Source organism: Urocitellus parryii, chromosome X (genome assembly GCF_045843805.1).
Source record: "Urocitellus parryii isolate mUroPar1 chromosome X, mUroPar1.hap1, whole genome shotgun sequence".
Classification (NCBI taxonomy): domain Eukaryota; kingdom Metazoa; phylum Chordata; class Mammalia; order Rodentia; family Sciuridae; genus Urocitellus; species Urocitellus parryii.
Genome location: NC_135547.1, coordinates 22,023,153 through 22,095,241, shown reverse-complemented (window position 1 = coordinate 22,095,241; position 72,089 = coordinate 22,023,153). Strand labels below are relative to the sequence as shown.

At 44.2% G+C, this 72,089-nt stretch overlaps 2 protein-coding genes across 2 annotated transcripts in view; both read left to right on the top strand.

Moving 5' to 3' along the window:
- Window positions 1–29,702: 29,702 nt before the first annotated feature.
- Xpnpep2 (X-prolyl aminopeptidase 2) lies at window positions 29,703–58,457 on the top strand. Its single transcript, XM_026413812.2, has 21 exons — window positions 29,703–29,786; window positions 32,326–32,399; window positions 33,932–34,042; window positions 35,532–35,595; window positions 37,210–37,314; window positions 37,562–37,648; window positions 38,654–38,800; window positions 41,509–41,610; window positions 42,284–42,365; window positions 42,656–42,851; window positions 43,612–43,701; window positions 44,639–44,748; window positions 45,306–45,383; window positions 46,750–46,821; window positions 49,715–49,775; window positions 51,115–51,184; window positions 52,144–52,248; window positions 52,685–52,744; window positions 53,258–53,334; window positions 56,317–56,406; window positions 56,993–58,457. Exons 1-21 carry the CDS (start codon window positions 29,738–29,740, stop codon window positions 57,185–57,187), a joined length of 2,025 nt encoding a protein of 674 aa, XP_026269597.1. The 5' UTR covers window positions 29,703–29,737; the 3' UTR covers window positions 57,188–58,457.
- Window positions 58,458–67,437: 8,980 nt separating this feature from the next.
- Window positions 67,438–72,089, top strand: part of Sash3 (SAM and SH3 domain containing 3) — a 14,064-nt gene continuing 9,412 nt past the window's right edge. The window contains exon 1 of the mRNA XM_026413815.2: window positions 67,438–67,658. Within this exon, the coding sequence (XP_026269600.1) occupies window positions 67,602–67,658 (57 nt within the window). The 5' untranslated portion in view covers window positions 67,438–67,601. The remainder of the gene's footprint in view (window positions 67,659–72,089) is intronic.

Sequence of the window (72,089 nt, the reverse complement as noted above, 5' to 3'; positions counted from 1 at the left end):
GCAGTGAAAAAACAAAGTTTCAGCTTTTATGAACCTCATTTTAGTGGAGGGTAAAAGGGAGCCTAGGAGAGGAAACCAAGACAAAGCACTTGTTCATCCATCAAATATCAGGCACCCACTGTGTTCCAGACTTCAGACTAAGTCCTGGAGGCACAAGACCAAAGCAGAGCTTGTACTTGGCCTGGAAGAGCCACCAACCAGGTCAGTATTGTGGTCATCTTTCCAAAAGAAATATTTCCCCCAGAATCCTGGATGGAGGCAGCTACATTGGCCCTGGTCAGCTGCCTACTACCCACCCCCCAGACTTTTACCCTTTCCCCCAACAAGCAGCACAGGTTGTCTGAGAGCTTATAGGGGCCATTCATCCATACATCCATAAGGAACCACACTGGTATTTTCTTGAAGGCCCAGAGGGAAGAGGAGATGGTTTCCAGGTCAGCTTCAGAGCAGAAGCAGACCACGAAGAGAAGCAGCAGTAGACTTCCTTTGGGGGCTATTGTTAATGTGTCCACCACCTGTGCTGCCCAATGGACCAGTGGAGAATCAAAGTCCAGGGCCCCTCCCTGGCTGTTCTCACAACCTGCATACTCTAAGGGATAACCCAGAGAGGCAGATCTCTTGGATCCAGGGCTGTGCCGTGGATTCTGAGGAGGCCCAGGAAGATTGGCTGGCCTGGGGTTCATCTATAGGGGGAGAAACAGTTGCCTTGGGGAAAAAAAAACAGACAAGTCAAGGTAAGACAATAGGTATTTCAGGAGGCTATAGGGATGATGAGATGGGCATGGAGATCACTGCTCAGACCCCCCTTTGAGAGAAACTTATATGGTAAGCAGAGTTAACTGACAGCCCCAACTGCTATACTTTTGGATCAGTGGTGGTGTTCACACCAAGGCCATGTTTCTCCTGGGCTGCTCCCAGCCAGCAACTAAGTCTGGCAGGGGTACTAGTCCCACCCCATTCCTGCCCAACATGGGACTCCTCCAATAGGCAAGTGTTGTTTGCAGATCCCCCATCAATCTGGCCAAGACTTTCTCAATGTTATGACTTGAGACTCTTCCTAACCACACCTGGTCCTTTACCTCTCTCCTTTCTCAGGTGTCAGTCCTGCATAGTGGTTTGAAGTCTCTTTCTGCCTACTGCTGTTTACATCCCTGTATCCTTCACAGGTCTTTTCCTCCCTCCATAGACCTTCTATATATTTAATCCCATTTGGATGTTTGCTTTTCAGAGGACTTGAGCTGAGCTAGAAGGCAAAGATCCCATGGGTCAGGATAAGCAATTTAATGGATACATACACCCTCTTGCAGCTTTGAAGAGCCATATGCTCTGACCACCAGAATTGTTTTCCAGATCTGCAGGAGGGGCTGAGCATGGGCCTAGATGGAGCCTTTGCCTTATATAGTTCCCTTCCTACTGAGTACAACCTTTGCCAACTGCCCTCTCAACTGAGTAGTATCCATTTACCTTAAGCAGAAGTCTAGGAAAATTCTCCCCCAATATATTCACCAATTAATTCATTTCAGTTAACAGATCCAGACAAGGTACCTCACTTTAGAAGTTGAATGTGAATTGAATTTGGGGAAATCCATCCCATTGTACATGCCCCAGGGGTTTCACAATTAAAGGGAACTGCAGTACATTCAAAGTCAGTCAGCATGCCACTTATGAGTTGACAGCAAAGTTGACAGTAAAATTGATTGATGACTGTGGGTATACTGTAGAGAAGTCAAGCAACAGCAATTTCAGTTGAGTCCCTGGCCTTGGGGACTCCCAACCCTCTGGAGAGATAGGCAGGATCCACTTGAACAAAAGGCGATGGAGAATGAATTTGGGTAACACTGGGTGATGACACCATTGCGAATTTACTAGTTCTGAGAGGCAGGAGAGTTTAGGCAAGTATTGTCAGGGAGGCCACTGAGAGTGGGTACCTGGGACTGGGCTCCCGGTTCTCCTACCACAACTGCACAGAGCTATCCCCTTCCTGCCTTTCCTTGATTGTCCCAGTTGTTCTGGGATCCTCCTTACTCTGCTGCCTGAGCTAGCCACATAGTTGTCTGCCTGGGAAGGTCCTGGCATGGATCCCAAAGCCAGAGGTGGAGTGAAGATGTGTGGGCTGGTTGGAATGTGGCCAGCCCTCAGGGCCAGCTGCAGGGCTCGGTGCCAAATTGACAATGCCAGGCACTGGAGACAGGCTGGCAACTGCTGCCATCTCCTCCAAAATACCAGTTGAGGTTTTCTCCTACTTTGGGGTTTGGAAACTATTTCTATTTCTATTATGCTTTTGTTTTGCCCTATTTTTCCTTTTCTTTTTTTAAATTTTTTTATTTCACTTATTTATTTTTATGTGGTGCTGAGGATCAAACCCATGGTCTCGCACGTGCGAAGTGAGCACTCTACTGCTGAGCCACAACCCCAGCCCCTCCTGTTCTTTTTAATAATATTTGTGTTTGCACCTGGAGATGAGATGGGGTGGGGGTGGAGAAGGCAAGGGCCAAGGGAACAGTGAAGGCAGCAGATCATGCCCTAGTTTTGCCCTTCGGCTTTACTTCTAGCACTGTTCACTCCCATCCTTGGGAACTGTGTCTTTTAGGGCCTGTTCTTCAAGGACAAAGACAAGCAGGGCTCCACTCATCACAACTTCCTTATATTATGGCCCATTCTCCAAACATCTAGCTCTTTGCTGATAAGTGAAGACATCCACTCTGTTCTGGGCTGCCTTCTCTACTCATTGAACATCCTCTCCCTGGACAATCTCAACCACACATATGACCTCAGTTGCCATTTTTATGCCATAAACTCCATATTTAATTCTCCAACCCCTACCTCTCATATGAACCCCCACCTACATGTCCAATTCCCTTTTCTACCTAGAAGCCTCACAGGCACTTCCAACTGCACATGTCCACAAGTGACCGCATCATCTCTGTTCCACTCATGTACCAAATAAACAACACACCCCTTGAAAAAAATTAACGAAGATCTTCATCTGCCTCAATTTTCTTTATCTTAGTGAATGATACTACCATCCTCCTAGTTGTTCAAGCCATAAAACTGGGTGTTATCCTGAACTCTGCCCTTCATTTCACCTACCACCTGCATCAAATCTATGAGCAAGTCTTGTCAGTCTCACCTCCTAGATAGCTCCCAAATATTTTCACATCTTTCTAACGACACTACTACTCCTTTAGTTCATTCATAGTTGACATAACTAGCCTCCCAGTTTGTCTTTGTCTCTTTTATTGCCTGTTGTCCATCCAGGAGACCACTGGTCAATCTGATCCTTATTCAGATACCTGGACCACCTTTTCTGCATTGTTCCTCCTTTCAGAACTCTGCCCTACAAATTCCAGCCACCTAATTTTCCCAAACTCCAATATCTTTTTCATTAACCCAGAGAGACCTCTATGCTTTTCTGGAGTTTTTCCTTCCCACACCATGGTCCAGAAAGAGACTCCAAACAAAAATCGAGGACCATCATAGGCCTCCCCTCATTCACAACTCTTCTCTCCAGGATCACAGCTCTGTTCTTCTTATTGTACAATATCTAAAAATAGCTGTTTTGATAAATATACCATGTTTATGTAAGATGCTGATATTAGAGAAGGTAGGATGAAAGATCTTTGGAACTCTCTGCACTATATTTGCAGCACTTCTGTTAATCTAAAATTATTTCAAAATAAAAATCTGTTTTAAGAAAACACTCATTTTTCTCTATTTTTCATTACTTTAACCAAATACCTGAAGTTAGGTACTGTTAAGGAAAATAGGTTTATTTAGCTGACAGGTTTGAGGGCTTGTCACTGGACCTCAAGGTGAATGGCATTTCCATGGTGGGAGTGCAGGTAGACAGATTACAATACCAGACAGGAAACCAAAAAAAAAAAAAAAAAAAAAAAAAAAAGAGGTTAGGGAGAGGACAGACCTGTTCTTTCCTAACTTTCTCAAAACAACCAACTCTCTTTTCAGAGCAGCACTCCCAGCAAGACTTAATGACCTCCTCCCACTATGCCCTGCCTTTTAAAGATCCCACCATCTCCATACTGAGGACCAAGTTTCTACACAAGAACCCTTGGCAGGGGGACACACTTAAGCCATATCAACACTCAATCTGAAAGAGGGGGACTGGGGCTGTAGCTTAGTGGCAGAGCACTAATCTAGCATATGTGAGACATTGGGTTTGATCCTTAGCACCACATAAAAATAAAGAAATAAAATAAAGGCATGCTATCCATCTACAACTACAAATTTTTTTTAAATCCAAAAGAGGGCAGAAAAAAGAGGGAAATGTTGACAAATAACAGATGAGAAGAACAGAAGACAAATAGAGCAAATGTATGGCCTAAATCCAACTATATCAATAACTATGTTAAATATAAATGGATTCTAAGTAGTATAATTAAAATATATTATCCTGTTTTATCAAAAAACAAAATTAGACTCAAGTTTTTTGCTGTCTATAAAAATATCTTTTAAGTATTTTTAAGCAAGATATCTTAATATATATTTTAAGATACAGATAGGTTAAAATCAAAATGCTGGGTAAAGATACACCACAGACAGCTATATGAATTTCAAGGTAAGCTTTGAGACATGGAATATTAGACATAGTGAACACATTTATAATGATAAAAAGACATCAGGACAATATTACAATCTTTTTTTCCATCCTTATTTATTTATTTTACATTTGAATCAAATGGGGTATAATTTCTCATTTTTCTGAGTGTACAATCTTAAATGTGTAGGTACCTAGCAAGTTTCAAAATACTTGAAGCCAAAAATGAAAGAAATTAAACCAGAAATAGACAAATCCACAATTATGGTTGAAGAGTCTGGCATTTATCTCTCAATAACTGATAAAAACAAGTAAACAGAAAGCTGGTAAAAATATAGAGAACCTTAACAACACCATCAGTAAACTTGACCTAATTGACATGAGTATGCACATTCTTCTCAAGCACACTTGGAACATTCTCTAAGATAGACTATCATGGACTAGGGGCCATAAAACAAGTCTTTTTAGCAGGGGGTACCAGGGATTGAACTCAGGGGCACTCAACCACTGAGCCACATCCCCAACCCAATTTTGTATTTTATTAGAGACAGGATCTCACTGAGTTGCTTAGGGCTTCCCTATTGCTGAGGCTGGCTTTGAACTCACAATCCTCCTGTCTCAGCCTCCCAAGCTGCTGGGATTACAGGTGTGTGCCACCATGCCCAGCTATAAAACAAGTCTTAATAAATCTAAATTGTGTATAGTATGTATTCCTCACCTCAACATAATGCAATTAGAAATCAATAACAAACAGATGTTTGGAAAATCTTAACATATTTGGAAAAGAAAGCGACATACTTGTAAATAATCCATGGGCAAAAGAATAAATCAAAAGGGAAATTGTATTTTTAAATGAAGAAAATATGTAAAAATTTGAAGACTGTCACTAAATCAGTACTTAGAATTTTAGAGCACTCAATATATATGTTAGAAAAGAAGAAACGTCTTAGATCAATGGCTTTAGCTTCAAATTTAAAAAGCTAGAAAAAGAAGAGCAAATTAAGCCTGAAGCAAATGGAAGAGAGGAAATAATAAAGGTAAGAGCAGAAATCAATGAACTAGCAAACAAATAGAGAAAAAAATCAATGAAACCAAAAGCTGGCGCTATGAAAACATCAATAACATTGATAAACTCGCAATGAGTACTGTTTACATGGTTGCATTCATTGGTCAAAATTCTTTGAATTATATACTTACAGTGAGTGTATTTTATTGTCTGTAAATTATACCCCTGAATGCACAAAACATTTGAACTGACACTTCATAAAGGAAGACATACAAATAACGCATGAAAAAAATCTTAAAATCATTAGTCATCAGTGAAGTCAAATTAAAACCATCATGAGATACTAGGACATACCCACTAGAATGGCTGAAAGATAACAATACCCAGTGGATATAAACAATGGTTGAAGTATAAAATGGTATAACCCTTGTAGAGATCAATTTGTTAAATTTCTCATAAAATTAAGTATAAACCAATGCTTTGGCCCAGTAACTCCTCTCCTAGATAATTATCCCAGAAAGATGAAAACAAATGCTTACAACAAGAGCTATACAAGAATGTTCATAGTTGCCTTATCAATATATACTATAATTTGTATTGATATACAGCATATACAATGGTATATATGCAATGGATATTCAGCAATAAAAACAAACTACTGATACATGCTGCAATGTGGAGAATCTCAAAAGTATTATGCTAGTGGAAAGAAGGCATATATAAAGATTAGATAGATACTATATGGTTTCATTTACTTGAAATTCTAGAACAGGTAAAAATAACCTATAATGACAGAAAGCAAGATGATGGTAGTGAAAGCTGGCAGTGGGAATGAGATCAATTGCAAAGTTCTTCAAGGAAAAAAAAAGTTTTGATACCAAGGATTGAACCAGGGGTGCTTAACCACTGAGCCACATCTCCAGCCCTTTTTATTTTATTATTATTTTTTTGAGACAGGGTCTCATTAAGCTGCTTAGCACCTTATTTCCTGAGGCTGGCCTTGAATTTGTGATCCTATTTCCTAAGCCTCCAGAGTCACTGGAATTACAGGTGTGTGCCACCACACCTGGCTTCCAGAAAACTTTTTTTCCTTGATGATAATGGTGTAAATCTTGATCACAGTAGTGGTCATACACACAGGCCAATCCTAGGGTGCTGAGAGCCCTGGAAAATATATTTTGTATAGCCTGAGTATGCACACTATCTGAATCATCCAAAACCAGTTTATTAATACCATTCTGGTGGCCCAACTGCATGCATTGCTGTCAAAGAAATATTGCTCTGACTAGTGGAGCAATGAACTAGCCATGCTGACCTCCTGAAACTGAATCCCAACCACAAACCACATAGATGATTTCGTAAGTGAGAATCCAGGAGTTCCTTAGGACATCTGGTAGGTCCCAAGCATGGGGTGGGGATATAAAACTAAAAGAGTGCCTCGAAGGGGAAAATCATCGACTGGATGCTCTGTCTAGGTGGGACCCATTCTAGGCTAAGAGCAACCCATCACCTAGCCTAGTGCCTGAACATGAATAAATGAATGAATGAATAAATGAATCAATGAAATCAATTAATCAATGAAAACTATTCTCCCTTGGAGAATTTTTATTTTTATTTGTTTTATCTTTTACAAGTTTCAATTAACAAATAGTTTTATGTGATAGATATTATTACTATGCCCATTTTACCCAATTACATTTACAGAGTGGTGTTGCACCTGGCCTAAGATTTTTTTATTGTTTCTTTTTAGTTATACATACAGTAGAACTAATTTTGATATACTTATATAAGCATGGGATATATCTTATTCTAATTGGGACCCTGTTCTTGTGAATGTACACAATGGTGGGATTCACTATGGTGTATTCGTATATGTAATAGAAAAATTATTTCAGATTCAGTTCACTGTCTTTCTTTTTCCTGTCCCTCCTCCTTCCCTCCATTTCCCATTGTCTAATCAACTGAGTTTCTATTCTGCCCCTCTCCTCCATCCTTATTGTGGGTTAACTTTTACAGATCAGTGAAAACATTTGACCTTTGACTTTTGGGGACTGGCTTATTTCACTTAGCATGATAGACTCCAGATCCATCCATTTACTGGAAAATAACATAGTCATTCTTCTTTGTGGATGAGTAATACTCCATTGTGTATAAATACCACATTCTTTTTATCCATTCATCTGCTATAAATATTGATGTGACTGTGTAACTATATAGGCTAATTTTAAATCATTTGGATATATACTGAGCAGTGGCATAACTGGGTCAAATGGTGGTTCCATTCCTAGTTTTTTGAGGAATCTTCATACTGCTTTCCAGAGTGCTTGCACCAATTTGCATTCCCACCAAGAATGTATGAGTATACCTTTTCCCCCACATCTTCACCAACATTTATTGTTACTAATATTCTTGTATAATTATAATAATATTATAATTATTCTAGTATTTTGATAATTGCTATTCTGACTGGAGTGAGATGAAATCTTGGAGTAGTTTTTTTTTAATTATCTACACATGACATTACAATGATCTTGGCAATTCATACATTTGTATTATTGTGGTATAATTTCTCATTTTTCTAATTGTACAGATTGCAGAATCACACTGGTCATAGAGTCACCTATATACATACATCAATCATTATGTCTACTCTATTCTGCCACCCTTCCTATCCCCACTTAGAGTAGTTTTGATTTGCATTTCTATAATTGAATATTTTTTCATATATTTGTTGATTGATCATATATCCTCTTCTGAGAAATATCTGTTCAGTTCCTTGGCCCATTTATTGATTAGGCTGTGTGTGTGTGTGTGTGTGTGTGTGTGTGTGTGTGTTGTTTGTTTGGTGTTAGGTTTTTTTCAGTTCTTTGTATGTCCTAGAGATTAATGCTCTATCTGAGGTGCAGATAGCAAAGATTTTCTCCCATTCTGTAGGATTTCTCTTTAGGTTCTTAATTGTTTCCTTTGCTGTGAAGAAGTTTCTTCATTTGATATTGTCCCATTTATTGATTCTTGATTTATTGATTCTTGTGCTTTAGGAGACTTGTTAAGGAAGTTAGTTCCTGAGCTGATATGTTGCAGTGTTAGGCCTACATTTTTTTCTAGAAGGTGCAGGGTTTCTGGTCTAATTCCTAGGTCTTTGATCCACTTTGAGTTTTGTGCAGGGCGAGAGATAGGGGTTCAATTTCATTCTGCTACATATGGATTTCCAGTTTTCCAGCACCATTTATTGACGAGGCTATTTTTCCTCCAATGTATGTTTATGGTACCTTTGTCTAGTGTGACATAACTATATTTATGTGGGTTTGTCTCTGTGCCATTTTGACAATATTAATTCTGCCTATCCAAGAGCATAGGAGATCTTTCCATCTTCTAAGGTCTTTCTTAATTTCTTTCTTCAGTGTTCTGTAATTTTCATTGTAGAGGTCCTTCACCTCTTTTGTTAGATTGATTCCCAAGCATTTTTTGAGGCTATTATGAATGGGATAGTTTTCTTAATTTCTCTTTCAGCTGATTCATTATTGGTATATAGAAACACAATTGATTTATGGGTGTTAATTTTGTATTCTTCTACTTTGCTGAATTCATTTATAAGTTCTAGAAGTTTTCTGGTGGAGTCTTTTGGGCCTTAAAAATATTGGATCATACCATCATCAGAGATAATTTGAGTTCTTTTCCTATTTGTATCCCTTTTATTTCATTCTTTTGCCTAAATTCTTTGGTTAGAGTTTCAAGGACTATGTTGAATAGAAGTAATGAAAGTGGGCATCCTTGTCTTGTTCCAGTTTTTAGTGGGAATGCTAATTCTCCATTTAGAATGATATTGGCTTGGGGCTTAGCATAGATAGCTTTTACAATGTTGAGGTACGTTCCTACTATCCCCCGTTTTTCTAGTGTTTTGAACATGAATGGATGCTGAATTTTGTAACATGCTTTTTCTGCCTATTGAGATAATCATGGGAGCCTTCACTGTAGAATGATTTCAACCCAAAGAGTGACTGATAAGCACACACATGCAAAAAAAAAAAATCTTAAGAGTAGAATAGCCCCAAGAGGAGGAGTATTGGTCAGGGGTTCATTTTAACACCACAGATTGTTAAATGTGTATTTCATTGTATTCAGAACTTGGATTTGTGAGATGGCCTGAGTCAGGGCTTATTCTGTGGCCAGTATTAGGTGTTGTATACCCATTGTTATCACCATGATGATTACTTTTTTTTTTGGTACCAGGGATTTAACCCAGAGGCACTAAACCACTGAGCCACATCACTGACCCTTTTTAAAATATTTTATTTAGAGACATGGTCTCACTGAGTTGCTTAGGGTCTTGCTAAATTTCTGAGGCTGGGTATGAGCTTGCTATGATCCTTCTGCCTCAGCCTCCCAAGCCATTGCAATTAAAGGCATGTACCACCATGCCCGGCTGTCATCACTAGTCTTTATTGTCAGTAGCTGGTATAAACATTTTTATGTATTAATTCACTTGATCTGCACAGTGACCCTGAGAGGAAAATACTATTGGGTGGAATTGTATGAAACCAGCAGTATTCAATTTTTTGACCTACAAAATAGCATTTTCATGTGGCTCAACCTAATAATACCATCTCCTTTTTAGAGCTGAGAATACTGTAAGCCCTTTGTTTACATCTGAATGTTCATCCATCTGATTCCTGAGCCCTTTTCCTATCTCCTCCACACTGCCAGCTTCACATCAACTGTGAAATTCCTGTTATAAGCCTGTCCACAGAGGCTAAGAGGTGGGACAAGGTTGGGCCAGGCTAGATTTCAAATGCTCTTTTGACAGGGAGATTGGAGGATGAGCTGACATGGCCTGCAAAAGTTAGTCTTTTAGTGGTCATGTTTCCAATCTCTTTTTAGTCTCTTATTCCTCCAGAATCTACTTCCCCCATCATGCGCGCACACACACACACAGAAGGGAAGAGCCAAGCAGCTGACTCACACACCACAATGCAGTAGCCTTGACTGTGTTCACGTAGGCTCCTGCCCAGCCTTAGTGGTGTCCTTAGTTGGCACCTAGAGGAGTCACTGTATTCTCCCCTCACCATAGGCATGGCTGGAGTAAGTGTTCTTGCCCTGGGGAAGATAGCCATCAGAGATTGGCAGAGGCTCAAGTATACAGTCAGAGGTGATGTCTGACATCTGAAAGGGCACAGACAGCAGTGGTAAAGCCCTTCCATCTAGGTCTTTGAGCCTTGACTGCAGCTGGGGCAGACCCCAGCCCCACCTGCTGGGCAATAAGTCCAGTAGTGTTAAAGGCTGGGGATGGAGAGACATGTTACAAGATACAGTGACCCCTCAGTAGAGGATTTCACTGACTTTAGATCATAGTGTAAGGGTAATAACAGAGCATTGCTTGATTGGTGTGAACAAAATCTCAGACATCAGATAGGCCTGAGAACTCTGACTGAGGAATGGAGAGAGAGGCTGGAAGCTCAGGTAGATACTCCCTGAGGTTCCACCTTGAGATGAGGGCTTCAGGGTAGAGTGGCTGGTTGGGTGTTGGCTTGGAGCTACAAGCCCTGGGATACAGGAGGAAAGAGGAAGCGGAAGGGCTTCCGCCAAGAACATGAGAAGACTCTGGCCTTTCCGGCCATGACAAGAAACAGAAGCAGACAGCCCCAGGATCTTTGAAGATAGCTCACAGGTTTGCTTCCTGTTTCCTCTCTCATGAAATGCCTCAAAGCACTGGGCTAGAAATAAGGAGGCCTGGGTGATTGACCCATCCCTTCCTCCCAGAGACTTCCCTCTCAGGGCCTTGGTGTTCCCCATGTGTACAGAAGCTGAGGCACAGTGAGAAGAGTAGAGAAGGTGGTTGGTTAGACTAGAGTCATGGTTTTCAAACATTTTTTATTGTTTTTTTTTAAACAAAATGTGAAGTGGCAGCTCAACATCCAAGGCAGATGAAAACAAAGCTGCTCTCCCCCAGAGCCTCCATGGCACCCCAGGTTCTAAAGATCACTAGGTTAGAATAGTGGTGCTTCAAATTTGCACATACGTCAATATCACCTGGTGTGCTATTAAAACAGATGGTTGGACACAACCCTTATGTTTCTGATTCAGTGTCTATGGGATGGGACTGATAATTTTCATTTCTAACACATTCCAAGGTGAAACTGATAGTGCTGGTCCAGGGACCCCATTTTGAGAACCTCTGAGTTATATTATAACCATAGGCCTTTCTATATTCATGCCTAACATTCATCATTTACATGAAATCCACCTCAGCTAGATTTTCTAAGATATTAAAGCATGGGCGAGTATCTGGCATTGTGTATGGCACATAGTAGGCATGCAATCAAATCTGGCAGGATCTAATACTAAATGTCCTGCCTATAAGTCTCTTTACGTGTAAAGCTACTGGTCAAGGAATTGACAGAGGCAGAAGTCTTTCCTATAATGAGTTTACAGTCTGCCATGGCCCCCCTACACCCCCCAGGAAATAACACCCCCGCTAATGTTAAGCATTATCCTTTCCAGACATTCTCTTTTTTTCCAGATAAACTCCCTTGGAAGCGGGTAACTGTTTGTCCCTGACCCCTCAGTGTTTCTCAGATGTTTTTCCCATGTGTAGGCAGTAAGCCTCATCCCTCTATGAGATCCTCCAGGACAAGAACCTTACCTGTATCATCCTTCCCAGAATCCCCCTTGGGACCTGGCCCAGTGCCTGGCACAGAATGGGCACTCAATACAAGTTCATGAAATAGAATAAAGGAAGCATATGAGCCTCAAATTGACCAAGCCCATGTGAACTACCAGCCCCCCCCCCATGGAGGTTAAGGCTGCTTACTTTGGAACTCTGGAAGGGCATGTGGAGAGGGTAGGTCTCCAGCACGTTCACCTGGGATTGCTGCCCAGGAGATTTTGCAAACTGTCTCCAGGAATGTTCAGGGCCCCTCGTTCCCCACATCCTCCTTTTCAGCCTCACCACTTTCTTAAACAAATTGGCACTGACCCTGGTGACAGACTTGACCATTTCCCTTGGCTTCGTGATTGTGTTAAGTGACTGCCAAAGTCCTGTTCCTGAAGAGTCAGCACATTCCTCAGGACTGCAAGTGGGAGCCCATCTGCTCCCGGAGTGCTTCCTTTCCTTTATTGTGCTATTTTGGCTTCAATTTCCCATTTGGACAGGAGCATCTTCCAGCCGGTGAGGAAGGGGAGAGGGTGGAGAGGACTGCTAGCCACAGCCTTCCTTCATTTCTCACTCATTTCCCTGGTTTCTCCAGAAAGAAATCAACAAATATCAGACTACATGCCAGTCACTGCTCTTAGTTCTCTACATATGTCTCTGTAGTTAATCCCTATAACAGCTCCATGAGGAAGGTACAAATATTCTCCCCATTTTCCAGGAGGAGAACCTGAGGCAGAAAGGTAAAGTGACTTGTCTAAGATCATATAATATGTGATAGAGCTGAGATTTGAACCCAGAAAGATCTGGTTCTGGAGGATCAGTTCTTACCATTGGCTCTACCTACACCTTGCAAGACTGAGATTGAAGCTCTAGATCTGAGCCCAGTAGCTTCTGAGGCCATAGCCCTTCCCCTTTTCAGTCTATCAGTAAGATGGAAGGTCATTAGATTTAAAGCAGAATTCCTTACAGAGCAACAGGTTTTCTCCATCCTTTGCCACAAATTCATTTGATGAAATGTTTGAACTCACAGATCCTAGGCCAACAGGAGAATATGGACGCTCTCCTTGGGTTAGTCATCCTCAGGCTGATGTAATAACGCAAAACAGCTGCTGGGAATCTAGTACTCACTGAGTGCTCTTCTCTTCATACATTGCTTTACTTGGGTCTCACATTGACCCTAAAGTAGGTTGTAGGAAGGAACTGAGGCTCACAGAGCTCCCAGCCAACCACAGACCCAATGCTCATGGATTTCATTGCTGTGCAAAGTGTTAGATAGCTAAGGAGTCCTCACTGCATGTCAGGCATGGGCGAAGCACTTTCCTGTATCAATTCATCCAATCTTCACAGTACCCCTGTAATGTAGGTGCTATTAATATCCCTATATCTCCTTGGACAAATGAAGAAACTGAAGCATGGAGACACCAAGTAACTTGCCCAAAGTCACATGGCCAGCAAGTGGAAGATCTGGGATTTGAACACAGACTGATGGCTTAGACCATTGGTTTAGATGATTGGATTCCCAGTGTGTACTCTTAACTATTACACTGGGCTACTTCTTGGCTTTGAGGCCACCTCAGGGTACTTGAGGTGTGTCATGGTACCATAACACCCTCTACCTCCCTCTTCTCCTTATGTGTCTGCTGTTCCAGATGGATTTGATCTTCTCAATAACCATAACTCACAGAGGCTCTGGAGTTCAAGTGACAGATCAACAACTCACCAGCCACGCAACCTCTACATCTTTCTGTTACTTGGTTTCCTGAGCTGTACAGTGAAGATGATAGATAATGAGCTCACATAACATAGTTGTGAGCATTTAGGTCAGGTAGGATGGATTCCCCCATCACCACCACCACCTCTTGCTGCATCTTCTACAGACCAGCTCCAGCATCCTGCAGGGGGAAACGGTGCTTCACGCCCTTTCACTTATCAGTCTCACCTTCCGTGTCTGTCTCTTCCTGTACCAAATGAAAAGCAGCCCTCAGTTACACATTCCCTAGGCTTTTCAAAACTTGGTAATTACAATTCCTCCCAGGAGATTAGAGAAACCCATTTCCCTAGCATTTGAAGCAGGAATTCTATTGTCATTTCATAATTCAAGCATGCCCAAGGTGGCCCAGCCCATCTCTTTTCTTCTCCACCCTTAGTAGAAGCAGAAAATAGACGACTTGCCTGAAATACATCCCAAGAACATTCCATAGCTAGGATCCCTGAGAAATTCACAGCAAAGAAAGGCATTCATTTCAAATATTTATATTGATAATTCCTTGCTACACTAGTGGCTGTGAAAATGAGCCTCTCCCTCTTGCTGTATTTTTTCCCCCAGTACTGGGAATGGAACCCAGGATCTTGTGCATGCTAAGTAGGTACTCCACTACTGAATTACATCCCCAGCCCTTTTTATTTTATTTTGACAGAGTCTCACTAAATTGCTAAGGCTGGTCCGAAACTTGTAATCCTCCTGCCCCAGTCTCCTGAGTAGCTAGGATTACAGGTGTGTGCCCTTGCACCAGCTTCCTTTTGCTTTCTATATAAAAAAAGCTGAGGGGCTGGGGATGTGGCTCAAGCAGTAGCACACTCGCCTGGCATGCATGTGGCCTGGGTTCGATCCTCAGCACCACATACAAACAAAGATGTTGTGTCTGCCAAAAACTAAAAAATAAATATCAAAAAATTCTCTCTCTCTCTCTCTCTCTCTCTCTCTCTCTCTCCCTCTCACTCTCTCTTTAAAAAAAAAAAGCTGTCATACTGGGCAAGAAATATACATGTATTTTCCCTCATCTTCCTAATTGTCTTTGTCCTATAATACCAGTTTCTTCTAGTTGCCACTGAGGTCTTGTGTTTTAAGCTCAGTATGGTAGAATATAGGACTACCTATAAGCATGCAGTCAGGATTAGAAAGGAAGACCCCTTTTGCTTACTTCTTCATCCACAGTCTCTAGTGCTGTTAACTGACCAATTCTACCTCTAGCCTAGAATGTTTCTGAGCCCTATTCATAGAATGAACCTGGTACCTAGCTGCCCTTCATCTCACTCAAAGGCTGAGTATATAATTGCAGAATGAGGAAATCCAAACCTAGGCAGCAACTTGACCATCACCACACACAACCACTCCTCCATCCCAGCCATATATTGACCTTAAACTTCAGCTCATGTTTTTTAGCCACAAAGGACAAAACCATGAGCATCAGTACAAAGGAATCCCTATGACTAAGGTTCCAATTCAAAGACAGGTGAGTGGACCCCACATCTTTGTTGCAAAGGAGAGCCCACTGTTCCAGCCTGCCTGACGTACAGAGGCTATTAAGGAGAATTCTTGCCTAGGGAGAGTGATTTGTCTGATGAAAGAAATCAATAAATTGCTATTGAATGCAGTCCAACCTCACTTACCCAAACTAATTGGAGGTAGCCTTTCAAATTAGTGAACCATCTGTATTATAGGTTACTTATAAAGAAATGAAGCTTTATTGCTTTGAATAATTCACAGTGATTCCAAGTAGGCTAACAAATGGTAGCCTAATCAAGGTCTTAGGAGACTTGTCTTAATGAAATGGAAAGAATCTCCAGCATCAATCATTGGTATGCAAATGACCCTGCCCAAGGAATGACAAAGTTTGTTGCCTTGAAGCTTGGAATCCCAATACTCACACTCCATTTATCCAATCCATTTATTTGCTAATAGTGAGCAAACTGAGTCGTGGTAGAACCCAAATCATCCACATTTGGTACTCATGGATTGTCTTCTAATGAGGTTTTACTGTAAAAGGAAACAATTGGAGAGTGACCTTAAGAGTAGCAGGTGCAATCCATCCACTGATGGAATAAAAGATGGTTTGGGAATACTGTCACTTCCTTTCATTTTTTTCCCTAAGAAGACATTAGGAAAAAAAGCTACCAATGCAAGTCAAGTACCTCAGTGCTTTGTCAAAACCCGGAACAAACATTAAGAGGAAAAATATCTGAAGGTCGAGGAAAGGAAATAAACAAGAAGAGTAAGTAAAGCATGAATCATCCTTACCACCTGATGGCCCCTGAAAAATAAAAATAAAGCCATGGAAGGAAATCAAGTCCATGCCACAGTTTGGCATAATGGATAGAGGACCTGGCACAGACTCTGTGCCATTTTATTTCACAAAAGGAACTGACCTTTGGATTCTGATTTGTATTGCTTTTTCTTCAAGGCCTCACAGAGCATAGGATTGACTATGCTTGTCCAGCACGGGTGTCCTCTTCTCTCCTGGGCACTGTGAGTGGAGACAAGAGGAGCATGTTTTATTTGCATATGCTTCATTACCCTTACCTTGTTTCCCAAAGACTCTGAGGTAGTTTACAACCACAAAACAATGACAAAATACAAACAGAATTAGGACCAGGAAAACATCAATAGAATATTTTTAAAAATCAAGTACAAAAGACTTTAAAACAACAACAAAAAATACATTTCTTATTTTAAAAAGAACTTAAAGGCCATCTAGAGTGGCACTACAGGTTGATAAAAAGAGGCAGAGCTGGGGTTCAAATCATCAGTCTAATGAACTACCTCCTGAGAGAGCACAGGCTCCCCAGATGGGCCTCTCTATGAGAGTGAGCTAGGGCCAGACACCTCACTTCTCTGAGCCTGTTTCCTCATCTGAATGATGGGCCTAGTACATATGATCTATTTCATAGAGTGTTATGAGGATTCAATGAGATGATATCTGTAAACCATAGAGCAGATATGAAGACAGCCTCCTGTTATGAAATGCAAAGCATTTGCCCATGAGAGCACCTCATTGATCCTCAGACCAGCCAGGCCTTGAGCCCAGGATCACAGAGAAGGGAGAGCAGAGGAGGGAGCAGTCCTACAGCAGGTAGTACTACAGTTGGAGCTTCTGAAGGCCAGGTCGAGTTTGAAGCAGAACTAAAGGTAAGGAATGCACCATCATTGTATGGGGACAGTAGGTAGACCTCTTCTACTGGATGGAGCACAGTGACAGGTAGGATCAGCTCACAGATTGCTTGAATCTGGCCAGATGGTGAAGGAATTTGGACTCCATTTGACAGGAAATGGGGAGTTACTGAAGGATTTTGAGTAGGTTAAGCAGGGGAAGGATGTGACATGTCAGAAGGGATGTTTTCAAAGGTGGGGTCTGTCTGTTGCCGTCTGCTCTGTGCAGGCTGGGGTGGGGGTTGGGAGGAGGAAGCAGAGCCTGTCAGACCAGCTGCAGTGACCCAAGGAAGAGATGAATGGCAAGAGCTCAAGTTAAGGTGATGGGTATGAATAAGATGGCTAACTCTCAATTCCAGTCACAGGCAAATGATGGGGAATAATTCAACATGCTTTCCTTCCAGATGTGAAACCTCACAAGGGCAGAGACCATGCATACCTGATTCATAATTGCACACTCCCCTAGGAACTAGCATAATGTTTGGCACTCAACAAGAGTTTCACAAATGAATGAATGAAGACCTCCATGCAGACAGATACTGAATAAGAATAAGAATGGTTGCTTATCAAAAAGCAATATTACACAGAAAGCAAAATAGAGTATTGTCTAAAAGAATCTCTGACTTTCTCTATCCCTAGACCTATACTGACAATCTAGTATAGGAAGGCAGTCCCAGGGAGTGCCAGAGCTGGATGGTAAGGAAGCCACCTAAAGAAGAACATGTACCAGTGGCAATTCTCTGTAGGAAGCATACCAACCATATATCCCCTGAACAGTCCACACAATGTAGGAACATCCAACGCAGATAAACTGAAGATGGAAGGAGAAGAAAAATGGTAGTATTTATCCCACAAAAGGATTAACTGAGGATCCACTTAAAGTAGCAAACTGCCTTTCTATTACACTTAATTTGAGACTAAGATTTGATTTACTAAAATTGGATTCCACGCCGAGACAATATAGAGTAATGTTAAAAGCCTGGATTTGGGAGTACAGAATTCTAACCCTTGGCCTAGGCAAAGAATAAAATGTGGTTAAGAGCTCAGGCCCCATGCTCAAGCTACCTGGGGTTTACATCCTGGAAACAACACTCACTGTGTGGCCTTGGGCAAATAATTTAGCCTTTCTGAGCTTCAGTGTCCTCATTTATAAAATACAACATCTGAATTTTTTGTGTGTATGGTACTAGGGATTGAGCCCAGGGGCACTCTACAACTGAGCTACATCCATTTTTTTTTTGGAGACAGTCTCACTAAGCTCAGGAATTTATTTTAAGGATTAACTGGAGTAATGCAAAGAATGTGTTCAGCAACACTTGTAAGTTCTCAGTATGTGTTAACTTTCACTCTTAATCCTAACTATATGACCTCAGGCAAGCTACTTCCCCTCTCTGGGCCTTGGTTTCCTCTTGATTCTGAGGCCTTTTTAGTCCACACCTTGGGATGTGGTCCCTACCTGTATTATAAACTTAGCAGCTACCACAAATAAAAGCATGTCTACCGTTTGGGGTCCCCAGTTGATAACTCTGTCCTTAGAAATACCATTGAGATTCCTATAAAAGAAAGAAAGCACTAATAGACACACAACCAGGATAGATGCATTTTCCTTAGTGTGCTTCACAAACTAGCCGACCCACTTAGCTTCCACCTCTAAAATCTAGCCCCCTCCCTCACTCCCAAGACACCCTACCTCCTAAATCATCATCATTCCAGGCTGTAATGGACAGTGAACCTGAAAGTACTACTATCCTCTGGACAGCTCTCCTAGACAACCCTCTACTTGCAATTATGACCCCCAAGTTCTTCCTTTGCGTTTCTCTTCCCCACTCCCCACTTCCACCCAGAGAACTATAATCATATCAACCTCTGCTGCCCTCTGCTGTCTGGCTCCAGATGTGCTGGCTCCAGTTGGGCCCAATAACCTTAACTTCCAACTACCTATCTATCAGTTTTTCCAGGCCCTAGTTGCTACTCTGATCTCAGTAATACATTCTATATGTTGTCTTTAATATCCATGCTCTCCCCTAGTCTTCTTGAATGTTACCTTTCCTAATCATTCCTGGCCCAGCCAGGCTATATCTGGTATGGTCCATGAGCTTTTCATCTAAGTCCTCTTTTAAACATTCCACAATTATTTATTAAATGTTTACTGTGTGTCTGGCATTGTGCTAAATGCTGCAAGTGCATTATCTGATTCCTGGCACGAACTTTGCAAATAGGTAAATTATTTCACCATTTCACAGATGAAGAAACTGACACTCAGCAAGGGAAATGTCATGCCCAAGTTCAGAGAGCCAGTGAAGGACAGAGCTGGGACACAAAAAACAGATCTATGTACCTAACACCAATGCCTATATTTTTAACCATTGATAATGGTGTGGAGTATACATTGGAGGGAAAGAGTAGAAGCAAATACGGTGTCTGTGGCCATAGTCCAGGGCAAAAAGCAGAAGTGATGATCTTTAGATGTATTTAGGAGATAAGTTTGACGAGACATGGTGACTGAATGTGAAGGCAGGGAAGAAAGAGGGATCTGAAATTGCCCTCAAGACTGACTTGAGCAACTGGGTGGATAAGGACATGTTGGAGTGTGGGGGAAAAGAAGAGATCTATTTTGGACATGCTGAGTGACATGCAGGTAGAAATTATCAGTAGGAAGTTGGTTTCATGAATCACCTCATAGATGTCAACTTAGAGATAGGTGAGATTTTCCAGGGAGAGTGTAATTTATCAAAAAGGGGCTGAGGCAGGAACGTGAACATTTAAGGGGAACATAGAATAAAGGGAGTATAGAAAAAGGACTAAGAAGAAACAGCCATGGATATAAGAACAATCATGAAGGAAGTCAAAGAAGGGGAGAGTTTAAAGAAGGGAATAAATAGTTCTACTAGGTTAGCTACCACAGAGAGGTCAATATGATTAAAATGATCCTTAGAATTTGTAATTAGAAAGTTATTCTGGTTATTTATTTCTGTGTAAGGAGAATTTAATGATTTAAATAACAAAAAATATTGTATTATCTTATTACCTCTTATGGTTTCTATGGATTAGGAATTGGGGAAACATCTCTCTGGCTCAGAGTCTCTTATATGGTTGCACTCAGAAAGTACTTCAAGCAGGAACATGACTGGGGGAGGTGGCCAAAGTAGCTGGATGGTGGATCTGAATTTCTATCTGTCTTCCCATAGTTTCAAGATATCTCCAAGCCTGAGATATCTCGGGGGTATCTCAGGGGCTACTTTAAGCTTCCTCAGAGCCTGGAAGTCTCAGGGTACTTGATGCATTTCCATGGCAGCTTAAGGTTTCTGGAGTAAGGATCACATGTGCTATGGATTGAATATTATGTCCCTAAAAATTTATATGTTGAAACTCTAATCTCCTGTGTGATGGTATTTGGAGATGAACCTCTGGGAGGTAATTAGGGTTAGATAAGGTCATAAGAGTGGGGCCCTTATAATGAAATTAGTACCCTTTTAAAAAGAGACATGAATTCGAGCTCTCTCTCACGCACCATGTCCCCCTCCATGTCAGGAAATCAGAAAAAGACTTTCATCTATAAACCAGGAAGGAGTACCCTCACCAAACACTGAATCTTTTCACACCTGGATCATGGACTCCCCAGCCTCCAGAAATATGAGAAATAAAATTTGTTTTTTTAAGTCACTCTGTTTATGGTAATTTGTTATAGCAGCCCAAACCAATTTAGATGCGTTTCTATGCACAAGCAATGAGCAATCCAAAAAGAAATTAAGAAACAATTCTACTTAAAATAGCATGTAAAATGATAAAATATCTACCAATAAATTTAATTAAGGCAGGGGAAGGCTTATATACTGAAAACTATAAACATTGTTTATAGAAGTTAAGTAAGACCTAAATAAGTGGAAAATCACTTTAAATATCTGCTATTTATCAAAACAGTTACAAAAACCCTGCCTAGTTTCAAGAGGAGTGGACACAGACCCACCACACACACCAATAAGAGAGTACCACAAATGTCATTGGTGATGTTAGCAAGAGCACCTTTAGTAGAGTAGCTAGGGTAACACCAGACCACAGAGGGTGCAGAAAAGTACGCAAAACTTCACAGAAAGACATAAAATACCTGAATCAGTGAAAAGAACTAGTATGTTCCAGGATTTAAAAAAAAAAAACAAAATATCAGTCTTATAAAGGTAGACATTTTCTCCAGACCCATCTAAACATCTAAAGCAATCTCAATTCCAATCATAACAGAGATGTTTTCTTTATTTGATTTTTTACTTCTTTTTTCTCCCACATTTTTACTGGTGTTATAGTGGTATATAATGGCGGAATTTGTTGATAGCTCTTCATACGCACACAATATAACAATATATTTTGGGCAATATCATTCCCCAGTATTTTCTCTTTCTCTTCCCTCCTTCCTCCCCCATGGTCCCTTTCCTCCATTCTGTTGATCTCCTTTCTACTTGTTTTTTTTTTTTTTTGCACATGGACATTCTTTATTTCTCCCCTTGACTGCATATGTCACAAATTTGCCCCCTGGAAATATGTTGTTATTATTTGATATTCCCTGCCACAACCTTTTTCTTTTTTTCCTTTCTAGCTTCCACATATGAGAGAAAATATATGAACCATAACTTTCTGAGTCTGGCTTATTTCACTTAACATAATGGTCTCAAGTTCTATCTATTTTCCTGAAAATTACATAAATTCATTTTTCTTTATGACTGAATTTAACTCCATTGTGTATATATATCACATTTTTATACATTTATCCATAATGAATACCTAAAGCTGATTCCATAGTTTGATTATTGCAAATTGTGCTGCTATAAACATGGATATGCATGTATCACTGTAGTAAGACTAATTCTTCAGAATAAATACTGAGGAGTGGTATAGCTGGGTCATATAGCAGTTCCATGCCTAGTCTTTTGAGAAACCTCTATACTGATTTCCATAGCAGTTATACTAATTTACAGTCCCACTAAGAGTGCAAAAATGTTCCTTTTTCTCCACATTCCCTCCAACATTTATTGTTATTTGTATTCTTTATGACTGCCATTCTGACTGGTGTGAGATGAAATCTCAATGTAGTTTTCATTTGCATTTCCCTAAATACTAAGGATATTGAACATTTTTTTTCATGTATTTGTCAGCCATTTGTATATCTTCTTTCGAGAAGTGCCTGTTTAATTCATTTGCCCATTTATTAATTGGGTTATTTGATTTTTTTGGTGTAAAGTTTTTGAGTTCTTTATCTTGATAGATTTGGGGCTACATAAAAAATTAAGTCTCTAAAATTAAAAACAGACAAAGTTAAAAAGGATAAAAATGCTAGTGGTGTATAAACGTTTGTAACACATCAAGTAGGAAAAGGAAGAAGACAAGGGGGTGGGAGGAGGGGAAAGGGGGGAGTACTGGGATATTGGCCAAATTATATCATTGTATTGTGTGCATATACTAGTATATAATAATGAATCCAACCATTATGTACAACTACAATGCACCAATAAAAATGTGGAGAAAAATGAAGAATATACAAAAGATCTCCTTTTTAAGTCAATAAAGAAAAGACAAATAATCTACTAGGAAAATGGGCCAAGGAAAGGAACAGGTACTCAACAATGAAGAAAAATAAAAGGCAAATCAAATATGTAAAAACATACTCAAACAAGGCACAGTGGCATGTATTTATAATCCCAGCTATTTGGGAGGCTGAGGCAGGAGGATCACAATTTCAAGGCCAACCTCAGTAACTTAGTGAGACCTCATCTCAAAAACAAACAGCAAACACACACACACACACACACACACACACACACACACCACTCACACTCACACACTCTCACACACAATCTAAACTAGCAATAGAATAAACACAAATGAAAAAGCAAGAGACCAATTTTCACCCATCAGATTGATAAAATTTTAAAACATTGATGATATCCAGTATTAGTGAGGCTGTGGAAAACAGCTAATTTCCACCTGTTATTGGTAGGGGTGTGAAATGGTTTCTTGTAAGGCAATTTGGCATGTAAGGTATTCAGCTTCCATGATACAAACACTTGCCCCCTGCCCTCTGACCACATACATACATATTGTAGTGAAAAATATATAATTTCCCACTAATATGGACCCCAGAGAAATCCTCTTACCTGTCCAAAGATTTCTATTGTGTTTGTATGTATAATGCAAAGTCAGGAATGACTCAAATGTCCCTCAGTCACAGAATGCAAGCAGAAAAAGCTTTTGAGGACAAGGGTAAATGCCTAGAATTGTCAATGAGGGCAATGGGAAATGGTGCCAACCCAGGACAAATAAAATGATCGCCAAGTAGCATCAAGAGGCCTGCCAAGGTTGGTCATTGAAAATTTGGAGTGATCCCAATCCACAAAGTTGGGATGTATTCTACCATGAAGAAGACAGATGGTTAAAATGTCCTGGGATGTGCTCATTCATTCAACAAATATTTACAAGTGCCTACTAAGTGTCAGACAGTGTTCTAGATCCCAAGTTATAGCAGTGGTCAAAAATAAGCAGATACATAATATAATGCCAGGTAAATGATATGAAGAATAAATAAAACAGAATAGAGTATAAGGAGTGGCAGAAGCATTGTTCAAACAATGAGATCAGGGAAGGTCTCTCTGCAGAGGTGGCATTTCAGAAGTCTGAAAGAAATGAAGGAGTGAACCATGTTTATTTCTAGAGAAAGAACACTCCTATTAATAAAAATGATACATACAGAGGCCCTGAATGCTTTACTTGGAGGTAAAGATTGACAGGATGGATGTAGTGGGAGGTCACAGCAATAGGAGAGTTAAATGTGTGTTAGTAAGTTGGGGTGATGGTTAATGTAGTTTAGAATAAATGAGGGAAATGAGACCAGGGGATGCTGATAAGTGGAGAGGAAGAGGACAGGATAATGGATAGGAAGATTTGGTGAAGCAAAAAGTCAGATGTAATAAGAGTGAGGAAGAAAGGTCTGTTGCCAGAGCAGGAGGGTGTAGCAGAGGAATGAGAGGTTGAAGTTCAGTATGACAGAGGACAGTAATCCCAGGCAATGATGAGGCCTCAGATGTTGCTCTGGGTGTGGAGGGCTAAGGAGGAGTAGAGGAGAAAGGGTTTTCAATTGAGGAGCTTTGGACTCAAGAGAACTCAGATATTAGATGAGTCATTGACAGGAAACTTGATGTCTCCCAAGATAATGGAAGACATGTGGGAGAGAGGCAACCATGAGCTTATTGTCATGGTCACCCCCAAGATTGGGGAAATGTTAAGAGACAGATGACAGAAACTGTGAGAAAGGCAATAAGGGGAATACCAGAAGAAGTCCACCTAGCCAGGAGGTCAGAGAGATCTTTGAGACTAAGTGACACTTGAGGTGAGACTGGAAAGAAGAGGAGTCCATAGGGCCAAGAGAGGAAGGAAGGAGTGGAACATTTCAGGTGGAGAGAAAAGAACAGACAAATGTCTGATGCTAGAGGAAAGATAGGACAAGGGACAGAAAGAAAAGGTAGTGTGGATGGAGAGAAGATGGTAGAGAGAGGGTCCCAAAATGGCTGAGCAGTAGAGATCTGGCTACTGAAGAGGAGAAATGTCTGGGAGAACGTCAAAAGACCATCAAATGGAGACATGAGTAGAATGGACTGGAACCTCAGCAAGCCCCAGTGGTGCTCTAACCATGTGTCCTGTTGCAGTACAAGACCCCTGAGGACAAAACACAGGTTTGTATCACACACACGGCTGAGCATAGGACTCAGCTAGGGCTAAAGATCTGATTTAATCTGTGATCACAGAAGTGAACCAAGCTAACTGGCCCACACAAGTCTCCAGCCAGGCCCACTGAAATTCACTAAAATACTTCCTGGACCATAATCATCAACTTAAAAGAGGAGAAGGAGAAAAAGAAGGAGGAAGAGGAGGATTCATGGGAGCTGCTGGATAGGAGCTGCTCCTGGGATCTACCAACCACAGAAAATGGATGGCCAATCCTTGTTCTAAGGGGATCAACCCCATTCCCTGCTGCTTGGCTGTCTGGGTGGAGAATCTGTGGGCAACATAACACCAAAAATCAGCTTCCATGAAACAAACACTTGCCCCCTACCCTCTGACCACATACGTATATGAGCATGAATGCACATGTGCACACACACACACACACACACACACACACAGGCAGTGTGGTTATTTGTCAAAAAGGGGCAGGTGTGATATAATGGACAATATAACACCACACCACCAATAACACCACAGCAACCTTTTAGGGATGGAAAATTGCCCCCCACTCAACACATTCCTTGCAGGAGCAAGATGGCAGGCTGGACTACACATTGTTGGGATTTAGTGTCAACAAACTTTTGTTGATCTCAATTTTTGCTGGGCTCTGTCCTAGATGCCTTTGTAAATCCAAATATTTATAAGAGCAAGCTCCTGTCTTCAGAGATGGGTGACCTAGAGGAGAAGAGTCAAGAAAGCACAGGAGTTAATGTAAGAAGTTTAAAGTAGATGCTCAAACAAAACGTTACAAAAGAACCTGGGATGGAGGCATCAACTCAAGGTGGTCAGAACTTGGTGGACAAGGTGACTTCTGAACTAGACTTTGATGAATGAAGAGAATGTAGACAAGATATGGGTAGTGGGATATATCAGGGAGGAAGTCTTTGGTTCCTGGGCTGCAGAAATTGAATTCTATCCTGAGGGCAATGGAAGCCAGGGAGGAACTTCAGATGGGGTAGTAGTGAGGTCCAATGGAAGCAACAGGAGCCTCAAAGTCACCCCAACCTAAGTTTGAGTCCCAGCTCTGACAAGAGGTCAGCTCAGACCTGGGCAAAGCCACCGTTCTTGTCCAAGTCTGTCTCTCCTTATGCTGGTAGAACCCCACTTACCTCCCAGCATTGTTGAGAAACCTTGAGGGAGGAAATGATGGGATTTGGAAGCAGCTGTCACATGTTGTGCTCACAAGGTGAAGTTTCCAATCTGTCAGCCTCTGAAGTCACATCAGCAGTTAGACCTGAAGTGCACTAACAAGTCTTTCCCAACTGCAGAACTGTTAATACCTCAGGTCTCCTTTCATCATTTCACCCTCAGTATCCCTGAGATAGGGGCATTGCGGTGCCCAGAGTCCCATTTGGTTATCTGACTTTCCCACTGCCACAGGCTATTCAAGCCTTGGAGCTGCCCATCTGTGCTCCCTCAGGTGTGTTGCCACCAGTCTGTCCCCAGACTGCCAGTGCTCCCCATCACCACTGCCCGTAGTGCCATTTCTGTACCTCTACTGCCAACATTCACCCCACCACTGCTCCCACTGCTCCCCTAATGCTGAAGGATGCCCCCTGCTGCTCTGGCCTGCTGGGCCTCACCTCCCTCCTCTTGGTCTTTCTCCTGGTTCTACTTTCCCAGAGGTTCCCACGGCAGAGTTGCTTATGGCCCTGGTGCTAGGGTTTTTGCATGCTGGTCCCATTACCTATATTTTCTTCTTCAAATATATCAAATACATCGTGAATGTAAGCTGAGCTGTGACTCAGGATACTTATGGGTCATCCTCAGGCAGAAGAACATGGAAGTCAAGTTGGTGCATTCTGATGGAAGTTTGGCAGGTACTGGTGCCCAGAAAGGGCAAGCCCAAGTCAGAAAACAGATCTGGGTGGCAAGCCTGGGGTTGGCTCAGGGTACAAAAAAAATGAGGATAGAGACAGTAACCCTAGAAAACAATTACTCAAATTTCAGAATTTGGATAGCCTTGGACCAAAAAGTGAAAAAAACACTTGTGCAAGACACAGTAAGACTGCAGTGATTCATGGGTCTTCCAAACAACTTTGATACAAGGACCCTCAGTCTTTCACCCTCCCTATTCTGAATCATTCTTTTCTACTTCAGGCCTATTGCCAACTTGGGTTCAAGTCCCCAAATTGATGAGAGTACAGATAGTGGTTTTGAGATAAGGAGTTAAGGGAGGAGCTGAGGGTAAAGGCAGGTGAGGTCATCATCACTACCAGGGCCAAGGCAAGGACTCAGGGGACAGAACTGGAGGGCTGAGTACTGTGTGGAGACCATTCCAGGCAAAGTCCAGAAGATGGGGGAGGGGTGTCTGTACCATTTGTTTGCTTTCAGGGCCTTTGGGCCCAGCTGATCTTTGCTATAACAGTAACTGCTATTTCAGCAGTGTTGGAGGCCAAAGAGAAAGAACAAGGTACAGACAAGACTCACTTTAGTTATGTATTTGTATTAACAAACACTCATATAGCATTTACTTTTTATCCTCTGCCAGGCATGTTCTAGGAGCGTCACAAACATTAACCCATTTAAATCTCATCACAGCCTTAACAATTTATTGTTTTTATAATCCCTTCACAGGTGGAGAAACTGAGGTTTCAGAGATGAAGGCCATGCAGCTGGTCTGTGACAAAGCTGGGACTGAAATCCAGGCGGTCTGTCTCCTGTGTCAGTGTTCCTAGGTTCACTGATGAAGTGGTAGGACTGTGCATGTCGTTGAGGGCTGTCTTCAGAGTCCTTCCTCTGTATGACCCCATCAACTCTACATGTTTTCCCTCTAGGATGGCTAAACATGGCACAGAGGAGGCAAGTACCTTTGAGAGGGCATTTCTCTTGTCCTCTGGTCTCGGAGACTAACTTCACCACCAGTTCTGGAAGGGTAGGAAAGAAGGGACAGGAAAAAGACAACAAGAGTTTCAGTAGTCACAGAATGACAGAGTTCTTCTTGGTCTTTCTCTGTGATCTGTCCTCTGGGGCTGAAGGTAGGGTTCATAGAGCTTCCTCATTCATTTTGACTCTACCCCACCAGGGAGTTCATGAAGGTTCCCTTTGCAAGGAGCGGCGGAAAAGCTCTGTAAATTCAACAAGCCAAAACAACTGTTTACCTGTCTGAGATTTTATTAGCGGGACCGCAGGGGCCAGTCGCAGAAGAGAAGAGGGTCAAGCAAGACAGTGAGCCCGAACAGGGTGCTGATATTTATGGGCTCAGCGCGGGGTAAGGGGGATGGGGGGGAGTGGGCTGTTACTTTTTTATCGGCCGAGAGTTCGCACCACTTCAGGGATTGGAAGTGCACCATTCAAAGTTCGCACCATTCACAGAACTCCCAGAAGAGAAGCACTCTGGGCACCATCTTTACCAACACCCTTTCCTTCTACAAAATGGCCTATTTTGCTCTTGAATGGATTATTGAAAACTGCCTTAAATTTGTTGTAGATATTTTTTAAAAATCAAAGAAATGGTGTTAGTTGCAGCGGTACACACCTGTAATCCCAGCAACTCATGAGGCTGAGGCAGGAGGATATCAAGTTCTAGGCCAGTCTATGCAATTCAGTAAGACCCTAAACAACTTTGTGAGACCCTGTCTCAAAATTTAAAAAATAAAAAGGACTGAGGATGTGGCTCAGTGGTTAAAGTGCCCCTGAGTTCAATTCCCAGTACAAGAAAGAAAGAGGGGGGCAGTATGCTTTTTGCCCTGTAGGCTAAGGGAATACCATCTGCTGGGTCTGTCTCTCCCTGAAGCATTCCTCTCTGGGCTCAACTTGCCTGAGGACAGAGATCTTAGAGAGCATTTACTAGGAGCTGCCCTTGGCACTGGTGCCACATGCTAGTCTCTGACATGCCTGGGTACAGGGACAAGGCTGACCTCAGCTGCTCCACTACCTTCACAGGGAATTGTGCTATTTAGGAGTGACCAGCATACAGGACAACCAAATCCCTGTTCCAGAAGTTATGGCAGAAATGGTATTTCCATTTAACCAAATTTGTCTTCTCAGAGCCCCCAAACTGCTCTGTCTGGGTCTTATTTTCTCTTCAGTAGCACCACCTGATCCCTCCAAACCAAGATGCCTTTGGTCCTTCATTCCCTCACAGTGTGAACAATCCCTAAGCAGCTGGGATTTAGCAGAGGCGGAATGTGCTGCTGAATGGAACTGCTGAATAAGAGCCCAAGGGAAGGGCTGGGGGCATCTTTGCAAAGTGGACTCTCCTGAGGGAAATCATGCCAGCTCCAGAAAGTAACTATCTAGTTGCAGCCGACTTCCCCAAAGGGTGCCTTGGGGCTTCCCAGGCACTATGGAGAGAGAGGACACTGGCTTTTTTCTGGGACAGGCCAGCTCAGAGGAGGAGGAGCAGAAGGAGGAGCAAATATCCATCCCAAAGCAAAAAGCAAGGCTGTAGCCAAAGCCTGGAGTGGGGAAACTAATGGGAATCAGCTTGCTGGAGGGAGTGGGGACAGAAGTCTGGAATGGCCAGGGCAGGGCTGCTGAAGAGGGGGTTGGGAGAAGAAGGCTGATTGAGACCAGCTGTTGCTCCTCAGTCTCAGAGATCTTTGGACTATGCCCTGGGGCCGGCTTACACCCTACTTCAAGCCACAAGCAATCAACACAGGTTGTCTGGGGCAGCCCAAGTCTCCCCTTTCCACTGTGGCTCCCAGAGCCCTCTGAAACAAAAGATCAGAGGGGGACTCTCCATCCACCAGCTGGACTCCTCCTTCCCATTGCCAGTCCCCACCCCTGTCTGTTCCAGTCCAGGAAAGGGCCGGACGAAGAGGCCAGAGAAACAGCCCTGCCCCTCTCCCCAGTCCCTCCATCTACTCAGCATCGGCATCTGGAAACCCCATGGCCTGGGCTCACTGGGGCTGCTGCCCTTGGCTTATCCTCTTCTGTGGTATGTGCTTCTGGGCCTCTCCTAGAGAGCAGCTCTGGCCTCTCCCCTCTGGGCTCAGAAGGGGTTGGATTGAGGGGTGGGGCCCTGATTGTCTCTTCTTTCTTGGTCACCCTCTCTGTCTTCAAGAAGAGGCCCCTTCAAGGGTGATCTTCAGGGGCTTGTGACTTGGGCCTAATTAATCTGTTTGGGCACCTTTCCATCCACCCATTAATGACAAAATGATTGTGGCATTTATTAGGATTGTAAGGAAGGCTTTATTCAAGACTACTGCAATAGTGGCCCTGCAGCAGGGGAGATAGGAGTGGCTCAATGCTGCAGAGAACAGAGACCACTGGAAATTTACAGCCAATAAACAGCGGGAGGGGGTCGGTGCATGGAAAGTTACTAAGAAGAATCATTGAGGGTAGGGGGATTCTTGCTAAACTGACTTAGGTTTCTTGTTGAAGATAGGCTAGGGCAAACAGATATCAAGGGCAAAGGAAGAGGAATCTGATCGGATATTGAGGGTGATCAGATATCAAGGAGGGGGTCTCTCTAAACTTAATTGGCAGGATTCCTGCTAAGATGGGTCAATGCAGGCCAGGAAAGGACAGGACTGACACAGAAGGCCAAAACTTTGGGACTTGTCAAGAAAAGGGCTCAGAGGACCTATCTAAACTGCTCAAGGAGAGAATCTTGGTCACCCCTACAATGCCCTGTTTGTCCTCAACTAAGTGTCCAGTTCAGCACCTCCCTCACCCCTGGCCTCCCCTCCCTTCCCTTTGCTCTTTGTCAGCAGGACCCTTCTCATTAATACAGCATCCAGTTCCTAACGAACCCCTCCCTAAGTGCCAGGCCCTGTGCCAGGGGTTATAGAGTGATTTGGCTTCAGAGCCTGTTCTTTCTGGCCTCAGAGAACAGGGACATGGGTTGGATGGTCCTGCTTCTTATGTTGGCATCTTAGCACTACCATTTTAATAGAGATTTCTTCCTACAGAAATGGGTGTTCATTTTCTTAAATGAACAATATGGATCTCATCTCCCACTTGAGTTCATGAGGCCAAGACATACAGGCAGAGCATTCATGATGTTAGACACTAGCCAACCCCCTTCCATCTGTAGTTCAACCCACTCAGAAGGTAAAAGTATAGTGTCTCCCTATACTCAGGCCCCCATGATCCTCTGTAAAGGTAGAGGATGGAGGAAAATAGTATCAGAGATAGTCTTGGACTTTTCTGACAGGAAGGAACTGTAATCCAGTCTTCATTTATTACAGAGACCCAGAACCTGAGAGTACTTAGCCCAGGCCTGGTTTTATAGAGACATTTAGGAATAAATATTGGGTCACTCTCCTAGGGTCACATCAAATTTGGGACACAGCCCAAATTGTAAACTACATCTCCATACACTCTGTCCCTTCTATGGACCCCCACATTCCAGGCCCACCCCCCCCCATGGTTGGAAGAGTGGGAGGATAGAAAGGGCACCCCCACTTTGGGGGGGAGTGCAATGCTGAGTGTTGAACCAAGGGCCTGACACATGCTAAGCAAGCACTCTACTACTGAGTTACCTCCCCAGCCCCACCCCCTGTTTTGAATTCAGATATCCTAGGTTCAAATCCCCAAGAAACCACTGACTCAGTATGGCAAAACTTGGTCAACTTACCAAACTTACCTGGACCTTGGCTTCATCCTCTGTAGAAAATGAATAATAATACCCACCTCACAGGGTTGTTGCAAGTATCAAATAAGATACAGTCATGGGTTGCTTAACAATGGGGACATGTTCTGAGAAATATGCTATTAGCCAATTTTGAAGTTCTGGAAACATCATGGAATATACTTACACAAATTAAGATGGCTATGACATCATCAAACAATAAAATCTTTTGAGCTATTTATTGACCATAAGGTTGTTGTGTGGCACATGACTTCAATAGATAAATTGATAAATTCAGTATTGGCCCATAGTTGGAACTCTTTAAAATACTAATCCATCTTTCCCCAGGAGGTTCTGATTTTGGAATGGGATTGCTGTCTTATATATTTAAAATAAGGCTAAAATGATAATCAGAGATTCAGGTTGTAAGAAATAGTACAAGTGGGTCTTGAATTTAAGTACACCTAATATGTAAAATTAGATTTATAAAAGGCTAGAATAAAGATGGGGATGATTATTTAGAGAGATCCTCTAGAGCATTTCAAAGAAAATTTGATTACAAAATTTAATTTACACACAACTTTTCCACTTCAATAGGCCCTGAAAAGACTCAATTAGGTTAGAAGAAAAAAATTGATGTAATGAGCACTAAAACCCATCCAAAGGGGCATTCACTTGTTGATGAAACTATTTTCTTTGATTGTGACCCAGGGTGCCATCCAATTCAGTCTGATTTACCATGAAACATGATTGTTATTATCTTCAAGTAGAGACAGCCAGCATGGTCAGCTTCAAAGGGTGGAGGATCGGGGCAGAAAACAGGGCTGAGAGAGGGTGTCCCTGTCCTTTCTGAGATCTCTCTGGTCCCCAAATGACCTCGGATTTTTCTCCTGGTTTCTAGCTTATGCCTGGAGCCACCCAACACCAGTAGACCTTGCAAGAGAGGATGTGAGAAACTGTTCTACTAGCCCTCCGGTAAGGACTTGGCTCCACCTACACGCAGCCCCGCCCCGCAGGTGGCTCCGCCCTACACCTCCCGCCTTGTCGTCCTCACCTTTCCCCAAGGGCTCAATTTCGAGCTTCTTCCCCTACAGGCTTTTTCCTGATTTCCCAACCTCGGGGCCCCAGTTTTTTATTAACATCCATCAGGACCGGAAGTAGGGTCTCAGGTTTCCAACACAGCCTCCGACCCTGTGTGGTGCCCTTCCTCCCCCCCCAACTCATTCCCATAGTGTGTTCTCTATTTCTGCCCTGGCCTGACCCTGGGAAACCCCCAGGGGGAAGGAGGAGGGAGGGAGGAAAGAAGGAAGGGAGAGAGACTCTAGCTGGCCTTTGAGGATAGGCAGAGGCAAAGAGGAGGATGGGAAATAAGAAAACATTCTAGAACAGAGAAGAGAGTAGCAGAGAAGGGGGGAGGGAGGAAGTCAGGAGACTAGAAGAGCCAATGGAACGAAAAGTCAAAGAGAATGAGACCTAGGGTGTGAAAACCAGAAGGCCCAGCAGATCAGAGCCAAAGGAGATCAGGTGGTCAGCTTCCCAGCTGGGGACTAGAATGGTTCTTTGCATGACCAGAGTTGGGCTAAAGATCTTCTCCAGGCAGGGGTGGGCCAGAAGGTGTGAAGAGGTGAACAAGTGCATAGTACCCTAAGCCACAAAATAAACTTAGAACATCTGCATGCAGTATCAACTTTATAGAACCACTAGGGCAGACAGACAGGTGGGGCAAACCACATTACTTTTATATTAAACCAAACATGGATATGTTTTGGGTAGAAAGCAAAACAAAATAAGCAAAAAAAAAAAAAACACATGATTTTTCTTTGGATAGATAAAATGGGCTTTAAGGATATGTCTGACTTGGAGTGGATCTTTCTGGGCAATATCTCAAACTGCTGGGGGTACTCATTCACTATCCTTTGCCATTTGGGACCAGTGGGTGACAAGTTGAAAAAGCCACAAGGTACATTGTAAAACAAGATACAAGACACTGAGTTACATTTGAAATTCAGATAACAAATAATATTTTAGCATAAGTATGCTCCAAATAGTACATGCCACGTACTTATATTAAAACATTACTCATTGTTGATTTGAAAGTCAAATGTGACTGGGTGGACATCCTGTATTTTCATTGGCTAAATCTGGCTACTCTACCCCAAGGTATCCGAAGAGGCACTGTCCTGGCAACCTGGCTCAGGACCAGAGCTCAGGTCCCTCTGTTCTCATTCAATACCCTATCCTAGACTCAGGTCCCATTACTGTCACAAGGGGTCCTTCTCTTCCTAAAACACCTCCATCTTCTCTCAGCCCAGGCATCTTAATCTACTCTAACTAGTAAATGAACTGCTACCCCACCCCTCCCCCAGGCCAGGTCAGCCAAACCACCCCCAACCCCAGCCTCAGGAGAGGCTTGTGACTCCTCTGGAAGTGGCAGGGTGGAAGGAGTCATCATTTTCTCTAAGCAGTATGTGCCTGTGTCTGTATGTGTTTGGATGTGTTCCTGTTAGCACCTTCCAGTTACTGCAGTCAATACTACACTGAGGCTGACAGCCCTCCGCCAGAAGATACAGGCCTGGAATCTCTCTGCCTACATCATCCCAGACACAGATGCCCACATGGTAAGGGACTGTTCCTCTTCCGTTTCTCCCCTCAGCTACCCTGGCTTAGCCTGTGAGCACTGGCCACACACAGGAGACTAAGACTCCAAAGATGAAGGCAGAGAAGGGATTTGAAAAGCAAAGGGGTGGAAGTGGAAAGCTTGCACACGGTACTTTTAGGGCAACTGAAAGAACATATTCTTTTACATTGGAAGGAAGGTATAGCTAAATCCTATTAACCACAAGAAGTAAAATGATAAAACAACTTCAAAATGAATTTTGATCAATTCTCAGGTGGCAGATCCAGAGAGAATGTTTAAGGCATCCCTGCCCTAGGAGGTTAGAATGGAGGCTGGAAATTGGACTGGAAGAAATCTAAGCTCCCTTTCAGCCCAGGCCATCCCATAGCCTGATAAATGGAGCAGTGAGATGATCCAGAGTCCTGGACCATGCAAGTATGGTGGATAGGCTGTGAGGGAGGACACACAGGAAGCAAGATGGTCAGAACAAGGGCAACTATTCCCATAGCAGCAAACCTGCCTAGCCACCCTACTTTTTCCCACCACTGGCTCCACCTCCACCCTCCCACCTACCCAAGATCAGCCAAGTTAGAAGAGAAGGCACTTTCAGTGTCAACAGCCTTGCTTAAATTAGTTTTCCCACCTATTGGGGAAGGCTAAGAACTTTGGATAAGGATCTGAACTTCTCTGAGCCTGAGTTTTCTCTTTTGCAAAATGAGAATAATGATATCTTGTTTCCAAGGATTCTGAGCACCAGGATATAGTCATCCCTCAGTATCTGCAAGAGATTGGTTCCAGGGACCCCACAGATACCCCAATGAGTGGATGTTCAAATCCATTAAAAGGCATAGTATTTTTGTACATAATCTGTGCACATCCTTCCATGTACTTCAAATCATCTCTAAATTATTTATAATGCCTAATACAATACAAATATACAAATGGTAGTCATACTGTAATGACAAGGAAAAAAATCTACATGTTCAGTACAGGCACAAGTTTTACAAGTACTTTTGGCCTGTGATTGGTTGAAGCTACAAATGTGGAATCCATGGATATAGAGGTCCAACTCAACAATAACATGTAAAGCCATATGCAGAAGTTATTTATGATGTACCCAGGGTAGAGCTAGACTGGGGAGGAGGGGATATCTGGAAAGGGGAACCAAAGGACATGATCCTGGACTACACAGAACTTGTTTTCTGGTCAGAGTGACAAACTCCCTTGCAAAACAATCCAGTGCAACCCTGAGTCTAGTGCTAGGCCAAAAGGTTTGAGACTCTGAAATATAAAATTGGTCAAAGAAAGGAAAGATAGAATGTTGGGGGAGTTACAGAAGGCTTCCTGGAAGAGGTGTACAGTATGCTTAGCCTTGTGGGACTGATTGGAGTTTACCATACATTAAAAAAAACTGGGATGTGGTTGGGGGCCTTCCACATGGGTATCTGACCCCATGGAAAAGGCTAATGATGGTGTTGTGAATTTCCTAGAGTGAGTACATTGGCAGACATGATGAGAGGCGTGCGTGGATTACAGGCTTCACAGGGACTGCAGGTAATGGCCATTGCCTACCCTCATTGCTTCTTTTGGTAGACTAGAGGTGTTAAGAGGGGGGCCTGGCATGGCTAGTGCCTCAAGAGCCAGGACCCCTGGGCCTATTATCCAAAGTCCTCTTCCTCTCTTTTTCCCCACTCCTCTCTCTCCATTTCTGCCTGTCCTCCACCACCCTTGAAGCCACCAGGTTCTCCAGGGCACACATCTCATGGTCCACTGGCCACATTTCTGTGCAGAAAGACAGCAGATGACCTCCTGGCTTCCTTCCCATAATCATTACCTCTGCTGTAGTTATGCCAGCCCAGCACTCCCTGGACTCCATTTCTGAGACACTTGCTACTTCCACATCTAGCCACTAGGGCCCCACTTTTCCCTTCAGAAGACTCATTTGGGGATAAACTTGTACTCTGCAAATCTTTTTACAGACAATACCACTTCACATGGCCAAATAAGACACAAATATAGAAGCCCTTAATGATGTCCCAGTTTCTAAAACACACCCCATCCCCGATCCTGGCCCCTTAAATGAAATCCAGATTTCCTTTGCTGATCCTCAACATTTCTTCCCTGCACTCCAAGCTGCCTTGCCTTTGCCCACCATGAGCCTTAACTTTCTTTGCCAGATTTGCTGGATTTGTCTTCCCCATCAATCTTCAAGTAAGCCTCTGACTTAGTGTCCCTATCAGAACCAAGTCTTGACACTGAGAGCACCTACAAGCAGTATGAGCTCTTTTCTTCCTCTCTTATTTATACATTTATTTGGTGTTGGAGATTGAACCCAGGAGTGCATTACCAGTGAGCTACATCTCCAGCCCTTTTGTTTTTAAATATTTTTTAGTTGTCAATTGATTTTTTACTTTATTTATTTATCTTTTTATGTGGTGCTAGGGATTGACCCCAGGGCCTCACATGTGCCAGGCAAGCACTCTACCACTGAGCAACAATCCCAGCCCCCATCTCTAGTCCTTTTGATTTCTTTTTTATTTTGAGACAGGGTCTCACTAAATTGCCCAGGATAGCCTCAAACTTGTGATCCTCCTGCCTCACCTCTGGAGTCACTGGGATTATAGTCCTGGGCCACCATATCTGGCCAGGATCAGATCTTTTGGACTGGCAAAAACAGATCCCACTTCTCCTGGTAAAAGTCTTAATGACCCTTTCAATGGAGAAATCTTCAACAGGGCTAGGGTTACCACTCAGTGGTAGAGTGCATAGCTCAGTGGCAAAGCACTTGCCTCACACGTGTGAGACACTAGGTTTGATCCTCAGCACCACATAAAAAATAAACAAAGATATTGTGTCCATATATAACTAATATATATATATATATATATATATATATATATATATATATATGTGTGTGTGTGTGTGTGTGTGTGTGTATGTATCCTCAACATGGAGATGCCTGATCCAGTATATTCTTTCTGTCAGCTTTCCCTGAATCTCTCTTTAACATTTCCTGCCTCTCCTTCCAAAGGAGGCAGAGGCAGACTCTTTCTAAGAGGTCCCTTGTGACATCTCAGAACCAGCACTGTATTGCATATCCATCCACTGAAACCATACTCCTCACTTTCACCTTCACCCTCACCTCCAAGTTTCTCTGTTCTACCCCAGGTGTTGCAGTGGTGACCCTGAGGAAAGCAGCTCTCTGGACCGACAGTCGCTATTGGACTCAGGCTGAGCGACAGATGGACTGCAACTGGGAGCTCCATAAAGAAGGTAGAAGGCCCACATGGATCTGTCCCCATAGCCTGGCATCCCAGACTAGGTTTTGGAAAGTATAGGTGAGGGGGTCTTTCAGGGCCATGCTGAGCCTCTGTGGAAAGCTCAGGAGATTTGAGGCCATCCCTGACCTTTGAGGCTGATCCCAAGGACACACATGGTAGGACTATCATAGTCAGAAACCTGGCTAGAAAGCCTGAGGCTGACCCTGGAGGTGACCTCTACATTCCTTCTTGTCTTTCAGTTGGTACCACTCCCATTGTCACCTGGCTGCTGGCTGAGATTCCTTCTGGAGGGAGTGTGGGCTTTGACCCTTTCCTCTTCTCTATTGGTATGTTCTTCCCTAAGTCCCTAGATTTGTCCAAACCAGCAGGGTAGGGCTCAGATTTCCTGAGAGGTAAAGAAACATACCTTTTTAGAAAGGCGGTAGTGATGTAGCCATAGAGATAGAGTGTTTTGAAGCTATGGTTGCAGAATATTTTGCAACAAAGATGTATTCATGAATTGTGTAATTAAATATGTTAAAATGCATATGGAGGGGGCTGGGGATACAGCTCAGTTGATAGAGTGCCTGCCTTGCATACACAAGGCCCTGGGTTCAATCCCCAGCACCACAAAAAAATGAATATGGAATTTGTTAAAAGTCATGAGTACAGAAAATCAACCTAGGAGACTCAGGGAATTATTAAGATCTAGTGGGTAAATAGGCCTGCCTGGATGTCCTTAAACCCACAACTATCTTCTGTGGCCAGGAACTCTACCAGTTATGGTACTTAGCATCACCCAGAAACCCCCTTCTGGAATGTAGCCTAGAAGGGTAAATGGAGTTGGGATGGACTTTAAGTCAAACAGGAGTCCTGGGAATATAGATTCCTGAGTTCCAGGGCCCCAGGCAGTTGGCCAGATTATGTCCTCAATGGTGGAATTTTCATGAATACACACTGAATGACTCCTACTTCCAAACTGACTTCTTTGCCAGCCTATCCAATGACTTGAACATCACCATTCATTTAAACAGTGGCATTGAAGTCTCAAAGGAGGGACTGCCCCCAACCATTGGTACTTTATAAGACAAGATTAGCCAATTGGCAGTGGACAGGATTGAGGTGTGTTCAGGAGAAGTTAAGCTTGGAAAACAGAAGGAGTAGGATGTGAGGCAAAGCTCAGGGTGGGGCATGAATTCCAGAAGGGCCAGAATGCTGGGGCAGGCTCATAACACTTTGGGTTATGGGAGTGGAACAGCAGGCAAAGGGAATCAGGACTAACTTGCTTCAAATCACAGTTTTTCCTGAGTTGTAAATGGGCAAGGCGAAAGTGACTCCTTCCTATCTTGCAGACTCCTGGAAGAGTTATGACCTGGCCCTCCAGGACTCCAACAGACAGCTGGTGTCCATTACGTCCAATCTTGTGGATCTGGTGTGGGGATCAGAAAGGCCCCCAGTGCCAAGCCAACCTATTTATGCCCTGCAAGAGGCATTCACAGGTGATTCCATAAGCCCATTCTCTTTCCCAACTTGTATAAACACAAGGATCCCTAGAGTTTTTTTTTGTTGTTGTTGTTTTTGTTTTGTTTTGTTTTTTGCTGAAAAAAATACCAAAGCAATGATTTGCAAGCCTTAGCATACACCCAGGTTGCCCAGGATGCTTGGTTAAAATGCAGCTTTTTGGGCCCTCTCCCCACAGAGAGTCCTTAGTCCAATATTTAGAAAATGCTAGAATAAAGAAAGGATGTTGGGATTTGAAGCAAGAGTGAGCAGGAAGGGAGGAAACAGGAGAGTCAGAGAAAATGAAAAACCCTCTGAAGAGAGAAAGTACATGGTCTGAGTTGCTTCTCCAGTAGTGGAGGCTGGTTCATATTGAATCATTCAACCTTTTATTTCTGGCCCTCCTGTGGTGAAGAATTTAGATTTGAGAGATGGCTGGGGTAGAGATTAAGTAAATAACCAAGTTTAGGGTCAGTCGGCAACATAGATGAGGGTTCGGGTTTTGGCTAGATCACAAAGGAAAGTTAACTGACCCAGAAAAAAAAATCTATCATTCATAACCTTGACCTTGTCAATACTATCTAAATACTTCATACAAGATCATCAGTATGCTCTGTGATTCTTTTAAGTAATAACTAAAATGCTGACCAGGACTGATTGTAAATCAGTTTGGGCCACCAACCACCCCTACCCTCCCTTGGAATTCTGAATGAGCCAATGGATTAGTACTCCTAATCACATTACACAATCTGAGAGGTTCCTTTCCACACACAAGTCCATGTGCATTTATGCTTTAGAAAGGAGTTTTTTAAAAAGCAGAAGGCTAATTTCAAAATTGTGGCTATGATGAAATGAATGAAAATTGTGCCCAATTTTCTTTATCTATTCCAATGTTAACTTGAAGAATCATACTTTCTTCATCCCGACACCATTTTTAAAGAAACTGGCTATCCAAGACTGTTTGTCATAAATAAAACTCATCTTGTTTAGATAAAGAAGGTCATGGTTATACCAGGAAGAGGTGAGGATAAAAAGAGCAGAGATTGGGGTCAGATTTGCATGATTTTGTCACTTTCCAAAGGCAAGGGAGAAGCTGAGACATCTCAGGCTGCTACTCTTCAAGGAATAAGCCATCAGGAGCCAGAAGTGGGCCTAAAAGCGAAAGAATAGAGTTCAGCTTTAAGAAGTTTAGACAAAAGAGATTTTCTCTCCAGTCACTTGCAGATTTTAAAGGCAGGTGAAGGGGTGGAACAATGAAAAGGGCAGAACATGAAAAGTTAGCTACACAAAGATAGCTGAACGTGTAAGACCATTGAAATTTGATTTCATTTGTTTTCTCAAAGATGTATCATATTCATGAATATCAACAATGTAATTCTAAGTGAAAGAAGCCATTCAAAGAAAGCCACATATTGTGTGATTCCATTTACATGAAACACCCAGCACTGGAAAATCCATAGAGACAGAAAACAGATTAGTGGTTTCCTGGGCCTGGAAGGAGGGGAAAATGGGACGTGATTCCTTAATGTGTACAAGGTTTCCTTTTAGGATGATGAAAATGTTCTAGAATTAGATAGCAGGATGGTTGCACAATATTGTGAATGTACTTAAAGTCAACTGAATTGTGCACTTTAAAAAGGTTAAAATGATAAATTTTATGCTATGTCTATTTTCACTGCAACAAAATAAAACTAAAAAGTATATCATACCCAAAGATTTAGTTCTTATTGAATAGTTTTTATCTGTTTGCATAACATTTTTAAATGGCATTAAGTTATCATTTATGTTCATATCTAGACCCAAACAGGACCCTTAATGCCTATAACCTTCTTCCAAAAAAAATTCCTAGTCCTGTCTAGGGGCAGATTCCATATGCCTTGCAGGGGGCAGGGATAGAAGACAAAAACTAAAGTCCTAGAATCCAGATGCAGGCATACTAGAAAGGATGGCACTGTGGCACACAGTCTAATGACAGGTCCAGAGACTGACAATGTTAGCAAGATATTACATGTCTGTACAGATTAGGAGTGTGGGTCATGCTGTCAAACAGACCTGAGTTCAAATCCAAGTCCCACCTCCTGCTACTAGGAAATCCTAGATAAGTCACTTTACCTCTCTGAAATCTCAGTTTCCTTATCTATAAAATGGGGCAAGGAAGAATTAAAATGATAGTCACAGAGTGTTTAGCCCCAAACCCCTGGGCTTATTAAATATTGGGGTTATTGTGGGGGAGAGTTGAACATGGCAACAGCCTTCTCCCTTTGCCCTTCAACTAGAGCAGCTCTCCTGACCTCTTTCTGCATACTTGTTTATCCACCAGAAAACTATACTAGACCCATTATGTGCCCAAACAACTTTCTACATCCTTTATAAATATTTGAGCCTCATAGCAACCCTATTGAGGTAGATCCTATTATTATATCCTATCCCTATTTTAAAGATGCACAAAATAAGACACACCAGGGTTAATAATTTGCCCAAGGTCTCCAAGCTAATAATGACAAAACCAGGTCATTTGAGCCCAGTCTAGATCCTGAGCCCATGTCATTAGTGACTACACTATTAAAAAAGTTTGTCTGAAGAAAGGATTCTACTGCTTTGTTTAAAAAAAAAATGGAAAACTACTATTCCAAGGAGCCCTCCCAGGAACCAAATGTCAAAGATAAGATATGTCGTTTACACTTTCTTTGGGCTTCTTTGCTTCTAGGGAGCACTTGGCAGGAGAAAGTATCTGGCATCCGAAGCCAGATGCAGGCGCATAGCAAGGCCCCAACTGCTGTTCTTCTGTCGGCACTTGATGAGACGGCCTGTGAGTGTGGATTTATGGACACAAATGGTGCAGGAGTTCCCCCACAAGCCTCCTGGACCCTACAACACAGAGCTGTTCCCCAAACAACCATGTACCCACCAGCTGCTAAGAGCTCTGTGGCCATGACCTGTGAGACCTAAAAGGCATAAGGGAACAGTAGCTCATGTCTGCAGAATAAGGAAACCAGGAGGCCTTAGGCAAGGTGGGGCCAGCCCACAGGCCACCAAAGGAATGAACTGACCATGGCAGCAGAGTGCATCTGTCTCCTTAATGAGAAGAGGACCAACAAACTCCTCTCACCAGCCTGGCCACTATCCCAGGGCACTCACAGACCCCACTTTAACACTCAGAGTAACCCTACTCCATTCCAACATGGCTCAGGGCTTCTTGCCCAATCCATATAGCTGGGTTTCAGACATTCTAAAGACCCACTAAAACTGGGTGCTTCATGCTGGATACCTGCACAGGGAAGGGTGGGAGATAGGTCTGTAGCTCCCATCAGTATCTTGAATCCCCCACTCACCCACCCAAAAGGACTTAGAACCATTCAGAGCCAGATGATAAAAGTGTACACCCAGCAAATTGGGGGGAACAAAGCAAACAGGCAAAGGTGTCTGAAATGCTCACCCCCAAGCAGATCAGCCTCAAACAGTCCCCATTGATTCTTTTCAAGGGCTCTTCAACCTTCGCAGCAATGACATCCCCTATAACCCCTTCTTCTATTCCTACACGCTGCTCACGAACTCCTCCATCAGGTAAGGCTTTTCCTTGGCTTGCTGTCACGAACTTCCTCCAACTTCTGTCCTCATTGCCCCACCACTGACCCCACCCCAATATATAGCCTTCAGACTGCCCATGAGCTTGGCACCTGCTCCAGCAAGACCCTTTGGCTTTTCCTGACCACTTGACCTCTATTCCCAATGAACCCCAAATCTTGGCTTCCTGTGCTGGCTTTCTCTTACTATTAGGAACAAAGAAACTGTGTATGTCTCTGGTTCTTTGCTTTGTCCTTAGCAGACACTCCTGGTCTTCCTTCCCTACTCAGGTTATTTGTAAACAAGAGTCGCTTTAGCCCTGAGACTCTGCAGTACCTGAATTCCAGCTGCACAGGCCCCATGTGCGTGCAACTTGAGGACTACAGCCAAGTCCGTGACAGCGTCCAGGCCTATGCCTTGGAAGATGTGAGGATCTGGATTGGGACCAGCTATACCATGTATGGGCTCTATGAAGTAATACCCAAGGTGGGTTTGGCAGGCTCCAGCTCATGACAGAGACCTAACCCCCACTCCAGGCCTGATAAGTGTCAACTAAAAGTGGGGTCAAAGCCCCTTAGCCATTCAGTCAGCTGATCAGTCGAGTGTACTGTGTGTCCCTTGTAGACCTCACTGGGAAGAGACAAAAGAAGAGGAAGCTGGGATGTCTGTCCACAGAGACAGCATTCATACCATGAAGAGGCTAGAGAGAATACAGCCTGGTCTAGCAGTCCTTAGAGTCAGCAAACCTGACAGTGAACCCCAGGTGTGCTTCTAACTGGCTCTACAATGACCTTGGACAAGTAATTAAGCCAATCTGGGTTTCGGTTTCCTCACCTGTAAAATGAATCCTGACCTCACAGGAGTTGCCCTGGAGATTTAATGGAGATATTATATGTAAAGCCCACTGTTTGACACACAGTAGGCACTCAATAAATGGTAGCCATTAAGATATGTACAGGAAACTTACACTGTCAGAACAGCCCATTTCCTGAACCATTCTAGAGTGCAGGTGGAAATGAACTGCTAAGGCAGTGTTAATCAAGGAAGCCTTCTGGAGGGAGGGTCAAACTAGACAAGAAAGATTAGGAAAGATCTGTGTAGCCAGAGAGCTCCTGAAGGAGAGGGCATCACCATGCCAGGGAGCAGCATGTCTGACCTCAGCTGGGACTTCCTGCCAGTCCTTTGCAAACACTACTGTGCCTTGGAGGGTGCTTCCAGATCTCTTCTCCCTCCCTGTCCCCAACAGGAGAAACTCTTGGCAGACACCTACTCCCCAGTGATGGTGACCAAGGCAGTGAAGAATAGCAAGGAGCAGGCACTCCTCAAGGCCAGCCATGTAAGTCCATGTGCAGGAAGGTGGGCTTTGGGGGAGCTACCAGTCTGATGGGTTGGAGAGGAAAGCCTTCAAAGACCCTCAATGAAACAAAGGAGCAGACACCAAACTCCTGAGCACCCACCTGCCCTTTGCCCCCTCACTCCCAGGGTAGTGCCATGGTTTGGAGCATGGGCACGTGGAGGCAGGAGGCAGCTGGAAGGTACAGTGTTTGAGTTCAAACTCCAGCTCCACCCACTTCCTAGCTGGATAACCTTGGGCAAGTCATTTAACTTCTCTAGGCCTGTTACCTTATCAGAAAAAGGAGGATCAAATAATAATCTTATAGCACACAATTATAGTGGATATTTAATGAAGAATATGGGGGGGGGCACACATGTGTGCAGTTCTTTGAGCACTCCCTAAATATTAACTATGTATTGTAATGATTTCTTCATCCTGGCAAGACAGCAGCACACTTTTCTGGAATATTCTTGTTAAAATTAGGTTAAGCTATCTCATTTAAAAAAAAATCTTTTTCTAAGGGAAAACTTTAAATGTATGCTGTGGGAGAGAAGGTAGCATAATGATTCTCTGTGTCCCCATCACCTGACTTCAACAATCATCAACTCATAGCCAGTCTCATTTTGTCTATAACCCCACATTCATGACCTCCACTCCCATCCTCTGCTGCTAGATTATTTTAAAACAAATCCCAGATATCAAATCATTTCTGCTGTCAACACTTCAGTAAGCATCTGTAAAGATAAGAATGCTTTTGAAAACATGAGCACACTACGATCAGATATAAACATTAAGTAGAATCCTTTGATATCAAATAGCAAGTCAGATCCTCATGTTTTCAAAGCTCCAGAACCCAAAGTGGCTGATCTTTGTCCCAGAGCCTGTGGCTGCCACTCTGACCATACCTCAGCCTGCTTCTCTGCTTCCCAATCTCCAGGTGCGGGACGCTGTGGCTGTGATCCGGTACTTGGTCTGGCTGGAGAAGAATGTGCCCAAAGGCACGGTGGATGAGTTCTCAGGGGCAGAGCTCGTGGACAAGTTCCGAGGGTGAAAGACTATCTTCCAGTGTGGGGGTGGGGGCAGGGAGGGATAATTAGTCCACTTACTTAGAGGGAAGGAAGATCTTCCTTGATCTTGGGTGGTCTGGGAGCTGGGCAGGGGGTGTTGGAGGACAAGCTCCAGCCCCGCTGAAAGTGGGATGACCAACAGCGCCCTCTAGTGCCTACTTCAGACACGGGCTCCCCACACACACACTCGCGGAGGCTGGCTCAGGCCAATTTGCTACTGCACCACTTGAGAGCTCCCAATAGGGAGGGGGGCCCTTGGGGCACACCAAGGACATTCTGTATTGTTGAGGAGAAACATATTGATCCGGGGCTGGGGTCGTTTTCAGATACAAGGAGCTAACTTTCTTCACTCCCATTTGTAAAATGAAGGTGGAGGGGGAGTTCTCTATAGTTCGTCTGGACTTTTCCATTCTCGAGTGCTCTATAAATGACAGGACTGGCCCTGGGAAGATGGAACCAGGAAGTAGGGCTGAGAGAGCTAAATGGAGTCAGACTGAGCGCCCATTTATTGACTGTTTCTTGCTTTGCACTATCCAGAGAAGAAAACTTCTCCTCTGGACCCAGTTTCGAAACCATCTCTGCTAGTGGCCTGAATGCTGCCCTGGCCCACTACAGGTACTTCAGGAGAAAGAATTTTCTAGGATTCTGGTGGCAAGGATTGGATCTTGTGGGTGAAGAGGGACTGGGGTAGAGGAGGGAATGCTCTGGGCCCAAAGTTTACATTTGAGGTTTGAGGCTCTCAGCACTGTGGGGGATGGGGTTGGGAGTCCCCTTGAAATTAAAAGGCTCAATTGAATGACTTTTCCCCCAAGAAGCCAGCACTTTTGAGTACTCAGGACTGAGGGTTCTAAGAGAGAGGCATGGCTGCTGTTAGATGCTTTTCCTTGGTTTCCTGTGAGTTATTTATGTTATCTAATTCTCAAAGTTCAGGAGCATTCTGAAGAAAGACCTATTTCACTCAGTCTGAAACAACCACGGTGGGCCCAAGTTGTAGGCTAGATATTTGGCCCCATGGAAAACACTGTATGCCTGCCTAACAATATTTGGAGGTAACCAGACACCTCAGCCTGGCATAGATATGGCAGGAAGAGGTTGGACATCATTCTGAAGGAAGGCCAGGAGTATCCCAGAACTTCCTCCTGTGGCACCCCCTGGTGTCTCCCAAGTTTCAGCTGCCTTGGTCCAGCCCCTTCTCTCTACTTCTCCCTAGTAGAGCTAGATAGTGACAGAGTAGGTACTCTTCAACCCTCAGGACTCTTGTTCTCCAGCCCCACCCACAAGGTCTCCTCCCTTCCTGTGCCCTGCTTCCTGGGGCCCTCCCACCCTCTGAGGCAGCAGGCAGAGAGAGAGAATACTGGATGGAGCATCCTAGTCCAGGGTCAACTTCTTCTTGCTTTCCTGTGTGACCTCTTGCAAGTCATTTTGTAGACCTGTCTCTCCTTATGTAAAAGGAGATAGCTGGACTGGGTGGTCTCTGAGGCTCTCCTCGTTCCCATGTTCTGGGTTCTTTTCTTCCTCCCCTCCCTGGGGCCCAAAGGTTTGCTTGGGCCAGTGCAGGATAAAGTGTGCTGAGGACAGCAGCAACAGATATCAAATACTTTCCCAGGGCCTTTGGGAGATAATGATATCCCCAGAGCATGAGCCCGGTCTGCAGGGAAGGGGGAGTTCCTCCGATTTTTTTTTTTTTTTTTTTTTTTTTTTGGTACCAGAGATTGAACCCAGGGGCACTTAACCACTAAGCCACATGCCCAGGCCTTTTTATATTTTATTTAGAGACAGGGTCTCACTGAGTTGCTTAGTGCCTTGCTAAGTTGCTGAGGCTGGCTTTGAACTTGCAATCTTTCTGCCTCAGCCTCCCCAGCTGCTGGATTACAGGTATGTACCACCATGCCTGGCTAGTGTCTCTGCTTTCACTCAGAACTCCACATTGCTCAGTGCAGGGTTAAGCTGCTCCCCTCTCAGTGTTCTCTCCCCCTCTCAGCCCAACCAAGGAGATGCATCGCAAGCTGTCCTCAGATGAGATGTACCTGGTGGATTCTGGGGGACAGTACTGGTATGTACCCCCAACCCTGCACTGAACATCCTTCTCATTTTCACATTTGGGCTTCCTGCACAGTGGCAACCACACAGAGACGAGGATAGTGGGGATACACATGTAGGCTAGGTAGCTAGATATGCAGCACTTCTGTGAGTGTTAGGAAGACTCCTCTCACTCAAGCAAAATGTTTTTTTAAGTCTGCACATTATTACACATCCTTGCCCAATTGCACACACATACCCATATTCTAACCCACTTGTGCAGACTCTGGCCACAGCCCACATACCAAAGACCACTATGCATATTCCTAAGCTCCCCCTCCTCCTATGGTACAGGTAAGGTGACCAGGTCAGGCTGGAAGTAGGGGCAAGTAAGAAGCAACTCTTTAGATGTATTTTTTTTGTCCAGTGCACAACTGGAATAAGACATGACAGCCATGCAGAATAGGCTAAGCATATTCCTTCCAAATATGTGGCCAATTATATGTACTGGAGCTGATCTGAGCTGACCTGACCTCAAAGATTTTCCCTTTTCATCTAGAGAGCAAGTGGGCTGTGGAAAGATTGGGTGAGGCAAAAGAAAGCGTGTGCTGAACTGAAGTAGGAGCACAGAGTAGTTTCTAAGGGTCCCCCAACCTGTCTTGGGTGGAAATGGTGAATGTGCTAATGTTAAAAACTCCTTCACTGGCTCTTAGCATAGCTTTCACAGGCAGTGGGGCAGGGGCTCAGTTTAGCAGCTTTTGCTAATCCCCAATTCCATGCTGTGCATACTTGAGATGGCCGACTTGCAAAGGGGAAGTAAATTTGTGGGGGCGTTTTTTGGATTGGGGCATGCTCAGAGGAGGGTGAGGTTGGGGAAATGGTCACCTCACTTCCTCTTCTCTCCTTCTGAAGAAGTAGTTTACCACGCCCCATGACCTACTCCCCAGGAGGAACCCTTGGGGCCCTGGGATGGTTTCTCCCCTCCCCTTTCCCAAGGTGGGCGGGTGTGCTGGCCCAGGAACTGTCCTTGGGGAAATGCTGCAGCTGGTGGTTGGGAGTCAGATCTTCTGGCTCTGGCTTCACTTCGCTGGATCACTGAGTCAGATCCATATTCATAATGAAGAGAACTTCGTGGAAAGTTAGTGCTTGCCCTGGTCCTGGCTTTGCTGAGGCTTGGGGAGTGAGACCACCTCACAGCCTCAAGGCTTCAATTGCCTTTTCCATTCCACCTGTGAAATGAGGATAATAAGGCCGACTCTGCCATCCTTCTCAAGGAGCTGAAAAAGTGTCCTATAAATGGGAAACATCTGAACCTGGGAATGTTATGGTAATGTCATCTCTCCAAACTTCAGTTTCCCTATCTGTAAAAAGGAGACAACCCTAGGCTACCTCCCAGGAAGCCCAGAAGAAGCCTTGCATTTAGAGCTAACCTGACACCCAGAGAGTTGTAAACCAGCCCAAATGGGTAGTATCGGGAAGGAGTGTATATGGGGCATTGTGATTTTCAGAGAATATAGTGAATTTCACCTTGAGAGCTATTCAGAGCCCCTTCATGCATACATGCTAAGGTGGAATTTTTTGTTATAGATATTTTTTTAATAATATTTTTAGTTGTTCTAATGCTGAATGTTTTCTCTGATATAAGGTGACTGACTCATGGTGGGTTATCGAGAGGGAGAAGGGGAGGAATAGATGAACTCTAGATAGGGCAGAGGAGTGGGAAAGAAAGGGAGGGGACATGGGGTAATAAATGATAGTTGAATGTGATGGGCATCATTATCCAAAGTATATGTATGAAGACATGAGTTGGTGTGAACAAAAAAATTGTATTCTATATGTGTAATAAGAATTGTGATGCATTCCACTGTCATGTATTTAAAAATATAAAAGCAATTTTAAAAATATTTTTAGTTGTTGTAATTAGTTATACATGACAGTATAGTGCATTGGGGGGGGGGTACCAGGAATTGAACTCAGGGGCTCTCGGCCACTGAGCCACATCCCTGGCCCTATTTTGTATTTTATTTAGAGACAAGGTCTCACTGAGTTGCTTAGTACCTCACTGTTGCTGAGGCTGGCTTTGAACTCATTATCCCCCTGCCTCAGCCTCCCAAACTTCTAGGATTACAGGCGTGCACCATGGCACCTGGCAGAATGCATTTTGACACATTATATATAAATGGAGTACAACTTCTCATTTGTCTGGTTGTACATGATATAGAATCATGCCAGTCCTATAATCATATATGCACATAGGTTAATAATGTCCGATTCACTTTACTATCATTCCTGCCTCCATACTCCCTCCCCTCCTTTCATTCCCCTCTGTGTAGTCCAAAATACCTCAATTCTTCCCCACCCCCTTATTGTGAATTAGCATCCACATATCAGAAAACACATTCAGCTTTGGTTCTTTGGGATTGGCTTATTTCACATAGTATGATACTCTCTAGCTCCAACCATTAACAGACAAATGCCGTTATTTTATTCTTCTTTTTGGCTAAATAATATTCCACTGTGTATATGTACCACATTTTCTTCATTCATTCACCTGTTGAAGGGCACCTAGGTTGGCTACATAGTTTAGCTATTGTGAATTGAACTGCCATAAACATTTATGTGGCTGCATCACTGTAATATGCTGACTTTAAGTCCTTTTGGTAAATGCCAAGGAGTGGGATGGCTGGGTTAAATGGTGGTTCCATTCTATATTTTCTGAGGAATCTCCATATTGCTTTCCAGAGTGGTTGCACCAATTCGCAGTCCTGCAGGCAGGATTTTGATGATGGTGGCTATCTTTCTTTTGCTTCCTTATTTGGCCTTATCCCAGCCCTGTTGCTCAGACACCAGTGGGAAAAGCACAGGGCCCAGCCCCTACCCATAAGCACTCAGTGGGGCTGATCATATTGGTTTTCCCTTCTCCACAGGGATGGGACCACAGATATCACCAGAACAGTCCACTGGGGCACCCCCTCTGCCTTCCAAAAGGTAAGTGTTGGGACCAGGATTCCCCTCCTGGGAAAGGACTCCACCAAGAGTCCTTTTGCCTGGGAGAACAAAACTGAGGCCCAGAGAGGTTAAGTAGTTTGCCCAAGTTCATGTAGCAAAGTAATGCCAGAAAACAGTGCTCCCTCACAGAGATTGCAGGCCACCAAGGCTTTGGTCCAAGGTCACCTTGTCCCATTTCAGTACATCAATGCACAATTACTTCTTTAGTGCTGTCTGCGTGTCTGACCCTGCACTCAACTGAAAGGGGGAAGAAAGGCATTCTAAATAGAGGAAAATGGCACAAGTGAAGCCTCAGAAGCAGAAAGGAGCTGGAGGTGTTCAGGACAGTGAGGTCTGGTCAACTAGGGCAGAGGTTGGGACAGGGAGCTGTATTCATGCATTCAGCAAGCAGATCACAAGTCAGACATTGTGCTTAAAACAGAGAGGGGAAGTGCTCTGCAGATCTCCAAGAGCTCACAATTTAGCTGGTTGGGTCTGTTGCCTCTGGCTGCCTTGCACGAGATGACAAGCCTATGTGGGTGGGTAGTGAAGAGGATAGCCCACATCACCACTGCAGTGACCAGAAGAGGCCATGCCATGGTCAGCCCACCCCCACTCTCCTGACAGGAAGGCTGATCTGCCAAATGATCAGGCCCAACCCAATCTTGGCCTTAGGAAAACTTAAAGGATGATTACAAGCCCTCAAGGAGTGTGCCAGCGCTGAGTTGAGCATTTATTTACTATGTTACATTCATCATTGGTCCACATCCAACAAGTTTAGGAACTAGATACCACTGTCATCCCATTATAGATGAGGAAATTGAGGCACAGAAAAGTAAAATTCACTGACCTAAGACCTCAGAGTTTGAATGGCCAACCCAGGATTCCAGCCCACAGTCTTCCTGCCCCCACCCCCACTATAACCACCTTCCATAACCATGTCCTCGGGCTGGGGTTATGGCTCAGTGGTAGAGTGCTTGCCTGGCATGGGTGAGGCACTGGGTTCAATCCTCAGCACCACATATAAATACATACATTTTTAAAATAAGGTTAAATTCTTTTTTAAAAAAATAAGCATGTCCTCAACACATTATAATGACCTCTGTGGGCCAGCCAAAGAGAGTTACATGAACTGAGCCCCAGCTTTAGAAATGTCCCCCTCAGCCTCCTTAGGCCATCTTCTATCACCTGGGTGACCCATATATGAGGATGTGTCGCCCCCACTCTGCTAACACACATAGGCCTGGGCCCCACCCCCACACATCCCTAGGCCAAGCCATTGGAAGCTCCCTTGGCTCCTCCTACTACCTGTCCCATCACCTTTTCCTCTTCCTATCAGGAGGCATATACCCGTGTGTTGATGGGAAACATTGATCTGTCCAGACTTATCTTTCCTGCTGCTACATCAGGTAGGTTTTGGAGGCCAGGCTGGACACAGAGCTTCAGGCCCTGATTTCATGGGATTTAGACTGCCACCCTGGGAAGCTAGTGGGTCAGGGATTAATTCATCATCCCATCCCTTGTATAGATGAGAAAATCTAGCCGAGAGAGAGAGAGAGAGAGAGAGAGAGAGAGAGAGAGACTTTCGTGGGGCTGTGATTGTGGCTCAGTGGTAGAGCGCTCACTTAGCATGTGCGGGGGCCCTGGGTTCGATCCTCAGCAACACATAAAAATAAATGAATGAGGGGCTGGGGATGTTGCTCAAGCGGTAGCGCGCTCGTCTGCGTGCGGCCCGGGTTCAATCCTCAGCACCACATACCAACAAAGATGTTGTGTCTGCCGAAAATTAAAAAATAAATATTTAAAAAATTCTCTCTCTCTCTCTCTCTCTCTCTCTCTCTCTTTAAAAAAAATAAATAAATGAATGAAATAAAGGTATTGTGTCCAACTACAACTAAAAAAATAATAATTTTTTTTCAAGAAAGACTTTCCCAAGTTCATACAGAGGGTGGGTAGGATTTCCAGGCCTCAAATCCGGGTCTGCTGCCTCCTAATCCAATGCTGTGCTCAGAGGTAGGGAAAATCATTGTGGGCTGCAGCAGTCATGGGAAGACTCCTAGAAGAAATAGATGTTAAAGTGCTAAGGCTTAATGGATGGGGAGAAATTGTGGTAAAATTGTCTGTCCAGGTAACAGGTACAATGTACATTGTGCTGAAAACAGTGAGGGTCTGGGCTAGCCATGGTGTCACTGGCTTCATTCATTAGCCTCTCTCCATTCCTGCCCAATGTCACCATGTCATTTCATGCTTTCCTGCTTCTCAGGAGCCCCTCTCCTCAGGCACTACCCCGGTAGTTGATCAGGAAGGGGCAAGGTGGACAGTCTGGGATCCAGCCAACTGACCGAGGGCACTCTCTTTTCCCTTCTAGGGCGAATGGTGGAAGCCTTTGCCCGTAAGGCCTTGTGGGACATTGGCCTCAATTATGGTCATGGGACAGGCCATGGCATTGGCAACTTCCTGTGTGTGCATGAATGTAGGTACCTTCTCAACCCCTGCTCCAGCATCCCCCCTTGTGTGACACTCCCTATGAAAGAAAGCATTTCACAGGTATGGAAATTGCCAAGACCCACAGAGATGCCATGACCCACCCATGGTCACCCTGCTAGGGGGAGGTGATGCACCACAGGATAAGTGAGGCATGCTGGCAGCTGGCCAATCCCACAGCCTTCTTGGCATCTAAGAGAGCACCAGAGAGAGGACCACAGCCTAGTGGTAATTGGCATAGACCCCAGAGAAATAAACGCCAGGGCTATTTTGGTATGTGCCAGCTCCAGGTAGACAATGATGTGACAGATAAGTACTGCTACAGATGCCCAGGGACCCCAATTACCTGCTCTTCTCCAGAACCTGCTCACCTCCAAGCTGGTAAGGATAGGAGAGCTGATACCTGCCTGTATCTTTCTTTCTAGGGCCAGTGGGATTCCAGTCCAACAACATTAAGATGGCCAAGGGCATGTTCACTTCCATAGGTACAGCTCTCAGACCTCTCCACCGCACCGTCCAATCCCAGAGCAGGGCTAGCTGGGGAATCAGGCACCCACCTTCAGGAAGCATGCCAGGCATGGGCACAGCCCTGGACCCACTGCTGCCCTCCCTTACCTCCCCACTCTCATTCCCATATCCCAAATGTTTTGGCCCAGTCTTACCCAGCCCTCTCGGCCCTTATCATCCTTATTATTCTTGGGAGCTGATTTTCAGCTGTACATCCAGATTATGGAGTTTCCAACCAAATGCTGGGGTAACAGGACAGTGGCACACAGGGAGAAGGGAGGAATGGTGAGTCAGAGTTTGGCTTAGAGGGAATCTGAGGCCTAACATGTTGCCTCTGCTTAGCCAATTTGTTGGGCCACCAGAGCCAACAGCCAGGGAGGAGCCAGACAGGCAGTGGGGCACTCCAGCCACTTGATTGGCACATAAAGCCTGAGTTTGGGTGTCCCCACCCACCCTGGCCTAATGCTATCAGCATTTTCTGTGTCTCCCAGAACCTGGTTACTATCAGGAAGGAGAATTTGGGATCCGTCTTGAAGATATAGCCCTCGTAGTGGAAGCAAAGACCAAGGTAATGTACCACTGAAATGGGCTGGAAGTGTGGACAGAATGGCAGTGACTTTGGGCTTCATGGGAGGTGGTGGAAGCTGAAGGAGAAGGGCATTTAATGTGTGAGCATGAATTTATTTGGAATCTTCCATGGCTCTGTAGGAATTCCATAAATCAGTTTCTCAAGCTGCACGTTAGAATCATCTGTAAAGCTTGTTTGTCTCTTAAATGCCAATGCCAGGTCCCACTTCAGGACAAGAGAATCAGTATCCCTGCTCTAAATCATTGGTTCTCAGTGCACATTAATAATCACCAAGGGATCTCATTAGATAAGGATTTGATATTTTAACAACCAACAAGATTAAATACCTAGATATAAACTTTAAAAGACTTACAGAGAAAACTCTCTGCTAAAGGAACATAAAAAAGATTTAAGTAAATGGTGCTCTCTGAAAAGAAGCCACCATATTATGAAGATGTCATTTCTCCCTAAATTAATCTATAAATTCAAGACAATCACAATTTCAAAGTTAACTGGATACTTTTGTAACTTCACAAAATGACAGTAAAGTTTGTTTGTAAAAATAAACATGGAAAGATAGCTAGGTAGGTAGGAAATTCTGAAAAAGAAGAGCAATAAAGAAAAGTAGCCCTGTCAAAATTTAACACAAGGGCTAGAGTTGTATTTCAGCAGTAGTGTGCTTGCCTAGCATGTGCAGGGCCCTGGGCTCAATCCTCAGCATCACATAAAAAATAACTAAAAGTATTGTGTCCAACTAAAAAAAAATAAATATTAAAAAAAATTAACACAAAATAAAAGAGAATGACACTGGAGATGAAACAGACATTGAAAACAATGAAACAGTAATTCCCAAAGTAAACTTTCTAATTCCCATAAATGACATGGGGAATTTAGTTTTCTTTTTTTTTTTTTTTAGTTGTAGATGGACACAATACCTTTGTTTTGTTTATTTATTTATTTTTATGTGGTGCTAAGGATTGAACCCAGTGCCTCACACATATTAGGCAAGCGCTCTACCACTGAGCCACAACCCCAGTCTCAGGGAATTTAGTTTTCAGTAAAGCTGATGTTTGAAAACAGTAAGGAGGAAAGAAATTGTTCAACTAATGGGTGGAAGGAACCAATGACTAATCATTGGTGGGAATAAAATGAATAACATCACTGTTATATCAAAATAAAATTCCAGATGGACCAAAGTTTTAAGGTGAACGATGGAATCACAAAAGATCTAGAAGAAAACTTATATGAATTAATTTATAATCTCAGGGTGTAAAAGGGCCTTTCTGTATAGAACCCAGAGTCATGAAGGAAAATACTGAAACTCTGACTAAATTATATAGAAAATGTGTATATGGAAATAATACCAAAAATATCAAAAGATACTATGACAAAGTGGGCTTGGGATGCAGTCTGTGGTCTGGGGATGTAGCTATGTTGTAGAGCAATTGCCTAGCATGCACAAGGACCTGGGTTCCAGCCCCAGCACAGCAAATAAATGAAGGAAGGAAGGCAGGAAAGGAGGGAGGGAGGGAGAGAGATCTGTGACAATGTGTTACATCACAAATAAAGTGTGAATTTCCTTAATTTTGCCATAGCTTTTACAAAGAAATAGGATAAAAATAGGAAAAGCAAAAAAGAAAAAAGTGGGCAAAGGACATGAAGAGATAATTCACTAAAATGAACACAGATGGTTCACACATGTAAAAAGATGCTCAACTCCATCCTTAAAGGAATGCAAATCAAAACAACAATAGAATATCATGTTTCATCTATCAGATTGGCAAAAATCAGAGGCTTCAATGATACTCAGTGTTGATGGGTATGTGGTGAAATAGACACTCTCAGTTCACTATTAAGAGAAGTACAAATTGGTGCAAACTTCTGTAGGGCAGTTTGACAATATCTATAGAAGTGCCTATTAAAAATCCCTGTACCTTTTGTCTCTGCAATTCCTTCACCAAATATATATCTTCTGGATATAGTCCCAAAGTTCATCAAGATGTTTATACAGTGCTGTTGGTTTATAGCATTGACAGTCATAGTGAAAAAAAATGGAAACAGCCTAAAAATCTATAACTGCTGAAATAAATCATGGTACATCTTCTGCGACCCTTAAAAGAATGAGGTAGATCTCCTTGTGCTAATTCAGAGCACTTTCCTGGGTTTACCATGAAGTAAGGTGGGAAGAAAGGTAAAGAGAAGCATGTATGGTAGGATCCATGTTGAATGGCTTTTCAAATATATACATATATTTTTTCAAATATGTATATTGCATATGCCAGAAATGTTTTCAGAAAGGAAACTGGCCAGAGAAGAGACTTTCTATTTTTATTATGTATCTTTGTGTAGTTTGAGTTTCCTAAGCACATAAGCTCTCTGAGAGATGGAAATTATAGGCTTTTACCCCTTTCTTTTTTACTTGTCTTTATAGATAGATGAATCAATAAGTAGATATATAGATGGATGGATGAATGGATGGGTAGAAAACCCTAATAACTATTTTTGAGAAAAAGGAAAATGAAGTTTTATTACTTTGCTAGCAAGGGAGAAACACAGGGGACTCCTGTCCCAGAGGCTTTGATTCTCCCCTAATAACTTATTTGTAAATCATTTGATTTGCATGTAAGCTCCCAGACCCTGCCCTAGAGATTGTGCCCCAGTAGGCCTAGGGGGTGGATCCTGGAATCTACACATTTAATGTACTCCTCAGGTGCTGTTGATACCCACATTTTGAGAAACACAGATCTAAGTTTAAATTTCAGGAATAAAGAGGAAAACACCTAGGGGCTAAGTGTTAGAGAAGATGATGGTTGGCCAAGGGAAGAGATTCTGGAAAGCTCAGATCTAACCACTGTTTTGGGTTGACAAGGATCAGTTTCCTGTGCCTGCAGCTTCTGTGTGGAGTGCTCCCATGTTCCCTTAAACATAGTTACTCCTCCTCCTTCATTTTCCTGCTTTTCCACCTTTTCTGTGGGCTCTCAGTACCCAGGGAGCTACCTGACCTTTGAAGTGGTGTCCTTCGTGCCCTATGACCGAAACCTCATTGATGTCAGCCTGCTGTCCCCTGAGCAGGTGAGTATCCATCAGCACTGCCAGGCCTTCAGCCTGTGAATGACTGCCTTCTTCCCCACTCTGGGACTTTCATGCCTCTAACTCCAAGACACTCTATCCCTGCCCCTCCCCAGGAGAGTCCACACTGGTAGCACTGTAGACAGACACTGGGGCATACCTTCCCAGCTCACCAGAGACCCCCAAACTTCTAGAATTTTCCAATCAGGCCAGCCTGCCCAATCTTAGGTAGTTAACTCTTGGAAAGGCTAAGACTGGGACTCTGAGTTCTCTTACTACAAGGTCTGGAAAAATAAGCATTCCCTACCCCCTCTCTGGGCCTCAATCTCTTCTTTTGTAAAATGGGGATGCCAGCCCTGTTTATTCTCATTCCTGGGCCTGAAATTCATCCACCTCATTCCTCATGAACATTACTATGGCATTAAGCAACCACCATGGGGAACTGCCTGTGGAACACCCCAGAGAATACCTAAGGCCTGATAGTGGCTGGGTTCCTGGACCAAGGTGGATATCTGGAATACCACAGCAGGGTTTGGGTGGCACCAAGACCTCACTTCTTGGTAGCTCAGATCAAACCTATCTTTTGTAGCTCCAGTACCTGAATCGCTACTACCAGACCATCCGGGAGAAGGTGGCCCCAGAGCTACAGAATCGCCAGCTATTGGAAGAGTTGGCCTGGCTGCAGAAGCACACAGAGCCCCTGTCTGCCAATGCCCCCCACTCCACCTCCTTGGCCTCTGCTTTGCTAGCCACCTCTCTTGCCTTCCTCATCCAGAATAGCTAGAGGCTCCTGACTCCCCTGCTGACCTCCACCTAGATGTGGGACTTGCTGAGTTCCCCTCCCCCTGTACCACACAAGCCCCAAGAGCACTTGCTGGCCCATTACCTAGAAACTGTTGCCCTTGGCCCCCTCTGGAAGGACAGATCCCAGGCAGATTCCAGGCAGATCCCAGGCAGCACAGGCAGCACACATACCCCTCCCCAGGCCTGTGCACCTCACCCTGAGCCCCTAGTTTGGGAAAACAGAGCCAATTATGCCTTCCCTCCTGTGAGCCCAGACTGCTAGAGCTACTTCCTCTCCCCCCAAATAAAAAACCAATCAGGCAGTGCCCCTACTCCTAGGGGCTCCATGTCCTGGGGAGAACTCCACCCTATTACCACCTAGTGGAGATTGTCAGAGCTGCTCCCACCCACACTGGCTCCTGAATTTGTGGCCTTTCCAACCCTTAAGGCTGCCTTTGGCCACCCACCTGTCCCCAGCTCCACTTTGGCCTCCTGGCTACAGCCCATAGAGCTGAAGGAGCAGGACTCCCCCAGGCTAATTGCTGTACCTTAGAGGAAGACAAAGGAAGGGTGACTGTGTCATCTGTCTGGAGAGAGCTACTTAGGATTGAGGAGAACAACAAATCTAGTGGGGGGCAGGGTAAGCCTGGAGCCAGAGGCCAGCCAGGAGCACACGCCAGCGCCATCCACACACATGGGAGCCCACTGCTCCCAAACCCCAAGTGCACTCTGTTCCAATGACAGCAGGGAAGGTGAAAGTGTAGAACTTTGGCTATGGAGTAGGAGGGACTATGGCAAGGTACTCTAAAATATGGTGCTACCAGAGGTTAGAGAATGATGTCACTATCCCAGGTTTCCCTGGCATTCAAGGAGCCCTTTTAACTTTCTAAAATGCAGCCACATTGGCAATACTATTAAATCCTCCCACATCCTTGGATGACCCTCACCTCAGGTGGGTAGAGTCTAGGTTCCACATTTCACGGACAGTAAAACTGAGCTTCAGGAAGAAGGTGGTCCCTGCCTGAGGACATGCAACACGCATGGGGAGATGGCCTGCGGTCCAGCTCTGTTGCCCTTCAGCACCATGCAGCAACTCTTAACCCACCTCCCAGCCCCCTCCTCATTGGTTGAGCCCAGCTTTCTCGGGCCTCAGTCAGCCGTTAGCCACCTGGGCTCACATCCTGCTAGATGCTTAAAACAGCCTTGCAAAGATGCCTGCCTCTGGTTTTGTATTGTGTCTGCTCTGTTGCTGGAGGCTGCTGTTACCTGTGGCTTTTGTGGTGGGGGAGGAAGAAGAGAGGTTGAGGTGGGGGTGGGGACTTGAGGCTCCAGAAGCTCAGTGGGGGAGCACATGGGCTTGAGAATGTGCACGTGAGCCTGTGTGTGAGTGTGCTCCTGAACATGTATGCGCATGCTCTCTCTGCCTAGCCAGCTGCCTCCAGCCTGTGCTAGAGGTGTGGAGGGGACAGAGAGAAGCCTCATGCTGGGAACTTGCCAAATGTGGGCCAGAAATTTGGGGCCAGAACAGACACTGTGTTCTGGGTGGTGGAGAGGTGAGAACCAAGGCTCTGAGGACAGGGTGCTGGGCAAAGGAACCAGGCTAAGAAGTTGCCCAGCCTGGCAGCACAAGGCCTAGTTTGCTGAACATGAGGATGACTATAACAGTCATCACCAAATCTTGCATCCTAATGTCAGAGCTCAGACCCACCCTCACTGAGAACCTGTAGCACCCAGTGGTGGGCCTCTATTTGCTGGGTCCTTTGCTCTCTTGCCTGCTCACCACATAGACAGCTACTATTAATAAAATTAAAGTCATCTCCAGCAGCAGCAGCAGCAGCATCACTGTTACCACTACTGAGTGCAATGTACAGAAAGTGTTATGTTACATACAGAAAGTTTTATGGGCAATTTCTCACTTTATCCTCACAACCTGTGAAGAGGTGCTTGGATTATTTGCATTTTATAAGTAAGGGAACTGAGTGAGGCCCTTAGAGATTAACCCACTTTCTCAAGTTTACTTTATTTTATTTTATTTTATTTTTGCTAAGTAAATGGTGGGCGGTTTGGTAAGGCAGGATTCAAACTAGTCAACTGTCTCCAGTACCTACTATCTCAGAAATTGTCAAGAGGTATGGCTCTTGCTTACCATTTTCCAGAAGAGAAAAATGGGCTCGACCAGGATCACACAGCTGAGAAGCAGAGTCTATACCGTACAGCTTCCTCAGGGCCTGCCTGCCCAGACCTGCACCTGTGCCCTGCCATTTGCTCCTAGGGTTCCTTCAGGTCATGGTTACTGGCCAAGATCCACTTTTGGGCCTTTCATACTCAAGGCAGCCCTGTGCTCTGGTTCCCTCTCTTCAGCCTGAGACTCTCTTCAGCCAGGATTTTAGCTCATCTCCTTCTCACACTTATGGCCCCTCCAGCCCACTGTCTTGAAACTGAGAACCCTGGCCCCAGAAGCATAGCAGTGGAAAGGCCCACAGCCAGTTTACCTCCTCCCTTCCCTGGAACCCGGATGACCAGCACTGAGCGTTCATGCTTTAAAAGCTTCCTTCTGGGTTAGGCAGGGAGAGATTCAGGGCACACACAGCAGGTCTGACATACATGGGGCCTCTTGTGACATCATAAGGAATTGAAGATAAGTAACTGCCTCTTGGGCTCTGGTCTTTTGTATTTATGCTGGGGGATGGAGCTTACCAAAACCTCTCCTCACCTGCTGCCTGCAGCTATGAAGCAGGCCATGTAGAAAGCCCCCTTTCCTAGGAGATAGAACTCTATCTAGTACCAGTTCTATCAACTGTGTGACCTTGGGCAAGACCCTTCACCTCTCTGGTCTTCAGTTATTCCTTCCATAAACTACCCATACTGCCTTCCTGATGAGGTTATAGAGACCCATAAAACCCGGATGTGGCAGCATTCTGTAAACCAGGAAACTACACAGACAAGAGATGATAATGCTGTTATTTTCCAAGCATGAGGTCAATTTTTGCTTCACCTTTGAAAGTAGATAAGAAAAAGGTTTGGAACTCCAATTTAAAAATACATAGCCAAAACTGAACTGAAAAAGCCTGGAAGCAAGCATCTAATTTCTGTTTTTTCAACTATGTACCGATTCCTGAGAAACTTCACAAGGGTTGTCAAAGAAAGCAAAGCTCCAGAAAAAAAGAATTAGGTGGGGCTGGGGTTGTGGCTCAGTGGTAGAGCACTTGCCTAGCATGTGTGAGGCACTGGGTTCGATCCTCAGCACCACATAAAAATAAATAAATAAATGTCCATTGACAAATAAAAATATTTTTAAAAAGAATTAGGCTTCCAACAAAATTGTGCTGGAGGTGGTTGCAGGGCCAATTTCATGGGCATGTAACCTATGCAGTCACTCAGGGACTTGTAGTTAGAGAGCCTCTAAACTGGATTTAATGCTCTCTCATGTCACCTGTCTTCTAATTCTTAATACTTTTTTCTTAAAGAACCCGATGATTTCATTTTGCACCAGGGCCCTCAAAGTCCATATCCAGTCCTGAATAGGAGCTACATGACCAAACAAACATCTGGTTCAACCCCTTCAGTGTACAGACGAGAAATCTTCTACAGCAACCCAGAAAGAGGAAGGGACTTGCCTAGGGTCACACAGCCTGTTGGACTAAGGCAAGGGTTAAATCCTAAACATACTGATTCAGCTCTGTGATGGCTCCTCTCTCGATTTCAGTGTGCAACTCTGTCAGCCCCATATAGCCTCTAATGAACAAACTGAGGCTCAAGAAGATCCGTTTGAAGTTATGTATCTGTGACAATGGTGATGTTACAGAAATGGTATAGAGCAACATTTCTTGATGCTTCGAGTCCTTTTTGGAAAGAAAAGGGCATGAGTAAGATGATTCATGCATACACAAAAAAATAGTTTAAATAGTTCATTTTTTAAAATATTTTTTATTAGTTACTGATGGACCTTTATTTGTTTATATGTAGTGCTGAGAATCAAACCCAGTGCCTCACACATGCTAGGCAAGTGCTCTACCACTGAGCCACAGCCACAGCCCACAAATAGTTCATTTTTTAAATGATAACTAAATTGGATTCCGTGCCACCCAGCTGGCTCCAACTGTTCATAAGATGGAGCCTCAGAAGGGGCTGGGCTGGCTCCTCTTCACCCAGAGAACCCAGAACCCACCTCAGCAGTGAATTTTACCAACTCACCGACTTCCTCAAATCAATAGTTGGGCACTCTTGGTGCCAGAAAAAATAGAAATGTGAAAGATTCAGTAGCAACTGTTTCTTCCCTGTCCATTCCTGCCCCCCCCTCAAGGCTCATCACAGCTGGGAGTGGGAGGTGCTCCCCAAACCCCCACCCTGCAAGCCCTTGACTGAGGCCGGCCTATCTCTTTACTTCCTTGTTTCTTTGTGAAACAGGAACTTGGCAAGCAGCTCAAGTGAGGTAGGATGGGGGGGTGAGTTGAGAAAGCCCCAGTGGACCATGGAAAGGCCTTGAAGCTGAAAATCTACTTTCCCTCCTAGCAGGTCTCAGGTAGCTTTAGACCCTCCTGCTTGCCACACCTCCTGTGTTCTAGTTTGGGCTAAGGGACCTTGCCCTTGACAAGGTAGAGACACACAGGATATGGGCCACAGGGTCATGTGGCAGAGATTCAGATGGGACCCAGAAGACATGGAAGTCATCAAGGGGATGCTGCAGAGAGAAGGCAGCTACAAATGGTCACCAAGGGCTTCCTGGCTCTGGAAAGACAGGAAACTCATGGTGGGAGCCTGGAGCAAACTGATGTAGAGTCACCCATCAGGCATCCAGCAGTTTACATGAACTGGGCTCTGGACTATGCATATATCATCTGAGTAGTAACCCTGGTCACACATACACACCCATAAGTGAGGAACACATTATCACTGTTACTGTTTTCATTAAGGCTCATCATAGGTGATGTCACTTACTCCAGGTCATGTAGCCAATAGGAGATCATAGGACAGTTGAATCTATGTCTACCAGCCTCCATTTCTGGGAGGTATTCTTCTGCTTCTGCTCTTCTCTAAAGCTCCACTGTCCCCAACTGTCCACATGGGGTCATGGGCCCACTGCTCAGAGACTTTTCTCCTCATAACCTTAAGACAGAGTCCTAGGCAAGCCACCCAACCCAGCCCTGCCTGCTTCCCCATAGAAAGGCCCTCCAGTGAGTCATGAGCATGTTTTGCTCTGAGCAACAAAGTCCAGCCCCCTTTTCTGAGGGTAATTACCACAGCTGCCTGCAGGTGTTTTTTGTTTTTAAACAAAACCAGAGTTCAGAGCTCCAGAGATGACTCTTTCCTTCCCAGGGGCTCTCCAGCGTTTCCAAGCTGAAAGCTCTGTGTGCATTGTGCCGGTTCCTGAAGAATGGATGAGTCTCCTATCCCTTGTCTTATTGCCGTCCTCTGCCCTCCTCCCCCTGTAATTTTCCCTTTCCACCCTCTTTGCCTGAGATGACCACCATGAAATTTGCTAATGAGCTGGGCTGTCAAGGTGGGATTTGCCTTGGAAATAGTTTCAAGGAACTATGTGGTCTCTGCTTGGATATTTCTAGAGACAGGAAGACTATCACTTACCAGGGCTGAATAAGACCATCTGAATAGCCAAAAATTCTTCCTTGAGAATGAACCCAGGCCTTCCAGTTATCTGTTCCTCTTCATTCCTAGCTCCATAGATAAGTCTCCCTTCTCTACGTGACAGCTGTTGGAAATCAGCTTGCTTCAAATTCCCCACCCAACTCTCTAGGCTAAACATGACAGGTGTTTAGTACTTCACATGTTGACAAGGACCTCCCTATACCTCGTCTCCACTTAATCAGCCCTACCTACTGCAACTGTTGTGTACATGATGCGACTTCCAGAAGCCTGCCATCCTGTTCTCTCCCCTCTGGGCCTGCTTTAAAGTGGTCCTGTGGCACCTAGTGCAACACCCAATCCAAAACAGGGCACGATTCTTAGGGCTGTGACAGGGGGTCTTGTTACAATTCTCTTATCTCCTTATTCAGGAACTCTGCATCAGACCCACTTTAGCCTAGTGGTCAATAGCATGGGCCCTGGACCAAGACCTGACCTGTATTTAAAACTCAGCTCCCAGAACTTACTAGCTGTGCAGTCTTGGGCGATTCAATTAACCCTTTTGTGTCTCTGTTTCTTCCCTGGGAAATGGGGATAACAATAGTACCTGCCTTAGCAAGTTGTTGTAAAGCCCATGGCCTGCCATGCACTATTAGAATTTTCAGCTGGAATATATGGAGAGTTTGTGGAGAGCAAGTGAGAGTAAGAATTTTTTAGGAAGTCTTTCCAAATATAGGTAGACCTCAATATTCAAACTCACTATTTCAAAGCAGGGATGTACTCATTCCAGGTGTGAGGGATGCTTATACAAGTCTGGATCCCACCTACCCCAGATATCTCACTCATGACTATCTATGGCAGCCCATCTCTGCCCTCTGAGGGTTCACAGTGATCTGGCTATCAGTGGGAAACCCCCTTCCAAACACACACACACACACACACACACACACACACACATCCTGCAATGCTACTGCTAAATCAAGGTTCTCCTGCCCAACACTTATAATTCTGGGCACATCTTTACCATCTTTATCCCAGCTTAAACTACCTACCACAGAGGGTTGTAGCAGGATTAAAGAATGTTTCTGAAATCTAATGGCAAAGAACAAGTGTTAGGCAAAAGTAAGCTTGCCTCCTACCTAGGATGTCAGCTCCTGATGCATGCAACCTTGGCAGCTATTTATTTTGTCCCTCAAGGTGCCTAGCACAAGGCTGTGCCTAGCACAGACTCCTAGATCTTGCTTGCCAACCCATGATCAAGTTGAATGTGGCCTTGTTCACTGAACTACTGACACAGATCACTTCTTTAACTGAAGGCTCTGTATACTTCAAATGGAGCTTATTAAATGCAAATATATTTCCCAGAAGAGGGAATGTCTATTAAATAAGTGCTTAGGGCCCATTAGCCTGCTGGGACTTGACCCCCTGGGATTCCAGCCAGGGTCTTCTGTTGGAAGAGAATTCCCAGGGGAAGGCAAGTCTACATGGGGCAGACTCTAGAACTCTAGAGTTGACCAGAGGGTGCAGATCTGAGGGGAAAGAAGGGTGGGAAAGAAAAGGTTTGCTCCCTCTGTCTTAGAGCCTGTCACCTTTCTGTACCTCTCCCAGGTACCTTCTCTTCCCCCCAGGCCTCGGTGGGCAGTCCAGCTCCCCGGTTTGCTGGCTGCCTTTGAAGGCTCTGCGGTTAGTGTGCGAGCTAGGCTCGCTACCGGGGCTGAGCAAACAGGAAGCGGGCACATCCTGCGCGCCAGCCAAGGACGCGCCACCACTGCGCAGGCCGCGCAGGCCAGGAAGGTTCTGTGAGCTGCTTCCTCCCTTGCATTTCCCGGCCTTCGGAGCACCAGGTGCCCTGAACCCATGTAACCCTGTCCCGTATCCTAGACCGTGATGGGGCTACTCTCCCGTTCCTGATCATGCAGAGCCCCCAAAGGCCCTATGAGCAGGTTCCTATGAGTCGATCCCTATGTGGTTTCCAGGCGCTTCCTGGGCGGCCTAGGAGGGTCTTTCAGAAGCGACCTGGGGCACAAAACCTTTTTTATGAATCTGTTTAGCAAGCCGAATAGGTCAGAGCTAAAGGAAACAGGGTTTCAGCCTGGTGAAGAAGGACCTCGGTTTCCCTGAGCTCACCCCCAACGGAGGGAAGGTCCAAGGGCGCTGAGCAGGGTTGGGGGAGGAGGTTAGAAAAACATCTTGGGAACGAACAGAGGCAGGCCAGCCAGGAATTCACAAGTGCCACAGAATCAAAAGCCTTAAAAAGGTTCATCCTTTGAATTCTTTATGATGTTCCAAGAGGTTAGGGATCAAAGATGATGCATGTCACTTGGAAACAGGTCTTGAACCAGGGAGGAAGATGTCCCTGTATTACTATACTCCTCATTGAAGATGAATATTCGACTTCAGGTTACTCCATGAGTTTATTTCCCTTTTGTTATCTTCTAAGTTGAATTGTTTTCTTTGAATGTTAAAAAAAAATTAAAAGAGCTGGGGTTGTAGCTCAGTGGTAGAGTACTTGCCTTAGCACATGTGAAGAGCTGGATTCAATTCTTAGCACCATATAAAAATAAAGGCATTCTGTCCTACAATTTTTTTTTAATCTTAAAAAGTGCATACCTGTGCTCCAGCAATTCTCCTTCTGGACATTTATCCTATAAATAAAATTGTGGATGTGAATGAATATTTACCTTAAGGATGATCAACGAAAAGTTTTAAAAAAGTTAAACCAACCCAAGTTCATCAGTAGGAGCCTGGTAAAATAATCATGGTATATCCACACAATATGATGCTCAGCAGCTATTATAAATCACCTAGTTGAAGAACATTTCATAGCATGAGAAAATATTATGTTCCACATGAAAAGCAATTATCAACATAGTTTGTGTAGTCTTTTTTATTTAAAAACAGCTTTATAGAGGTATAATTGACTTTCAATAAACTGCGCTTTTTTTTTTTTTTTTTGGTATGGTTGAACCCAGAGGTGCTTTACAACTGAGCCACATTCCCAGCTCTTTTTATTTTTAAATTTGAAATAGGGTCTTTCTTAGTTGCTTTGGGTCTCACTAAGTAGCTGAAGATAGCCTTCAACTTGTAATCCTCCTGCCTCAGCCTCCTGAGTCGCTGGGATTACAGGCATGTGCTGTAATCACACCATGCCAGGCTAAGCTGTACATTCTTAAAGTGTACAATTTGATAAGTTTTGACATATATACACATCCATAAAACCATTATCATGATCAAGATGGTGAACATATCCATCACCTGCAAAAGATTCCCAGTGTCCCTTGTACTCTCTCCTTTCCCTCCCCTCCCCATGTAATGAAAGCAATGATCTTCTTTTCTGTGCAGTATGATTTTTGTAAGAAGAAAAAAAAAAGATTAATCAACAAAGAAGTAGATGCTTAAAACAGAAAAGGATATTCACCCAAACAGTGTAGAAAACAATTATGAAGAATTTTTTTAAATTACTTTTTTTTTCCTGTTTGCTACATTGTATGTGATGAATACCAATTGCTTTTGTAGTAAGAATAAGTCACAGGGCACAGCGGTGTATGCGTGTAATTCTAGCAACTTGGGAGGCTAAGGCAAGAGGATTGCAAGTTCAAAGACATCCTCAGCAATTTAGTGTTGTTATCTCAAATATAACCCTGTCTCAGAATAAAAAATAAAAAGAACTAGGGATGTATAGTTACATCTATAGTTTCTATAGTGATAGAAACTCCTGAGTTTAATCCCCAGTACCAATAATATTAATAATGTCATTGAGATTATTAAAATATGTGCCACAGATAATCCAAAACATAAGCATCATGCATAGGCATCCAATAAATATCTGTTAAATGGGACATTTGCTGGTGGTGTGGTGGTATTTACAAATGCCTTTTAGCTGTGGTAGTGATAAACATGCATGTAATGTGAGGGGTGTTGACTGTAGGCACAACTGCTCTAGTGATGAGGACCAGAAGTATGCCAAGGACATTTCAGATAACTGCTGGGATGATGACTGTGGGGGTGATGGCTGAGGGAGGTGATGATGGTTGTAGGGGTGAGAGCATCATGGGGTTGACTGACTATAATATCTGTAAGGGTGACAGCTGTAAATGTGATAAAGGCAACAGTGATGACTGTAGAGATGAAAGCTGAGGGATGTTGACTTGTGGAGATGATTGCTGTAGTGATGATGGCCGTAGGTGTGCTGATGGCAGTGGGGATGACTGCAGGGATCATGGTTGTGAGGGTGATGGTTGTCGGGTTGATGACTCTGGTGATGGATGTTGATAGGAGTAGATAGCAGTGATCATAGCCATTGGGGTGACTGTGGTGGTAGTAATAGTGATGGCCTAGGAGATGCAATTGACCAGGATCATTGACCCAACAAGCAGAGAGTGAGTCCACCTTCCACTTGCTGGATTCTGATCAGTGAGTATAGGGCTTGAGTAGGCCGCATATCTCAAGTTGATTGTCACTTCTTGGGAGATAGAGCAGAAGGACTGGTAATGATTGACATGAGACAACAGAGTAGGGGCTTTTTTCCAATTGTTCGACCCAAGAGCTGTCTGCATCAGAATCTCTGGAGACTGAAGTTGGGACTTCCTTCCTCCCTAGGGGCCAGCAGGGGCTGCGATTGCTGTAAGAGCAGGTCACGTGGCAGGGCTTCCTGTATGCTGTGCTGCTGGGTGTCCATGGCCCGCACCCCCAAGCTGCCACTGCTGCAGTCGGAGTGGCAGCCGGAGGCTCGGTCCATGCAGTGCCTTTTGGACAGTGTTGGTGAGGCAGAGCAAGAGACCTCTGCATCTTGACACCTAGGAGATCAGGGAAGGAGTCTCACCTCGGGGAAGACCATGTTGCGCCGCAAGCCCTCTAATGCCAGCGAGAAGGAACCCACTCAGAAGAAAAAGGTAAGGAACATCTTTGGAAACTCACTTTTTCCTTCCCTCCTCTGCTCTCTCCTGTCCCTTCCAAGACTTGTATAAGTGAGAAGAGCCAAAAAGGCCATATGTTGAGCTCATAGGTGAGGCCCATTCTCCTAGGGGCCCAAAAGTTACTGGAGTAACAGAAGTACAAGAGAGATTTTCAAAATCCTAGAGAGACAAAGCCACAGGATAGACTCTTAGAATAGAGATAGAATTCAACCCTAGCAAGATGGATAATGAATTAATATTGGAGACCAGAATCCTAGACTAGAATTCAAGAATTACAAAGTACAATGCTCAAGTTGATTCCTAAGATTGTACTTAATTGTTGATCCCCTGTACTGGTCCTGCTACCTCTTCCGCCCAAGTGTGGCCTTTCAGGAGCCATCTCAAAGCCAAGATGGACCCCACTGGGCCACACAGCCAAAATGCCCCCAGGGTCCCTCCGTTTGGCCAAGGCCCAGAACCTGACCACTGGACTCAGCTTTGTTGCAGCTCCCCAGGCCACTGGAGAGGGGCCTGAGATGACCCGGACTCAGGAAAAGGGCCTCCCAAACTGCAAATGGGATATGGGGCACTGTACAGGTTCTTCCCACATGGGGAAAAATGTGAGGAATGAGAAATGGAGCTGGTGAGATAGTGATAGTTGAAGAAGAAAAATTAGGTGGGGGGAGGGTTTCAAAGGCTAGGAAGGAAAGCAGTTTCATAGATGACTGAAGTGTTCATGGTCTTCTGGGGCAGATGCCCAACTGGAAGATTCCTTGAAGGCTCTGCCAGATCTAGGTTTCTCTGGTTGGATCTGAGAATGGATTTGATTGTAGGATTCTCCCAGGCAATCAGAAAGTACATACTGTACATTCCAATGGGACTGTCGGACCCTTCCAAAGTAGGCCTGAATCAGGTCCAAGAGGCTTCCAGGCCTAGGTCTGCGTCCTGCATGTCCTCATTGTACCCTGCCAGTTTTCCCTGGAGCTCAGCCCAGGTGCACTATGGGGGAGCCCCTTTTTCAGGGAAACAGTTCCCAGTCAGAGGCTGAGACAGCTGAGACTGAGCCTCAGGGCACTGGGGTGTGCATCCTGTTCCATCTCTCAGGTCCTGGGTGGCTGCCACTTCCGGCTGTATTCTCCCCACCCCAGCTGCTTCTCTAAGGTTGCAGTGGTGGTAGGCGGGGGAGGGGAGATTCTTGAATTTTCACACGGGACCTGTCACCCCCCCCCCAACCTCACACAGTGCTAGTCCCAGCAGGCCTGCTATTGGCTGCCACTCCTTAGCAAGCGGGGCCACTTCCCCTTGTTCTCTGGCTGATGGGGATGGGAAGCAAAGACTGCACTATAGACACTGCTAGGCCCCAAACCACAGTGAACTGGAGGAAAGAGTCTGAGAAAGAGCTGACACTTTGACACTGGGACCCTGTGCCACATCAGGCAAAGGTACCTAGTGACACACGGAAACTAGAAATCCCCCTTTTTTTTCAGCTTTAATTATCAATTTTCTGTGTTTGACAGGTGGGCCTCTGAAATTGCTCACAGGCCACTTCCAGGGGAAGTAAGGCCCATGTGGCACTCTGTGGTTGATATCCTTTAGGGGAGTATAGGCAAACCCTACCCTAACCCTGCCATATCCTGTGCCAGCTTCCAGAGACAAGATGAGCTTGCCTGCACATGCTCCAAGCCCATACTGTGAAAATGGCCTTAGAAAAGCCAAACTTCCAGAATGAAGATACAGCATCTTCCACAGGCCTGGAGGCAGTGAATTGGTTCCATCATGCATGCATGATGACTGTAGTCAAGCCTCTTCCCTCTGGAGACTGAGGTGATATGGTAGAGGGAAGACTTAAAGGCAAGGAAGGTCTCTCTACCTCCCTCCCCACCTCCCTCCCTTCCTCCCTCCCCACCTCCATCCCCCCTTTCTCCCTACCCCCTCCTGTTTCTTGGGCCTACAAAATGGAGAATGTGCCCAGCCCGGGACAAGAAAGTAGAGTTAGAATCTTGCCACTCTTTAGCTGGAGGACCTTGGACAGTTCATTGATTTCTTTGGGGCTTCAGTTTCTCATCTTTGAAAAGGAGGATAATTTCTGGTCTGCCTACCTCACGAGGTGGAATAAGTCAGCTAGAACAATAGCTGTGAGAATACTCTGTCACATGTGTTCAATGCCCAGGAGAGGGTGCATGTTTGGGCATGGGCAGAGGTAGGAAGCACACTGCAAAGAACAGGCCGTGGTCCCAGCCCTGAAGTGGTAGAAACAAGACTTAATAACACAAAGAGCCACCACTGGGGGAAGGTTCCATAGATGTCAAGAACTGTGCTGACTCCTCACTACAACTTTGTGAGGAGGGGCAGATATTGTCATTATCCTTATTTCATACCCAAAACTCAAAGAGATGGAAGAACTTGCTGAAGGCCACACTACCAGTAAATGGCAGATCAGGGATTTAAGCCAAAATTTGTCTGACTCCAGAGTCTGAGCCCTTTTCTCTCTCCATGCTTTTTCCCACCTACTGATCTCAAAAGCACTAAGGGAGTCTGAGGGACATAAAAGTTTCAGAACACCAGTAGGAGTGGCCTTCCAACCTACAGAGCAGAGGAGGGAATAGGCCCTCCTGGATGCGAGGGCAAGGACATGGCACCCACTATAAATTATGAAGGACTGGGGAGGCCCCAGGGTCAAAGGACATATCATTTAGCTGCCCTTAGGAGACTTTCACCTCTTTCTGATTCTTTGATCTAACTTCATTCAAAGGCCAGTATTAGGGTATAGGAAGCAGAAAGGGATTTATCCTGGACTAGCTTCCCCTAAGAATGGCCCTTCCCCAACATACCTTCAATTTTCACCAACTCTCAGACCTACCACCAGGAAAATGGAGAGGAATTTGGACTCCTGTTTGAGTATTTAGTTGGTTCTTCCTTCCAGTCTCTTTCTGCCCCCATATCCCCCAACCTCAGCATACTATTCCACAGTGGCTCCCTTGCCACAGCACACCCTTAACATGACATCCACACCAGCATGTGCTTCATATTTTCAGTACAAGTTGAGCATCCCTAATCTGGAAATCTGAAATGCTCCAAAATCTGAAACTTTTTGAATGCTTACATGATACCACAAATGGAAAATTCCACACCCGACCTCATGTGATAGGTTACAGTCAAAACGCAAGCACACTAAAAGGATTGTCTAAAATTACCTTCAGGCTAAATGTATAAGTTGTATGTGAAACATAAATGAACTTTGTATTTGTATTATGTCCCATCCCAAAGATATATTATGTACATGCGAATATTACAAGATATGAAAAAAAAAATGAAATACTTCTGATCCCAAACATTTTCAATAAAGGATATTCAAGCAATAGCTTCTCATTGCCCACAGGATAACACCCCAAGTTCCTGGGCATGGCTGCAAAGGCATTTCTGTTCCACCTCCCACCACAGACACTGGCATACCCACCTTTCCGTCACCATGCTTGGAATGTCCCTCTGTCTCTGACTCTTGTTCAAACCCTTCCTAGCTCCATCTAGAGACATCCTACCCCCACTGGCCCAGCTCAAATACAACTCCTCCATGAAGCCATCCTGAGCCCTTCCACTGCCATGCTCCTATTGGCTCCCCTGGTGACTCTGTTCAAATACCACCTACTGTCAGCATTGCACTCAGTCGCTTCTGTCTTTGGGTTGGAGTGATCCCAAGACAGTGATTGTGTGATGGGGATGTAACTCAGTGGTATAACCCTTGCCTAGCATATTCAAGGCCCTGGATTTCATCCCCATCACTGCAAAACAAATAAATAAAAATAAAGTGGAGTGGAAAATCCTTTTTTTAAACACTTCTCTGCCATACAGAGAAGTGCATAAATCATAAATGCATCACTCAATGATTGTCCATAAAGTGATCATCCCCATGTAGTCAGCACCCAGATCAAGAAACAAAACATTTCTAAAAGTCCAGAAACTTCTCCCATGCTCTGCCTGTTGCTAAATGACCCCTTTCCCCAAGGGTAACTATTTCCCTGACTTCCAACAGCATAAATATGTTCTCCTGGGTTTTGAACTTTGTGTAGCCACTGAAATATTTGCATATATACTCTTTGGGGGTGGCCTCTTTTGTTCAAGAGTGTATTGGTGAGACTCATCCATGTGTTGGGGATAGTTGTACTGTCTCATTGCTGGGTGCTATTCTCTTCAGTGAGTCTGCTGCAATCAATCTATCTTATCAGCATTTGATGGGCATCTGGATTGTTTCCAGTTAAACTGGAATTTGAAGGGGGAGAGAAACTATGGTTGGCAGAAAGAAAGGCTGAGTATTCTAGGTGAAGAAATGCCCAGAGTAAGAGTCTAGAGGTGACTCACACAAAAGGCTAAGCTAAGGTAGATGCTTTGGGTTTCATATAACTGATGAGGAAACAGCAGCCTAGAGAAGTT

Excerpts from the sequence above, each read along its gene's own strand:
- Xpnpep2 (XM_026413812.2), top strand. The coding sequence starts at position 29,738 with ATGGCCTGGGCTCACTGGGGCTGCTGCCCTTGGCTTATCCTCTTCTGT. Across the intron at positions 41,611-42,283 it reads GGCACTTGATGAGACGGCCT|GGCTCTTCAACCTTCGCAGC; the intron begins GTGAGTGTGGAT and ends ATTCTTTTCAAG. Across the intron at positions 56,407-56,992 it reads GCCTGCTGTCCCCTGAGCAG|CTCCAGTACCTGAATCGCTA; the intron begins GTGAGTATCCAT and ends TATCTTTTGTAG.